The sequence below is a fragment of the Petromyzon marinus genome, unplaced genomic scaffold, assembly GCF_048934315.1.
Source record: "Petromyzon marinus isolate PM22_M1 ecotype Great Lakes invasive population unplaced genomic scaffold, UKy_Petmar_22M1.pri1.0 PM_G_Scaffold_37, whole genome shotgun sequence".
Taxonomy (NCBI): domain Eukaryota; kingdom Metazoa; phylum Chordata; class Hyperoartia; order Petromyzontiformes; family Petromyzontidae; genus Petromyzon; species Petromyzon marinus.
The window spans coordinates 708,012-768,500 of NW_027422950.1; the positions used below are offsets into that span (position 1 = coordinate 708,012).

A 60,489-nucleotide genomic window follows, 5' to 3' on the forward strand; every position below is an offset into this window, starting at 1 on the left:
CAAGAAACATCTGACCTCTGTGATTGCCAACAAGGGTTTTGCCACCAAGTACTAAGTCATGTTTTGCAGAGGGGTCAAATACTTATTTCCCTCATAAAAATGCAAATACATTTATTACATTTTTGAAATGCTTTTTTTCTGGATTTTGTTGTTGTTATTCTGTCTCTCACTGTTCAAATAAACCTACCATTAAAATTATAGACTGACCATTTTTTTGTCAGTGGGCAAACGTACAAAATCAGCAGGGGATCAAATACTTTTATCCCTCACTGTACATTGTTATTAAAGGCAATGCATCCTATTGTTATAGTTACATTGTTATTGAAGACAATTCATCATATTGTTATAGTTACATTGTTATTTAAGACAATGTATCCTAGTGTTATAGTTACAATGTTATTGAAGACAATGGATCATATTGTTATAGTTACATTGTTATTGAAGACAATTCATCATATTGTAATAGTTACATTGTTATTGAAGACAATGTAACCTATTGTAATAGTTACATTGTTATTGAAGACAATGTATCCTAGTGTTATAGTTACATTGTTATTAAAGACAATGCATCATATTGTTACAGTTACATTGTTATTAAAGACAATGCATCCTAGTGTAATAGTTACATTGTTATTGAAGACAATGCATCATATTGTTATTATCAGAATCATGTGTGTTTGCATGTTCACCCATTCACCCACCACTCACCCACACTTAGTCACCCACCATCGCCCCACTCTCCCCCCACTCTCCCCCCACCCTCCCCCCACTCTCCCCCCACTCTTCCCCCCCACCCCCACTCTCAGCTTCTTCTCCTTAGCGATTCTCTCCGCCCTGAGCGCTGCCACCTGGACAGGTGACAGCGGCGTCTCGTAGCTGATACCGCTGCAACAACATCAACAACATCAACAACAACATCAAAAACACCATCAACAACATCAACAACACTATCAATACCATCAACAACATCAACAACATCAACAACATCAACACCATAAACAACACTATCAATAGCATCAACACCATCAACACGATCAACAACATCAAAACCATCAACAACACCATCAACAACACCATCAACAACATCAACACCATAAACAACACCATCAACACCATCATCAACACCATCAACACCATCATCAACACCATCAACACCATCATCAACACCATCAACACCATCATCAACACCATCAACACCATCATCAACACCATCATCAACACCATCAACACCATCATCAACACCATCATCAACACCATCAACACCATCACCATCATCACCATCAGCGGTGTGGGGTGCTCACCTCTCCGACGGCACCGACACGTGCTTGGGATTCTTCTGGAAGAGATTTGTCCCCAACCTGAAAAGAGCGCAGCACACACACACACAGTCACACACACACAAAGTCACACACACGCACGCAGACACACACACACGCACGCAGACACACACACATGCACAGACACACACACGCACGCACGCAGACGCACACACGCACGCACGCAGACACACACACATGCACAGACACACACACGCACACGCACGCAGACACACACACATGCACAGACACACACACACACGCACGCAGACACACACACATGCACAGACACACACGCACGCACGCAGACACACACGCACACGCACGCAGACACACAAACATGCACAGACACACGCACGCAGATACACAGACATGCACAGACACACGCACGCACGCACGCAGACACACACACGCACACACGTAGACACACGCACGCGCACGCACGCACACGTAGACACACGCACGCGCACGCACGCACACGCGACGTCAGAGGGGGCGGGTGAGTGAGTGGATGAGCGGGTGGGTGGGTGAGTTTGTGGGTGAGTGAGTGGGTGAGTGGGCGAGTGAGTGGGTGAGTGGGTGAGTGAGTGGGTGGGTAGGTGAGTGAGTGGGTGAGTGAGTGGGTGGGTGAGTGGGTGGAAGAGTGTGTGTGTGGGTGGGTGGGCGGGTGAGTGGGTGAGTGGGCGGGTGAGTGAGTGGATGAGTGAGTGAGTGGGTGGGTGGGTGAGTGGGTGGGTGAGTGGGTGAGTGAGTGGGTGGGTGGGTGAGTGGGTGAGTGAGTGGGTGGGTGGGTGGGTGAGTGGGTGGGTGGGTGGGTGAGTGGGTAGGTGAGTGGGTGGGTGAGTGAGTGAGTGAGTGGGTGAGTGAGTGGGTGGGTAGGCGAGTGAGTGGGTGAGTGAGTGGGTGGGTGAGTGGGTGGAAGAGTGTGTGTGTGGGTGGGTGGGCGAGTGGGTGGAAGAGTGTGTGTGTGGGTGGGTGGGCGAGTGAATGGGTGAGTGAGTGGGTGGGTGGGTGAGTGGGCGGGTGAGTGAGTGGATGAGTGAGTGAGTGGGTGGGTGAGTGGGTGAGTGAGTGAGTGGGTGGGTGAGTGGGTGAGTGTGTGGGTGGGTGGGCGAGTGAGTGAGTGAGTGGGTGGGTGGGTGAGTGAGTGGGTGGGTGAGTGGGTGAGTGAGTGGGTGGGTGGGTGGGTGAGTGGGTGAGTGAGTGGGTGAGTGGGTGGGTGGGTGAGTGGGCAGGTGAGTGGGTGGGTGAGTGGGCGGGTGAGTTGGTGAGTGAGTGAGTGGGCAGGTGAGTGAGTGGGTGGGTGAGTGAGTGGGTGGGTGGGTGGGTGAGTGAGTGGGTGAGTAAGTGAGTGGGTGAGTGAGTGAGTGGGTGGGTGGGTGAGTGAGTGGGTGAGTGAGTGGGTGGGTGAGTGAGTGGATGAGTAAGTGAGTGGGTGAGTGAGTGGGTCGGTGAGTGAGTGAGTGGGTGAGTGAGTGGGTGAGCGAGTGAGTGGGTGGGTGAGCGTGCGGGCACCCACACGGGTTTGAGTGACATCCTGCGCTTGGCAGCGCTGCTCCGCGCCAGCTCAAACTTGGCAGAGAAGAGCTCCGTCTGAGCCGTGTGCTCGTCCTGCGCGAAGATCTGGCTGGTGCACAGCGGCTGCCTGCTCTTCGTCTACGCGGGGAGGGAGGGGAGGGAGGGGGAGGGAGGGAAGCAGTCAAATGATCATCATCACCACCACCATGAGACCCACTACAGCCATCATCATCGCCGCCATCATCATCACCACCACCACCACCATCACCATGAGACCCACTTAGCTCACCTGCTCACCCGCTCACTCGCCTACTCACCGGCTCACCCGCGGCTCGCTCGCCCGCTCACCCACTCACCCACCCACCCGCTTGCCCGCCTGCCCACTCACCCACCCACCCATCCGCTCACCCACCCGCTCGCCCACTCACCCACCCGCTCACCCACTCACCAGCGGCTCGCTCACCAGCCACTCACCTTGTAGACGCCTTTGGTCTTCTGCTTCTTCTTGGGGTGGAAGTCGTAGAGGAGCTGGGGGAGACATTGAAGGCACGAAGACGGTCAGCAGCTCACCACCACCGTCACCATGGTGATGGTGAGCTCACCACCACCATGGTGACAGTCAGCTCACCATCACCGTCAGCTCACCATCACCATGGTGACAGTCAGCTCACCATCACCGTCAGCTCACCATCAGCATGGTGACAGTCAGCTCGCCACCACCGTCACCATGGTGACAGTCAGCTCACCATCACCGTCACCATGGTGACAGTCAGCTCACCATCACCGTCACCATGATGACAGTCAGCTCACCATCACCGTCACCATGGTGACAGTCAGCTCACCATCACCGTCAGCTCACCATCACTATGGTGACAGTCAGCTCACCACCACCGTCACCATGGTAACAGTCAGCTCACCATCACCATCACCACGGTGACAGTCAGCTCGTCACCACCATCACCGTCACGACGGTGACAGCTCACCATCACCGTCACCACCACCACTGTCACCATGGTGATAGTCAGCTCACCCACTCACTCACCCAGCCACCCATTCACCCATTCACCCACCCACCAACCCACTTACCCACCCACCCAGCCACCCACTCACTTACCCACCCACCCCCCCACCCAGCCATCCACCTTACCCTCCTCGCGTGGCACCACAACGGCCTCGTAGCGCGAGCGGCAGTGCTTGGGTGAGTGGTAGACGCGGCTCACCACGTTCACCACATCGCTCACCAGCTCCCAGTTGGGGGTGTGCGCCGGGGACACCAGGGCCAGGTTCAGCGGCAGCTCCAGCAGCTGCTGGATCGCCTGGTGAGGAGACACGGAGGGAGGGGGGGTTGGTGGGTGGGTGAGTAGTTGGGTGAGTGCGTGGGTGGGTGAGTGGGTGGGTGAGTGGGTGAGTGAGTGAGTGGGTGGGTGAGTGAGTGGGTGGGTGAGTGAGTGGGTTGGTGGGTGAGTGGGTGGGTGGGTGAGTGGGTGGGTGAGTAGTTGGGTGAGTGGGTTGGTGGGTGAGTGGGTGAGTGAGTGGGTGAGTGAGTGGGTGGGTGGGTGAGTGGGTGAGTGAGTGGGTGAGTGGGTGAGTGGGTTGGTGGATGAGTAATTGGGTGGGTGAGTGGGTTGGTGGGTGAGTGGGTGGGTGAGTGAGTGGGTGGGTGGGTGAGTGGGTGAGTGAGTGGGTGGGTGAGTGGGTGGGTGGGTGAGTGAGTAGTTGGGTGGGTGAGTGGGTTGGTGGGTGAGTGGGTGGGTGGGTGAGTGGGTGGGTGGGTGAGTGGGTAAGTTTGTGTGTGTGTGTCTGTGGTCCGGCATGCCTAAACAGCTTTTGTTCTGCCGGATAGAGGGGGCTAAACGGGCGCGGCCCGGGCCAGAGAAGAGATGGAGTGACATGGTACAGGAGGACGTGGAGCTGAGTGGACTTGCCGATGACTGGTACCAGTAGTTTCAAGATCGGATATGTTGTTGAAAGTGGTTGTGCAATTGGCGGTTTGGAGTGTCCGTCTAAGGCTTTGATGGTCTTCCAAAGTTTTGATGAGTTTTGGCGGTGTTCAAAAGATTCGACAAACTCGTGCCAGCGTTCCCTGTTTTGGCTTGATTGATTAGCATTGTGATTTCAATATTGAAGGCCGGGAGATTTGTGGTGATGTAGGATTGTTTGTCCTAATGGTGTTCCGTTGGTTTATTAGCGTTGAGGCTTGTTTAGGGAGGCAGGGAAGGTGTTGCTTGCAGCAACCCCCCAGCGACGGTGTGCTTGGTGGTAGTCGCGATGATGTTTCTGAAATTCTTTTCAGAGTTATTTGCGGATGTGTGGCTATGGTTGATGTTGTCGGTGAATAATTATTCTGAATCATAAGTGAAAAGTGGCCAGTTTCCTTTTTTAAAGTTGTAATACAAGCGGTTTTTAGGATTTAAATGTAGATTTAAAGCTTCCGTGACTGCAGGGATTCATATTCTTGGTTCTCTCGGTAAAGTCACCACCACGTAGAAGGGAAACAATAAAATAATAAAAATATTTAAAAAAATCATTCTCACAACATTTGCAATCATCATTAAAAAAACGCCACTTTTTTTTTCAAAATCTTCTCGCTGTGGATTTCACACCTGCTGATGATTGCATGTTTGTTTAGCAATCGAAACGTCGTGAGAATTTTATTGTTTTATTATTTTATTATTTCTCTTCTACGTGACTTTACCGAAAGCATCGAGTGAACGGTTTTTAGGAGTTTGTGAATGTTTGGCGGCATTGAGGGTCAACGCAATAGGTGGGCGGTCGGCTCCAAGGGCCTCAAAAAGACTTGCCAGTCGATTGATGAAAGGAGTTTTCCTGACGCTATTGTGTATAGTGGTGTATAGTAGTGTAGTATACAGTATTGTGTGTAGTGTATAGTAGTGTAGCCTATATTACTGTGGTGTATAGCAGGGTATAGTGTAGTGTATAGCAGTGTATATTACTAGTGTATAGTGATGTATAGTAGTGTATAGTGCAGTGTAGTGTATAGTGTATATTACTAGTGTATAGTGATGTATAGTAGTGGTGTATATTGGTGTATGGTAGTGTAGTATACATTATTGTGTGTAGTGTATAGTGTATAGTAGTGTAGCCTATATTACTGTGTATAGCAGCGTATAGTGTAGTGTATAGCAAGGTATATTCCTATAGTGTATAGTGATGTATAGTAGTGTATAGTGCAGTGTATAGTGTAGTGTATAGTAGTGTAGCCTATATTACTCTGTATAGCAGCGTATAGTGTCGTGTATAGCAGTGTATATTACTATAGTGTATAGTGATGTATAGTAGTGTATAGTGCAGTGTTTAGTAGTGTATAGCGTATTGTATAGTAGTGTAGCCTATATTACTGTGGTGTATAGCAGCGTATAGTGTAGTGCAGTGGTTCTTAACCTTGTTGGAGGTACCGAACCCCACCAGTTTCATATGCGCATTCACCGAACCCCTCTTTAGTGAAAAATAAAATGTGATTTTTTTCAAATTCAAGACATAGATATGTTTTTTACTGGTACACAAAATGAGCTGTGCATGAACATTAACTTGTTCAAAGAATAAAACCAACACAATGCATAAACTCACAACAAATTACATACCTGGAAATCAATGTGACTTCTGCTGTTGCCTTTGAGAGATCAGTTCAGATATGCGTGGCTTCACCTTGGCAAGTGCCACTCTCATGTCATTTTCACAGCAAAGTCTGTTCCTTTTCTTCGTTTTTATGTCCAGCATCCTCGAAAAGGATTGCTCACAAAGATATGTTGTAACAAATGGTATAAAAAAATCCAGGGCTTTCTTAGCAATAACTGGATACTTGTTCATTTGTCGACACCAAAACGTTGAGAGCGTTGTTGTTCTGAAGAGTTGCTGTTGAACCTGGCTCTGCTGAATTTCAATGATTTCGTCGAGGAATTCATCATTGACATCTGCTGCTTCAACAGCAAACGTGAACGGCTGTCTCACCCATGCTGGATATGACTCTCTTGTAGGGAAATATCCGTCGAGAGACTTTGCAAGCTCATCTAAGTGCGTGGCAATTGTTTGCTTCAGTTCCGTGGATACAGAAATATCTCCGATTCCAGACACATCTTCGATCTTACTTGCACAGTCGTCCAGAAGCGGGAAGTTTGCGAAGTTATTGTTCTCTGTTCGTCGTTTCCATAATGGTAGCTTTTTTTGAAAAGCCTTCAGGTGTTCTTCCGCTTCCATGATATTGACTCCACCACCCTGCATCTGCTGATTGAGATGATTGAGAGCTGCGAATATATCAGCCATGTACGCTAAAATGAGAATGAACTCAGGATTTTTGAAGCAATCTGCATGGCAGTGTTGGTGCTCTTGCAAAAACAGGGCTAATTCCACACGCATGGCAAAAACACAATTCAGCACCTGTCCCCGGGATAACCACCGAATATTAGAATGGAGCAGAAGTACCTCAAATTCAGAGCCCATTTCTTTACACAGCTCACTGAAGATGCGGTGCCTCAGAGCACTTTTTCGCACATAGTTCACACATTCCACCAGTTTTTAATACTTCTGCCATTTTTGGAGGTAAGGTTTTTGTTGCCAACGCATGCCTGTGCAGAATACAATGCGTCACAATGATGTGTGGTGCATCGGCCTTTACTAGCGCACCAAAACCAGACTTTCTTCCCAGCATGACTGGAGCTCCGTCCGTACAAACTGCAGAAACTATATCCCATGAAAGATTGTTGTCTCTGAAGAAGTCATCCACAAGCTTCTTCACATCGGCTGCCTTCGTTGTTGTTGTAAGAGGCTTACAAAATAAAAAACTCTTCTTTTATCATGTCGTCTTTCACATAGCGTACAAAAACAGCAAGCTGGCTTAGATCAGAAACGTCTGTGGTTTCGTCGAGTTGAAGGCTGAATTTTGCCGGGCTTGAAATAAGATCCGCGACTACTTGAGCCAAGATGTCTTTACTCATGTCTTCTATTCTGTCACTGACGGTGTCATTTGAAAGGGGAATTTGGGATAATTTACCTTCGGCCACTGTTCCGAGTATCAGATTCGCCATCTTTAATGCAGCTGGTTTCACAAGTGTTTCACCAATGGTGTGTGGCTTGCCCTGCTTTGCGATCAGGTAAGCAACTTCGTACGATGCTGTCAGGATCGGTTTGTTAACAGGTACAAATCCAAGAGCAGGCAGAGTGGCCCTTTCATCGAATCTGGCTCTCTTCACCCTGAATTCAGCAAGTGTTGTGTTCTTGTATTCCCCGTCTCCATGCAGCTTCAAGAAGTGTTCCTTTAGTTTTGCCGGTGCAAGACTAGAGTTGCTCAACTTGGCGTTGCAAATCATGCAGATAGGACGCTCACTCCCATCACGTTCCGTGATACATGAGAATCCATGTTGTACATATTCGTCCGACCACTTTCTTCTTTTGCCCGACATAGTTAGTATGGATAAAATATTAAAGAAATCACACGACGTACAACAACAGTCACACGTTGACTACTGAGTACGCACTAAATTCCCCGCAGCGCTGATTGGCCAAGCAGTGTAGCATGATCATCTGCAGCCAGTGATGGCCAAGCGGGCCGTGTGTGTCATCACAAATTTACACAATAATTCAAGTGTGTCCGGACCTCCGTGGCGGGGGCTCTGCCGAACCCCTGAGATCGACTCACCGAACCCCTGGGGTTCGATCGAACCCAGGTTAAGAACCACTGGTGTAGTGTGTAGTAGTGAATATTACTAAAGTGTATAGTGATGTAGAGTAGTGTATAATAGTGTAGTGCATAGTGGTGTATGGTAGTGTAATGTACAGTATTGTGTGTAGTGTATAGTAGTGTAATGTATAGTAGTGATGTGTATAGTAGTATAGTGTATAGTCGGGTAAAGCATAGTGCCGTGTGTAGTGTATAGTGTAGTGTATAGTAGTGCAGTGTATAGTGTTGGGAGAATAAATCCACGCTCACAATTGTTCTCTCAAACACACTGGTGGGCTGCAGTAGTAACCACCCGGCACGAGGTTTCGTCTACGTGACACAACCTTGCTGGCTGATGCCGGGTGGTGGAGTGCTCAACGACATATCTACAACTCACAAGCGAGATCTGACCCCCCCAAAAGAGAAAACCTTTATTCGTGAATAACTCGGCGTTCAACTCAAAACAGGAAACTTAAATCTCGACTTGAAGCTTTCACGACTGCAGGGATTCACACTCTTTGGTTCTTTTGGTAAAGTCACCACGTAGAAGGGAAACAATAAAATAAAAAATAAAAAAATATAAAACAATAAGATAATTCTATTGCTTTATATTTGTATTATTTTATAGTTTCCCTTCTACGTGGTGACTTTACCGAAAGAACCAAGAATAAAAAGTACAATGTTTATTTCTACCGACGTGACTTTACCGAAAGGACCAAAGAGTAAGGAAACTTAAACTGAGATGGTTGGATATTTCTTCGTTCGGACGGACCTTCCCTTCCTAGAGGCGGCCTTGACCTCTCCTTGTTCTTCTCCGGAATCTCCTACTTCGTCTGCCACCGCCGCCACTTCGTATTTCTTGCCGAGCTGCACTTGGGGGTTTTTGCTCACGGCCACCGCGGCCGAGCGTAAGGCCGGAGTCTCCCGCCGTCCTCCCTCTCCGCCTCCCCCACCTCTCCCTGCTCCGCTCTCCCCGTATCCCCGCGTTGCCCTGGCCCGTCGGGGTGGTGGGGAAACCGTCAGCTCCAGCCGCCGCTGTATCGCGCGCAGGTAACCTTGCAGCTGCGACGCAGCCGCCGGCGTTATCGCCACCTGCCGGGGGGCGGCCTCCTCCGTCTCGGCCGCGCGACGAGGAGGAGGAGGAGGCGGAGGAGGAGGATCGCCGTTCGCAATCCTGTTCATGGCAACGACAGTAGCAGCGGGAACGGCACGTTTTGAGCGTCAGGGAGGAAGCCCGTACACTTTCTGGCAATAAAGCACGAGTTGTGTTCAGATGTTGGAACGCCAAATAGAAACCTTTTGCATGGAATCAAGTTCACATTAACCACACGCAGCACTTGTGTGGTGGGTTCCATTTAGGCGCACACTAGAACTGGAGGCAACAGGTAACTCTCAACAGGATGACGACATAGGGCGGTAACCACCGCTCCCAACTTAGCTAATTATATTACCGGACCAGGACAGCTCAACACGCTGCCTGGTCCACTAGCGGAGACCGGAGACCGAGGACCTTAGATGGCGGCTTCATTCCCAGAGTTGACCCAGCAGCCCCGCTCCCACCCGGGACTTGGTTTATAACTGTGTGGCCGGCTCTGCCCTTGCCCACGCCCCCTTCCAGATCCTTCCGGGAGGGGGCGTGGCCGGCTCTGCCCTTGGCCACGCCCCCTTCCAGATCCTTCCGGGATGGACCCTGGGTCCTTATCACGTAACCCTCACGTCCCCCCTTGCCCCCTCGTCCAGTCACGTGCCCTCTCGGGTTCACCCAGGATATCATGTCCTGACCCGACCTCAGCGACACCCGGACCCTGCCCTCTAGTGAGCCATTCCGTGCCGTGCTCACTCTGGTACCATAGAGCGGCACCACGCATACAGCACCACTCTTCACTCGCTACTGTCGCTACAGAGTAGTGACACCATTTATGTCGCTACACTTGTGGTGAACATGCAAACAAACATGCTCTGGTAGTATATGATGCATTGTCTTTGAAACTGATTGGTCCACACCAGGGAGAGCTATCTTTAGAGCCTAGCCTCAAACAGTGTTAGACCAGAGGATGCCAAAAGGCGAACAGCACAGACACAATGCCACTATCAGCACATTGAGAGCTCGTTGTGAGCAGCTACGTCATGTGCAGCTACATCATGGGAGGTCCCATGGTGACGTCGAATTTGTTATCGGTGAAAACAAACGGCATCCCACGCGATAGCCGCGGTCAAAAAATAAATAGCGGAAGACATTTCCGCGTTCGATATTTCGAGGCTTACCTCGCGTGATATATTTTTGCTCCTCTCCCCAATGACTTCAAGTAGGAATCTGCCGAAGTGCGGGCACGCAGCGCGCCCTCCCGTCGAACGAGGGCACTGGCTAAGTAATGAACGTGTCAGCAGCGACGACGCACGTCCAGTTTCAAGTACCGCGTGAAGGAAGCCGAGTGACAGCGGAGGGAGTTAGTGACATGGGTTAGCAGCAGTAGCAGCTGTAGAACATTACCGCTGAAGGCCTACGAGATAGAAGTGTCTAGGGCCTACAAGAACCTTAATCTGGCCCTGACTGAAGGCCTACGAGATAGAAGTGTCTAGGGCCTACAAGAACCTTAATCCAGCCCTGACTGAAGGCCTACGAGATAGAAGTGTCTAGGGCCTACAAGAACCTTAATCCAGCCCTTACTGAAGGCCTATGAGACAGAAGTGTCTAGGGCCTACAATAAACCTCAATCCGGCCCTGACTGAAGGCCTATGAGATAGAAGTGTCTAGGGCCTACAAGAACCTTAATCCAGCCCTTACTGAAGGCCTATGAGACAGAAGTGTCTAGGGCCTACAAAAAACCTCAATCCGGCCCTGACTGAAGGCCTACGAGATAGAAGTGTCTAGGGCCTACAAGAACCTTAATCTGGCCCTGACTGAAGGCCTACGAGATAGAAGTGTCAAGGCCCTACAAAAACCTTAATCTGGCCCTGACTGAAGGCCTACGAGATAGAAGTGTCAAGGCCCTACAAGAACCTTAATCCAGCCGTGACTGAAGGCCTACGAGATAGAAGTGTCAAGGCCCTACAAGAACCTTAATCTGGCCCTGACTGAAGGCCTACGAGATAGAAGTATCTAGGCCCTACAAGAACATTAATCCAGCTGTGACTGAAGGCCTACGAGATAGAAGTGTCTAGGGCCTACAAGAACCTTAATCTGGCCCTGACTGAAGGCCTATGAGATAGAAGTATCTAGGCCCTACAAGAACATTAATCCAGCCGTGACTGAAGGCCTACGAGATAGAAGTGTCTAGGGCCTACAAGAACATTAATCCAGCCCTGACTGAAGGCCTACGAGATAGAAGTGTCTAGGGCCTACAAGAACCTTAATCCAGCCCTGACTGAAGGCCTACGAGATAGAAGTGTCTAGGGCCTACAAGAACCTTAATCCAGCCCTTACTGAAGGCCTATGAGACAGAAGTGTCTAGGGCCTACAATAAACCTCAATCCGGCCCTGACTGAAGGCCTATGAGATAGAAGTGTCTAGGGCCTACAAGAACCTTAATCCAGCCCTTACTGAAGGCCTATGAGACAGAAGTGTCTAGGGCCTACAAAAAACCTCAATCCGGCCCTGACTGAAGGCCTACGAGATAGAAGTGTCTAGGGCCTACAAGAACCTTAATCTGGCCCTGACTGAAGGCCTACGAGATAGAAGTGTCAAGGCCCTACAAAAACCTTAATCTGGCCCTGACTGAAGGCCTACGAGATAGAAGTGTCAAGGCCCTACAAGAACCTTAATCCAGCCGTGACTGAAGGCCTACGAGATAGAAGTGTCAAGGCCCTACAAGAACCTTAATCTGGCCCTGACTGAAGGCCTACGAGATAGAAGTATCTAGGCCCTACAAGAACATTAATCCAGCTGTGACTGAAGGCCTACGAGATAGAAGTGTCTAGGGCCTACAAGAACCTTAATCTGGCCCTGACTGAAGGCCTATGAGATAGAAGTATCTAGGCCCTACAAGAACATTAATCCAGCCGTGACTGAAGGCCTACGAGATAGAAGTGTCTAGGGCCTACAAGAACATTAATCCAGCCCTGACTGAAGGCCTACGAGATAGAAGTGTCTAGGGCCTACAAGAACCTTAATCCAGCCCTGACTGAAGGCCTACGAGATATAAGTCTCTAGGCCCTACAAGAACCTTAATCCAGCCCTGACTGAAGGCCTACGAGATAGAAGTGTCTAGGCCCTACAAGAACCTTAATCCGGCCCTGACTGAAGGCCTACGAGATAGAAGTGTCAAGGCCCTACAAGAACCTTAATCCGGCCCTGACTGAAGGCCTACGAGATAGAAATGTCAAGGCCCTACAAGAACCTTAATCCAGCCCTGAATGAAGGCCTACGAGATAGAAGTGTCTAGGCCCTACAAGAACCTTAATCTGGCCCTGACTGAAGGCCTATGAGAAAGAAGTATCTAGGCCCTACAAGAACATTAATCCAGCCGTGACTGAAGGCCTACGAGATATAAGTGTCTAGGGCCTACAAGAACCTTAATCCGGCCCTGACTGAAGGCCTATGAGACAGAAGTGTCTAGGGCCTACAATAAACCTCAATCCGGCCCTGACTGAAGGCCTACGAGATAGAAGTGTCAAGGCCCTACAAGAACCTTAATCCAGCCCTGACTGAAGGCCTACGAGATAGAAGTGTCTACGCCCTACAAGAACCTTAATCTGGCCCTGACTGAAGGCCTACAAGAAAGAAGTGTCAAGGCCCTACAAGAACCTTAATCTGGCCCTGACTGAAGGCCTACGAGATAGAAGTGTCTAGGCCCTACAAGAACCTTAATCCAGCCCTGACTGAAGGCCTACGAGATAGAAGTGTCAAGGCCCTACAAGAACATTAATCCGGCCCTGACTGAAGGCCTACGAGATAGAAGTGTCTAGGGCCTACAAGAACATTAATCCGGCCCTGACTGAAGGCCTACGAGATAGAAGTGTCAAGGCCCTACAAGAACCTTAATCCGGCCCTGACTGAAAGCCTACGAGATATAAGTGTCAAGGCCCTACAAGAACATTAATCCAGCCCTGACTGAAGGCCTACGAGACAGAAGTGTCTAGGGCCTACAAGAACCTTAATCCAGCCCTGACTGAAGGCCTACGAGATAGAAGTGTCTAGGCCCTACAAGAACCTTAATCTGGCCCTGACTGAAGGCCTACGAGATAGAAGTGTCTAGGCCCTACAAGAACATTAATCCAGCCCTGACTGAAGGCCTACGAGATAGAAATGTCAAGGCCCTACAAGAACCTTAATCTGGCCCTGACTGAAGGCCTACGAGATAGAAATGTCAAGGCCCTACAAGAACCTTAATCCAGCCCTGACTGAAGGCCTACGAGATAGAAATGTCAAGGCCCTACAAGAACATTAATCCAGCCCTGACTGAAGGCCTACGAGACAGAAGTGTCTAGGGCCTACAAGAACATTAATCTGGCCCTGACTAAAGGCCTACGAGACAGAAGTGTCTACGGCCTACAAGAACCTTAATCCGGCCCTGACCGTTGCTGGCGCTTGGCTCGGCTGCCTGGCAACAAGTCCCCGAGGGCGCCCATCCCCAGGTGCCACAGCTCGGCCAGGTCGAGAGCCAGGCTGAGGCCGCCCACGGCGTACATCACGTACAGGAAGACGGTTTTCTCCGTGGGCCTCGACACGAAGCAGTCGACGCGGTGGCGGCAAGGGTGGCGGCGGGGGCACTCGAAGCGGGGGATCACCTCCAAGCCGTACATCACGTACTGGCCCAGAAGGAAGCCCACTTCGGCCACCGTGCGCAGGACGAGCTGCAGCGTGTACGCCCACATGAGGCCGTCGGCCGGGATCGTGCGGCGCCCGTCGTGCCATCTGTGGTCGTTCTTCTTGACCTCGCCAGCCTCGTCGGCAAACTCCCCTCCTTTCTCCGCTTGGACATTCTCCTCGGCTTGCTCGGTCCGTCGGTGCTTTTTGTGGCCGGTCGAGCCTTCTGACCTGCGGATAACGACGCGGGAATGAAAGTTTAAAAATATCCTTCTCACCAAAACAAAGAGTGGAATTAAGGTTTTTTTTTGGGGGGGGGGGGGGCCTTCATCGTCATTATCATCATCACGATTATCGTCGTCGTCGTAACTCTACTAGACCTCTGTATCCTGTGTATGGCGAAGGCGAGGTAGAGAATGCTGGGCGCCGCCACGGTGATAATCTGAAAAATCCAGAAGCGCACGTAGGAGAGGGGAGCGAAGGAGTCGTAGCAGACGTTTGTGCAGCCCGGCTGTTGCGAGTTGCACATGAACGAGCTCTGCTCGTCGTGGTAGATGGATTCGCCCGCCGCGATAGTCAGCATGATGCGCAAGATCAGGAACGTGGTGAGCCAGAGCTTGCCCAGGTACGTCGAGTGCAGAGATATCTCCTCCAACAGACGGGTCAGGAAGCTCCAGCTCATTGCGACCGCCGGCTCACCAAAAGCGTTGCCCACCTGAGAATTCCAGAAGAGAGATGCGGATTTAGACGGCGCGTTGGCCGGCCGCGCGTCAACCAATGTCGCACGTTGGGCACCGCATTCAGCTCGAGACACCGTCGATCGTCATCGATTATCCGTCACCACACGATTATCATCCGACATTATCCAGCGGTCCTGGGCCGATCTGGCGAAACTGGCAAAGCCGCTCCAAAGGCCGTAGTAAACCAGTCCCGGCGATCGGCACCATTGTGCAGCGTGACCAAAAAAAAGCGTAGCCGCACTTGTGTTAGAGGATGTCTCACCCGTCCTCACACACTCTGGTGTTAAACCGGAGCCGGTCATGAGCACACTGGGCAGATGTGAGAAACTCTGCACTCTCGCCACAACTGAGCACTATTAATTCAGCAGTGCATAGTGACTGTGGTGGTCCGTGCTATTACTACAGTAGTGCATAGTGTGGTGGTACCTGCTTTCCCTGCAGCAGTGCATGCATACTGTGGTGTAAGCTGCTATGATTAGAGCAGGGCAAGCGAAAGTGGTGGTACCTGCTATGATTAGAGTAGTACATGCTGACTCTATAGCAGTATTAATGGACTGTACAGTAGTACATGCTGACTCTATAGTATTAGATATCGACTCTACAGTAGTATATGCTGACTGTATAGCAGTATTAATGGACTGTACAGTAGTACATGCTGACTGTATAGCAGTAGATATCGACTCTACAGTATTAATAGTGATTCTATAGCAGTATTAATAGTGACTCTATAGCAGTATTAATAGTGACTCTATAGCAGTATTAATAGTGACTCTATAGCAGTATTAATAGTGACTCGATAACAGTATTAATAGTCACTCTATCGCATTATTAATAGTGACTCTATAACAGTATTAATAGTCACTCTATAGCAGTATTAATAGTCCCTCTATAGCGGTATTTATAGCGACTCTATAACAGTATTAATAGTGACTCTATAGCAGTATCAATAGTCACTCTACAGCAGTATTAATAGTGACTCTATAGCAGTATTAATAGTGACTCTATAGCAGTATTAATAGTCACTCTATAGCAGTATTAATAGTCACTCTATAGCAGTATCAATAGTCACTCTATAGCAGTATTAATAGTGACTCTATAGCAGTATTAATAGTGACTCTACAGCAGTATTAATAGTGACTCTATAACAGTATTAATAGTGACTCTATAGCAGTATTAATAGTGACTCTATAGCAGTATCAATAGTCACTCTATAGCAGTATTAAGTCACTCTATAGCAGTATTAATATTGACTCTATAACAGTATTAATAGTGACTCTATAGCAGCATTAATAGCGACTCTATAGCAGTATTAATAGTGACTCTATAGCAGTATTAATAGTGACTCTATAACAGTATTAATAGTGACTCTATAGCAGTATTAATAGTGACTCTATAGCAGTATTAATAGTGACTCTATAACAGTATTAATAGTGACTCTATAGCAGTATTAATAGTGACTCTATAACAGTATTAATAGTGACTCTATAACAGTATTAATAGTCACTCTATAGCAGTATTAATAGTGACTCTATAACAGTATTAATAGTGACTCTATAACAGTATTAATAGTGACTCTATAGCAGTATCAATAGTCACTCTATAGCAGTATTAATAGTGACTCTATAGCAGTATTAAGTCACTCTATAGCAGTATTAATAGTGACTATAACAGTATTAATAGTGACTCTATAACAGTATTAATAGTGACTCTATAACAGTATTAATAGTGACTCTATAACAGTATTAATAGTGACTCTATAACAGTATTAATAGTGACTCTATAGCAGTATTAATAGTGACTCTATAGCAGTATTAATAGTGACTCTATAGCAGTATTAATAGTGACTCTATAGCATTATTAATAGTGACTCTATATCAGTATTAATAGTGACTCTATAACAGTATTAATAGTGACTCTATAGCAGTATTAATAGTGACTCTATAGCAGTATTAATAGTGACTCTATAACAGTATTAATAGTGACTCTATAGCAGTATAATAGTGACTCTATAACAGTATTAATAGTGACTCTATAACAGTATTAATAGTGACTCTATAACAGTATTAATAGTGACTCTATAGCAGTATTAATAGTGACTCTATAACAGTATTAATAGTCACTCTATAACAGTATTATTAGTGACTCTATAACAGTATTAATAGTGACTCTATAGCAGTATTAATAGTGACTCTATAACAGTATTAATAGTGACTCTATAACAGTATTAATAGTGACTCTATAACAGTATTAATAGTGACTCTATAGCAGTATTAATAGTGACTCTATAACAGTATTAATAGTCACTCTATAACAGTATTATTAGTGACTCTATAACAGTATTAATAGTGACTCTATAACAGTATTAATAGTGACTCTATAGCAGTATTAATAGTGACTCTATAACAGTATTAATAGTGACTCTATAACAGTATTAATAGTGACTCTATAACAGTATTAATAGTGACTCTATAACAGTATTAATAGTGACTCTATAGCAGTATTAATAGTGACTCTATAACAGCATTAATAGTGACTCTATAGCAGTATTAATAGTCACTGTATAACAGTATTAATAGTGACTCTATAACAGTATTAATAGTCACTCTATAGCAGTAATAATAGTAACTCTATAACAGTATTAATAGTGACTATAACAGCATTAATAGTGACTCTATAACAGTATTAATAGTGACTCTATAACAGTATTATTAGTGACTATAGCAGTATTAATAGTGACTCTATAACAGTATTAATAGGGACTCTATAGCAGTATTAATAGTGACTCTATAACAGTATTAATAGTGACTCTATAACAGTATTAATAGTGACTCTATAACAGTATATTTAGTGACTCTATAACAGTATATTTAGTGACTCTATAGCACAAAGTACTCACGTGACACAGTGACGCGATGTGGCCGTGAGGTCGACCGAACGCGCATCACGTGGCAGGGTCCGCCCCCCCCCACGTGGCAGGGTCCTCCCCCACGTGGCAGGGTCCGCCCCCACGTGGCAGGGTCCGTCCCCCCACGTGGCAGGGTCCGCCCCCACGTGGCAGGGTCGTGTGCCCATAGGTGGTAGTGGATGTGAAAGACCCAACGCAGATCTCCGGGTTTGATAATCCGTGGGGTTACTCGCCCCCCACCATAGTAATGTGGAGTTTCCACCACTGGTTCAGGGCTGTTTACAGCCCCCCCCGCCTCGCCCATACCTCCCCCCCCCCCACAAAACCAAGACCCCAATGAACCCCTCCCCCACACTGTCCACTCGCTCCAATTCCCACTTCCCCGTCCTACCAGACCCATCCTCACCACCTCCCTGTGATCCTTCCTAATGACCCCACAATCTTTTCATTAATCAGTCGCGACCCAGTCGCTAGGGTCCACGGTGTCCGCTCGCCACGAGCTACAATTTGCCCGGGGCTTCGATTCTCTCTGCATGCGTCGATGATCCGGCATCATAATTGTTCACCCGGCATAAAACATCCAGCCCGCATCTTTCTATGGCCCTGGTGGCTACTAGTCACGTGCCACCTAATAGGTACCTATTTTATCGACCACTCCCACCGAGGCATGATGATGATGATGGGCTGAGTCAACACCACCCCCTCTCCAGAGCAGGACTTGAACCTGGCCGGGCTTACGATTTTAATGACGCAGCAGAGTGGCGGCAGTCGACCTGGGCACTGAGTCACTTAGCCAGGAGCTGAACTCACCGTATCCGATACAAAGTGGAGGGGGTGCGGCGGTGGGCGGTGGGGGGTGGGGGGGAAGCCGAACTTGGCCGATCCCATCTCTAAATGTAAATTGTGACCACCGAGACCCATTGTCGGGCAGGGCACTGCCAGCCCCCCCCCCACAACGTCCAGCGCGGTGGTACAGTCCGGGTGAGTCACCAAGCCCCGCCCACTCGCCGCCGCCAGTCGCTCGCCCCGCCCACGCGGGCGGTTGGTAATTGTCGCGGGGCGCTCCACCTGGAGTTGCCACCTGTCCCGGTTTCTCTTCCTGGTAAGTTCGCGTTTGCCGACGTCTGGGGAAGTCTCGAATCCTTTCCCGGGATATTGAAAGTCCAGGGTCAGTTGTATCAGCAACAACAATAATAATAATCTCGAGTTGAAGTTTTCGTGACTGCAGGGATCCACACTCTTAGTTTCTTTCGGTAAAGTTCCGTAGTAGGTATAAGATAAAATGTTGTTTTAATTTAAAGTATTTTATTACCTACTTAACTTTACCGAGATACCCATAGAGCGGCTCTCTGTTGATTGGTTGATGAACACGATTGTATTGTTCAAAATAAAACCTCAACCAAAATCTTCAAGAATTGAAACTACAGTATTCAACCGACCTTCACTTGATGTACTTGCAGTGTATAATAGTTTAAAACTTACAGGAATTCTAACTATTGATAAATTGTTAGATTTGAGCCGATTTCATAACTAAACATTAAATGTATCAGAGGCCGAATGGTTAAACACTGTGTTTTGATCTTTTTTCCTTTGCATTCATTAACATTAAAAGGCATTAATCTTATAATTTGTTTTATGCAGTGTTTAAATTGGCCATACTATATATACTTCAAAATGTATTTGTACGAAAAAACGCCTTTGCACTGGCTGCTGTGTGCATTTAATCCACGTAAAATAAATCAGCATTAGCCACTCATAACAGATTTGTAACTCATACAGCAAGTGTAGTCATTACCTGGACCTTAATGAACCACATTAAACCAATCTATTTCGAGCAATATTAAATCACCGAGGGAGTACTCCCAAATAAATTAAGATGCCTGGCAATGTCATTATTATTCTTGGTTCTTTCGGTAAAAGTCACATAGAAGGGAAACACCTGATGATGACTGCTCGTGTTGCAGTCGAAACTTTGTGAGAATTGTATTGTTTTATATTTTTATTATTTTATTGTTTCCCTTCTACGTGCAGGTGACTTTACCGAAAGAACCAAGAATATGAATCCCTGCAGTCACGAAAGCTTTAAATCAAAATGTCATTATTGTTAAGTACTCACCTTTAACCTTTGCGAGTGGCGTGGCATAGCGCTGCCTGCGACGCCAGTACTGACGCCTGCAGGCCACGGTAGAAACTTGCGAGGGGGACATCTCGGCTAAAGGTCACAGAGGGAGCCAATCGGGAAGGGCGCTTGCAGGTTCCAGAAGGAGGGCGTGGCCGGGGAGGGGCGTGGCCTCGCTGAGAGTCCAGGAGGGGCCCCTGTGTGGGACCTCGTGGCTGTTGCTGGGAAGTGGGATGATTGCCCGTCGTGCTACTCACGTCCATCGTCGTCACCATCTCGTCGTTGCCTCCGAGAGAGAGACAGAGGGATAGAGAAAGGGACAGAGAGAGAGACACAGGGATAGAGAAAGGAACAGACAGAGAGAAAGGACAGACAGACAGAGACACAGAGAGAGACACATAGATAGAGAAAGAGACATACAGAGAGAGACACAGGGATAGAGAAAGAGACAGACAGAGAGACACAGAGAGAGACACAGGGATAGAGAAAGGGACAGACAGAGAGAGAGACAGAGAGAGAGACACAGGGATAGAGAAAGAGACAGACAGAGAGACACAGAGAGAGAGACACAGGGATAGAGAAAGAGACATACAGAGAGAGACAGGGATAGAGAAAGAGACAGACAGACAGAGACACAGGGATAGAGAAAGAGACAGACAGAGAGATACACAGGGATAGAGAAAGAGACAGACAGAGAGAGACACAGAGAGAGACACAGGGATAGAGAAAGAGACAGACAGAGAGAGAGAGAGACACAGAGAGAGAGACACAGGGATAGAGAAAGAGACAGAGAGAGACAGAAACAGAGACACAGGGATAGAGAAAGAGACTGAAAGAGACACAGTGAGAGACACAGGGATAGAGAAAGAGACAGAGAGACACAGAGAGAGAGAGGCAGACACAGAGAGAGACAGAGAGAGACAGAAACAGAGACTCAGCAGGCCAAGTGTTACTAAGTAGACATCGTCACGAGCTGGCATGTGTAGTAGTAATAGTACTGTGTAGTAGTAGTACTGTGTAATAGTACTGTGTAGTAGTAGTACTGTGTAGTAGTAGTACTGTGTAATAGTATTACTGTGTAGTAGTAGTACTGTTTAGTAGTAGTACTGTGTAGTAATTGTACTGTATAGTAGTAGTACTGTGTAGTAGTACTGTGTAGTAGTAGTAGTACTGTGTAGTAGTAGTACTGTGTAGTAGTACTGTGTAGTAGTTCTGTGTAATAGTACTGTGTAGTAGTAGTACTGTGTAGCAATAGTACTGTGTAGTAGTAGTACTGTGTAGTAGTAGTACTGTGTAGTAGTACTGTGTAATAGTACTGTGTAATAGTACTGTGTAGTAGTTGTACTGTGTAGTAGTACTGTGTAATAGTACTGTTGTGTAGTAGTACTGTGTAGTAGTACTGTGTAATAGTACTGTGTAGTAGTACTGTGTAGTAATAGTACTGTGTAGTAGTACTGTGCAGTAGTACTGTGTAGTAGTAGTACTGTGTAATAGTACTGTGTGGTAGTAGTACTGTGTAATAGTACTGTGTAGTAGTACTGTGTAGTAGTACTGTGTAGTAGTAGTACTGTGTAGTAGTAGTACTGTGTAGTAGTATTGTGTAGTAGTAGTACTGTGTAGTAGTAGTACTGTGTAGTAGTACTGTGTAGTAGTAGTACTGTGTAGTAGTACTGTGCAATAGTACTGTGTAGTAGTAGTACTGTGTAATAGTACTGTCTAGTAGTAGTACTGTGTAGTAGTAGTACTGTGTAGTAATAGTACTGTGTAGTAGTAGTACTGTGTAATAGTACTGTGTAGTAGTAGTACTGTGTAATAGTACTGTGTAGTAGTAGTACTGTGTAGTAGTACTGTGTAGTAATAGTACTGTGTAGTAGTAGTACTGTGTAGTAATAGTACTGTGTAGTAGTAGTACTGTGTAGTAGTACTGTGTAATAGTACTGTGTAGTAGTAGTAGTACTGTGTAGTAGTAGTACTGTGTAGTAGTACTGTGTAGTAGTAGTACTGTGTAGTAGTACTGTGTAGTAGTAGTACTGTGTAGTAGTAGTAGTACTGTGTAATAGTACTGTGTAGTAGTAGTACTGTGTAATAGTACTGTGTAGTAATAGTACTGTGTAATAGTAGTACTGTGTAGCAATAGTACTGTGTAGTAGTAGTACTGTGTAGTAGTAGTACTGTGTAATAGTATTACTGTGTAGTAGTAGTACTGTGTAGTAATGGTACTGTATAGTAGTAGTACTGTGTAGTAGTACTGTGTAATAGTACTGTGTAGTAGTAGTACTGTGTAGTAATAGTACTGTGTAGTAGTAGTGCTGTGTAGTAGTAGTACTGTGTAATAGTATTACTGTGTAGTAGTAGTACTGTTTAGTAGTAGTACTGTGTAGTAATGGTACTGTATAGTAGTAGTACTGTGTAGTAGTACTGTGTAATAGTACTGTGTAGTAGTAGTACTGTGTAGTAATAGTACTGTGTAGTAGTAGTGCTGTGTAGTAGTAGTGTGTAATAGTACTGTGTAGTAGTAGTACTGTGTAGCAATAGTACTGTGTAGTAGTAGTACTGTGTAGTAGTAGTACTGTGTAGTAGTACTGTGTAGTAGTAGTACTGTGTAGTAGTAGTACTGTGTAATAGTACTGTGTAGTAGTAGTACTGTGTAGTAGTAGTACTGTGTAGAAATAGTACTGTGTAGTAGTAGTACTGTGTAGTAGTAGTACTGTGTAATAGTACTGTGTAGTAGTAGTACTGTGTAATAGTACTGTGTAGTAATAGTACTGTGTAATAGTACTGTGTAGTAGTAGTACTGTGTAATAGTACTGTGTAGTAGTACTGTGTAGTAGTAGTACTGTGTAGTAATAGTACTGTGTAGTAGTACTGTGTAGTAGTAGTACTGTGTAATAGTACTGTGTAGTAGTACTGTGTAATAGTACTGTGTAATAGTACTGTGTAGTAATAGTACTGTGTAATAGTACTGTGTAGTAGTAGTACTGTGTAATAGTACTGTGTAGTAGTACTGTGTAGTAGTAGTACTGTGTAGTAATAGTACTGTGTAGTAGTACTGTGTAGTAGTAGTACTGTGTAATAGTACTGTGTAGTAGTACTGTGTAATAGTACTGTGTAGTAGTACTGTGTAGTAATAGTACTGTGTAGTAGTAGTACTGTGTAGTAGTACTGTGTAGTAGTACTGTGTAGTAGTACTGTGTAGTAGTAGTACTGTGTAGTAATAGTACTGTGTAGTAATAGTACTGTGTAGTAGTAGTACTGTGTAGTAATAGTACTGTGTAGTAGTAGTAGTACTGTGTAATAGTACTGTGTAGTAGTAGTACTGTGTAGTAGTACTGTGTAGTAGTAGTACTGTGTCCTACTACCACTATAATGTGTAGTCTCCTGTATGAGTTTAAGGGGAGACGCAGCAAAAGTAGCAGCAGGAGAAGTTCCATCTCTCTCTTTCGATGTCCCTCTCTCTCTCATCTCTCCCCATCTCACCCCCTCCCTCCCCACGGCTCTCCGTCGCTGAATCAACGCCAAGAAGCCCCAGCGTGCTCCTCACTCCTCGCTTGGAGCTGTCCCTGGTGCGGACAGTTTATATACACGTAATATACAGTTTATATATACATAATATACAGTTCATATATACATAATATACAGTTTATATATACATAATATACAGTTTATGTATACACACAAAAAACAGTTTAGATTACGCATAATCATCATACATCGCCTCACAATAATTTTCATTTCACCACGTAAGGCCCCACATCCATGCTCAGAAATGCCCACACTCACAGAAACCCATACTTACAAAGACCCACAGAGACTCATACCCACAGAAACCCACACTCATAGAGACACACTGCTACCCACAGAGACCCATACCCACAGAGATGCACACTCATAGAGACCCACTGCTACCCACAGAGACCCATACCCACAGAAACCCACACTCATAGAGACCCACTGCTACCCACAGAGACCCATGCTCACAAATGCCCACACTCATAAAGACCCACTGCTACCCACAGAGACCTATACCCACAGAAACCCACACTCATAGAGACCCACTGCTACCCACAGAGACCCATACCCACAGAAACCCACACTCATAGAGACCCACTGCTACCCACAGAGACCCATACCCACAGAAACCCACACTCATAGAGACCCACTGCTACCCACAGAGACCCATACCCACAGAAACCCACACTCATAGAGACCCACTGCTACCCACAGAAACTCATACCCACAGAAACCCACACTCATAGAGACCCACTGCTACCCACAGAGACCCATACCCACAGAAACCCACACTCATAGTGACCCACTGCTACCCACAGAGACCCATACCCACAGAAACCCACACTCATAGAGACCCACTGCTACCCACAGAGACCCATGCTCACAAATGCCCACACTCATAGAGACCCACTGCTACCCACAGAGACCCATACCCACAGAAACCCACACTCATAGAAACCCACTGCTACCCACAGAGACCCATTCCCACAGAAACCCACACTCATAGAGACCAGGGACGTGCGGTCAGGGGAGGCAAGGGAGGCAGAGCCTCACCTGTGATACTCCAATGAAAACAGCTGTTACGAAAAGTAAAAATAAAGAATAATCCAATAAAATAAATATTAAGATTTTTCCACTGATGTGTGTTATGAATGTAATTTCTGTACGATTCCAATCATTTTTAGAGTCAAAATCGCCAAATTTGCGGAGCTCCGCTGCAAATACAGGAAGAGACGAGAGGTGATGCAGCGACGAGCTCAGCCTCCCCTCTGATTGCGCAACCCCTCAGTAACTGGATGGAGCGTGGGCAAAAAGCGCGTGCCTGTTACTATCTCAGTATGTCACCAATATAATGTTTGTAGACCCCTTCATTTCATGTCCTCGCCTTCCATACTCCAGGTAACTTATTTCACGTGTGTGTATAGAGATATGTAGGCTCGCTGGTCTCGTCGTGAAACTGCAATGAAAAAGCACCAGGGGAGGCAGCTCTCACATCTGCCTCACTGAGGGGGACGTGTCTAACACGCCCCCCTCAGTGAGGCCACGCCCACATCAGTGAGGCCACGCCCACATCAATGAGGCCACGCCCCCCTCAGTGTGTAAATCTGGCTCTGACACCAGCCAGTGCCTCCCCCAGCCATTGACCTCACCGCACGTCACCGCTAGAGACCCACAGAGAGCCACAGAAACCAGCACACTCACAGAGACCTACAGAGACCCACACAGAGGTGACGGTGTTGGAGGCGGTGACGGCTGTGATGGTTGCTGTGACGGCACAGGAGGGGCCGAGCAAGAATCCGACCGGTGACAACCGCCGGCCATGGAGAGGGGCCGAGGTCGAGGAGGAGAAGTCAACCGCGGGAGGATCTCCGACATCTCGGCCAGGCTCAGGCAGCTGATTGACGCCGACAGGGGGCAGCGGCGGCCGCCGGACAGGGAGGGCCGGGGGCGGGGGGTCAGCGGCGGGGCCGGAGGCGACAGGGAGTCGAGGAGGGACTCACGGGTGAGGCAGAGGGAGGCGGTGGAGCAGGCGAGGGTTGCGATGGAGCGTGAGGTGTTCTTGAGGGAGCAGTTCTCGCGGCATCGGAGTTCTGTCGAGAGGCGACGGGAGCTACAGGAGCTCGCCAGCCGGGGGCGGAACGTCCACTTCAACCCGACGGAGGAGGTGTGGAGACACGCCGGGGGGGGCACGGCGGGGCGCGGGGGGAGAGGTGGGGGGAGCAGAGTTGGGGGAGGGGGGGTGGGTGGAGCGGGGGGAGGGGTGGAGAGAGGGGGAGGAGGAGGAGGGAGGGCGGAGGGAGGGGGTGCAGGGGGGGGCGGGGAGAGGGGTCGGAGGGGGCGTGAGTGGATGGAGCGACTGCGACAGGCGATGACGCTGAGATGGAACCCGTATCATCAGTTCGGGAGGGGGGGGTCAGGAGGGACGAGCAGTGGGTGAGGGAGGGGAGGGGAGAGAGGGGTGGGAGGGAGGGGAGGGGTGGAAGGAGAGGATGGAGGGGGGTGTGTGCGGCCTGCTACAAGCGTCTCAGCATCGCACCGTGCGGGGGTGGTGGGTGGTGTCAAAATGCCTCCAAGTGTCCCCAGGTCTCCACGTGGAACCCTGAGGAGGTTTCCGCCTTTTTGCGTTCAGGCCTCGGACGTGGAGTTGTTGTAGACATGATGGGCTGAGTCGGCCCCCAACCAGGGATTGAACTGGTGTCCTTCCTCGTTCGATGGTTATCGTTTGGTTGTTGACGTTAATTATTTTGACATTAGGTTTAAAGTTACCTTTGCTGAATGCCACAATTGACACTGGGCGTGCGTTCATTAAAAGCGGTTCAAAATGTGTGGAGGATCGAACTAAATTACCTTATACAGGCTGTGTTTATCTATAGTGAGTATTACATCTGGGTGAAAGGATCCACCAGGGAAGCCTCTGAAACGTTCCCGAAGGTTCCAAGAGGGGCGTGGCCAGAGGCGGGACTTAGCCTCCGCGGAGCGAATATAAGCCGGGGGCACAGCAACGTTAGGGGTCGGTGTTGAAGATCGAGAGGAGCTCCCCATCGCTGCTGCTGCCCCGCCATCTCCACCGGCCACGTGGCGTCGAGACCTCCAGCCGCTCAGCCGCTCCCCAGCGCGCCGTCAGCCGGCGGCGTGTTGCTGAGCGGGGTGAGCGCGGGTGGACATCCGCAGAGAGAGAGAGGAACAAGTCTGCGCGAATATTTATTAATAAACAAACTTCAAGTCTTTACCATGTCGGAGCCACTCATTACATGAATTTAAAAATTGTGTGCAGTGCAAGGGGCATGTCCCCGCAGCTGTATGAAATACACTACACTACACACTACTACACTATACACTACACTTTACACTACACTATACACTACACTACTCTACACTATACACTACACTACACAGTAGTGCTGTGCTAGTACACTATACACTACACTATACACTACACTACACACGAGTGCTGTGCTAGTACACTACACTATACACTACACTATACACTACATGCTAGTGCTGTGCTAGTACACTACACACTACACGATACATTACTCTACACTACACTATACACTACACTATACACTACACACTAGTGCTGTGCTAGTACACTACACTATACATTACACTACTCTACATTACACACTAGTGCTGTGCTAGTACACTACACTATACACTACACACTACACTACACACTAGTGCTGTGCTAGTACACTACACTATACACTACACTACACACTAGTGCTGTGCTAGTACACTACACTATACACTACACTACACACTAGTGCTGTGCTAGTACACTACACTATACACTAAACTACTCTACACTATACTATACACTACACTACACACTAGTGCTGTGCTATTACACTACACTATAAACTACTATACACTACACTACACACTAGTGCTGTGCTAGTACACTACACTATACACTAAACTACTCTACACTACACTATACACTACACTAGTGCTGTGCTAGTACACTACACTATATACTACACTATACACTACACACTAGTGCTGTGCTAGTACACTGCACTATACACTGCACTACTCTACACTACACTATGCACTATTATACACTACACTACTATACACTACACTATACACTACACACTCGTGCTGTGCTAGTACACTACACTATACTCTACACTATACACTACACGATACACTGCACTATACACTACACTACTCTACACTGCAGACTAGTGCTGTGCTAGTACACTACACTATACACTACACACTAGTGCTGTGTTAGTACACTACACTATACACTACACTATACATTACACTATACACTACACTACACACTAGTGCTGTGCTAGTACACTACACTATACACTACACTACTCTACACTACCCTATACACTACGCTATACACTACACTACACACTAGTGCTGTGCTAGTACACTACACTATACACTACACAGTACACTACACTAGTGCTGTGCTAGTACACTACACTATACACTACACAATACACTCCACTACACACTAGTGCTGTGCGAGTACACTACACTATACACTACACTACACACTAGTGCTGTGCTAGTACACTACACTATACACTACACTACTCTACACTACACTATACACTACACAATACACTACACACTAGTGCTGTGCTAGTACACTACATTATACACTACACAGTACACTACACTACACACTAGTGCTGTGCTAGTACACTAAACACTACACTACACACTGCACACTAGTGCTGTGCTAGTACAATATACTATACACTACACTATACACTACACTACACACTAGTGCTGTGCTAGTACACTACACTATACACTACACTACACACTAGTGCTATGCTAGTACACTACACTATACACTAAACTACTCTACACTACACTATGCACTACTATACACTACACTATACACTACACTACACACTAGTGCTGTGCTATTACACTACACTATAAACTACTATACACTACACTACACACTAGTGCTGTGCTAGTACACTACACTATACACTAAACTACTCTACACTACACTATACACTACACTAGTGCTGTGCTAGTACACTACACTATATACTACACTATACACTACACACTAGTGCTGTGCTAGTACACTGCACTATACACTGCACTACTCTACACTACACTATGCACTATTATACACTACTATACTATACACTACACTACACACTCGTGCTGTGCTAGTACACTATACTATACACTACTCTACACTACACATGCTGTGCTAGTACACTACACTATACTCTACACTATACACTACACTATACACTACACACATGCTGTGCTAGTACACTATACTCTACACTATACACTGCACTATACACTACACTACTCTACACTGCAGACTAGTGCTGTGCTAGTAAACTACACTATACACTACACACTAGTGCTGTGTTAGTACACTACACTATACACTACACTATACATTACACTATACACTACACTACACACTAGTGCTGTGCTAGTACACTACACTATACACTACACTACTCTACACTACCCTATACACTACGCTATACACTACACTACACACTAGTGCTGTGCTAGTACACTACACTATACACTACACAGTACACTACACTATACACTACACTAGTGCTGTTCTAGTACACTACACTATACATAACACAATACACTCCACTACACACTAGTGCTGTGCGAGAACACTACACTATACACTACACTACACACTAGTGCTGTGCTAGTACACTACACTATACACTACACTACTCTACACTACACTATACACTACACAATACACTACACTACACACTAGTGCTGGGCTAGTACACTACATTATACACTACACAGTACACTACACTACACACTAGTGCTGTGCTAGTACACTAAACACTACACTACACACTACACTGCACACTAGTGCTGTGCTAGTACAATATACTATACACTACACTATACACTACACACTAGTGCTGTGCTAGTACACTATACTATACACTACACTACACACTAGTGCTATGCTAGTACACTACACTATACACTAAACTACTCTACACTACACTATGCACTACTATACACTACACTATACACTACACTACACACTAGTGCTGTGCTAGTACACTACACTATACACTACACTACACTATACACTACACACTAGTGCTGTGCTAATACACTACACTATACACTACACTATACACTACACACTAGTGCTGTGCTAGTACCATAAACTATACACCACACTACTATACACTACACTATACACTACACGCTAGTGCTGTGCTAGTACACTACTATATACACTACACTATACACTACTATACACTACACTATACACTACACTATACACTACACTATACACTCGTGCTGTGCTAGTGACGAATTGGCACGTTCTGTTTACGTGACAACCCTTACTAGTTGGCTGTGTCGGGTGGTGGCGGGTTTTAACGACACAACATTTATATATTTACGCGATGAAACCCAAAAACTTCTATTATGGATTCACTACGTTATAAACAACATATTTGCACTCATAAGTCGCTTGCCTACTCGGTGTTTCGTATCGAATCTCATCTCAAACAATCAAAGGGTGCCCCTAAGTGGCAGCTGCCCCTGTGTGGCACAAGGTGGCCCTACACCGGCCTGCACGTGGCATGAGTCTGTCGGTAAGGGGGGGCGATCATTGACGCGTCATCTCCCTTGTGGAGATTCTGGATAATGTTACTGGAATTACCACAATTTTGACTGTGACACCAACACGCAATGACCCGTGCGTTTTGAGTGACACAATACTATGTTTGACAGCGGCTGTTGAGCAGACTGCGCATATGGTGGTGAATGTTACTGGGGTAGCCAGGTGTGCCTGTCGGGTTTGAACCTTAAACCTCTGCAACAAATAGAGAATGCGCTACCATATTCCTGGTTCTTTCGGTAAAGTCACGTAGATAGAAAACAAAAAATAAACAGAATAAAAGATAAAAATAAAAAATTAACATTTTAATAAAATTAATAACAAGTAAAAATAGTAAATTGAAAATAATAAATTGATGAAAAGATGCCATGGGTCGACTGACTGAGATGACTGGCCAATGCACCACCTGTGCCCCTCACTACACACACACAGTGTACACACACACAGTGTACACACAGTGTACACACAGTATACACACACACACAGTGGACACATACACAGTGTACACACACACAGTGTACACACAGTATACACACACACACAGTGTACACACACACAGTGTACACACACACACACAGTGGACACACACAGTGGACACACACACACAGTGTACACACACAGTGTACACACAGTGTACACACACACAGTGTACACACAGAGTGGACACACACAGTGTACACACACACACAGTGTACACACACAGTGTACACACACAGTGTATACACACACAGTGTACACACACACACACAGTGTACACACAGTGTACACACACACAGTATACACACACACAGTGTACACACAGTGTACACACACACACAGTGTACACACAGTGTACACACACACAGTGTACACACAGAGTGGACACACACAGTGTAGACACACACACAGTGTACACACACAGTGTACACACACACACACACAGTGTACACACACACAGTGTACACACACACACAGTGTACACACAGAGTGGACACACACAGTGTACACACACACACAGTGTACACACACACAGTGTACACACACACAGACTGTTGGGGCAAGTGCTGTTAGCGAGCACCTAACACAAATACAAAGATCCCCCGTATAGCCTTAACAGACTGTTGGGGCAAGTGCTGTTAGCACCCAACACAAAGACAAAGATCCCCCGTGTAGCCTTGAACAGACTGTGAATAAAAAAATATTTAAAATATCACGAAGTCGTGATTTTTTTTATATATCACGAAGTCGTTTCACATATAAGCAAGGACAAAGGATCATGCAACTTGATCTTGCAGAGGAGAGGGGTGATGTGTTGCTAGGTGCTGACCGACAGCGTCGCTGAAAGTTTCATTCTACATTTACCCTGATATTTTGAGTCGCTTTGCAGAGTCAAGGATTTCGATGAGCGATAAGAGTTGCGAGAAGCTAAGAGCCGCGCGAATACAATTGATGAGTTCTGAGAGTGAGTGAGGAGCTGCGAGCAGAATCGTGCGCCGCCCGGAGAGAAAGACAAAGGCGGTCGGGCGTGGTGCTGGCCACCCACCCCCTCGTGTGCCGTGCCGGTCTTCATAGGTGCTGCTCGCTAACAGCACTTGCCCCTACAGTCTGTTAAGGCTACACGGGGGATCTTTTGTCTTTTGTGTGTGTGACTGCCGCGCGCCAAAGCACTTGCTCGGATGATGCCAAAAACAAACACCCCACTCACCCACCCAACCAGCCGTGTATATATGTGTGTGTGTATATGTGTGTGTATATGTGTGTGTGTGTATATCCGGCAAAACAACCCCCTACCTCCTCGCGGTGCCGAACGGGCAACTCTGTCGTGGACAGTGCTGTGGGGGGAGATCCAATTTTGATTGGCTCCTCCCCTCATGGCATATGTGTCCACCACAGGGGCTAAACGGGGGCTCTGGACGGGTGCGAGGGGCTGGTAACCCCTCCACCTTCAATTAATTACCACGAAACCAGGAATTCAACTGAAATATGTAACTAATATGCTTGTGCCGAAGGCCCCGGGGGGCCAGGCGTCTATGACGTCTCCTGGCCAAACCCCAATTGGCGGAGCCAGGAGATTGAATACCTACCCTCGGGGCTACTCCAGAAACAACGAAAAGCCACTACGGGTGGCCACGTGGAATGTTCGAACGCTCACTGCAGAGGAGAGGCTGCCACTCCTCTGTCGGGAGCTGGACCGGTACCGCCTGGATCTATGCGGCATTCAGGAGATCCGGTGGACCGGCTCTGGCTCCTGCCACCATGAGGGGTGGACAGTCCTCTACTCGGGGCAGCAGACTGCCAAACAACAGGGTGTGGGTCTTCTTTTGAACAAAAGAATGAAGGGGGCGTGGGAGCATGGCGGTGAGGTGTGGGAAGCTGTAAGCCCCAGGCTACTTTGGGCTCGCATTCCCATCAACCGGAGGCGAGGAATGGTGGTCGTGGTTACTTATGCGCCCACCGAAGATGAACATCCGTGGAGGGATGCATGCAAAGCCGATGAGTCAGATGCCTTCTATGACCTCCTGTCACAGGTGCTGGCTAAAGAGGCCTCTCGGGATAGAGTCATCATGTTGGGTGACTTCAATGCCCGAGTTGGTCATGATACTGGCACCTGGTCTGGAGTGATTGGAGGGCATGGGCCAGATCAGCTCAATAACAACGGTAGGAGGCTGCTAGATTTTTGTGCAGCCCATGGGCTTGTAATTACCAACACGCTGTTCCGGCATCGGCGCATCCACACAACATCATGGATGCATGCCGGGTCCAAGCAAGAACATCTGCTGGACTACATAGTGACGGACCAGCGAATGCGAGCCCATGTCCTTGACACCAGGACCTACCGTGGAGCTGATCTGCCCTCTGACCATCGACTAGTCATCTGTAAGATGCGTCTGCCATTCTTCCACTCCGGTGGTGGGTGTACACCCAGGACCCCATTCCAACATAAAGTGGCCTGGTCTCAGTGATCTGATGAAAGTTGCAAGCGAGAATTTCATCATCGCTTGCGGCTGGGATTGGCATCGTCCCCGACTCCTCCTGATGTCGAGGGTAAATGGGCGAGGTTTAGGACTGTGACTCATGCAGCTGCAATGGCTGCTTTGGGTACGCTGTCCAGACCTCCCCAGAGACCCTGGCTGACAGAGGAGGTGTTCAGGATGGTTGAGAAAAAGCGACAGGCCCACTGTCATCGGCTACAGAATCCCACGTCAGAGAATGAGGAGGCTTACCGCAGCCTTCGCTCGGAGGTTCGGAGAGCCGTGAGGCGCTGCAAGGATGGGTGGTGGTCGCGGGTTGCTGAGATGGAGTCTGCCTCAGTGGCCCGTGATCACAAATCTCTATTTAACTCCATCAAAAAAGTAACCTGCAGCGCCACACCTATTACCATCATTAGGGGAAAAAACGGTGATCCAATCTCCGACCCCCAGGAACAGGTTCGCAGATTTGCTGAGCATTTCTGTGAGGTACTGGGGGAGGGAAAATCCCTCAGCCTGGAAAACATCGTGGCACAAAGTGAGGATGACCCTGCTGAGGCTACGGAGCCTCAAATATTGGAAGAGGTCGCCCCCTGTGAGTGGCTGGCTGAGGTGCCATCTGCTGAGGAAGTATTGAAGGCGATCAGGAGTCTGAGACCAGGAAAGGCAGCGGGCAGAGATGATCTCCCAAGCGAAATGCTGAGGGAGGGTGGCGTTTGTGCACAGACTGCCCTATGTGACATCATAACAACAGTCTGGACCACTGGACGGGTTCCGCAGGATTGGAAGGATGCCCTGGTGGTCCCCCTTTTTAAGAAGGGGGACCGCACAGACTGTAACAACTACAGGGGCATCTCACTCCTCAGAGTGCCGGGAAAGGTCCTGGCAAGGATTATTCAGCATCGCCTTGCCAGGCACGCTGAGGAGAGGCTTGCGGAGCCCCAATGCGGTTTCAGGAAAGGGCGGTCCTGCACAGATGCCATATTTTCTGTCCGTCTGCTACAGCAGAGGTGTAGGGAATTCCAAGAAGACCTACATCTCTGCTTTATTGACCTGGTCAAGGCCTATGATACCATCAGTAGGCCTGGGCTCTGGGTCGTTCTTCGTGCTTTTGGAGTACCTGACCCTCTGCTCACGATCATTAAGGACCTTCATGATGGTGAGCAGGCCCAGGTAAAACTACGTGGCCGGGAGTCAGAGCCATTCCCTGTACACCTTGGGGTGCGACATGGATGTCCTCTGGCTCCCACATTATTTAACATCTATTTTGACCACGTAGTTCGTGAAGCCTTCAATAGCTGTACCGGGGGAATCTCCATATGGTACAGATATAATGGGAGGCTAATCGATGCCCGGGTGCGGTCAAGGGATGGCTCCTTATTGCTCAACCACGTTATGTATGCTGATGATTTGGTAATTGCTGCTCAGTCAGAGGAGGAGTTGGAGACGCTGCTGCTGAGACTGGAGCGTGCCACTAAGAGGTGGGGCCTTACCATCAGCCCCACCAAAACTAAGCACCTGCCTGGGTATTTTGTACCATCGGACACTCCACCTCCACAACTCCGAATCGGTGATGGGGCAGTTGTGGAGAGAGTGGAGAGTTTCCCATACCTGGGCAGTGTGCTTATGACTGGCTCCAGTTTAACAGCAGAGGTCTCACTCCGAATCAGTCGAGCGGCAATATCTTTTCATCGGTTGCGTAACGCTGTGTGGAAGCTACCTGGTCTGTCGCTCCGCACTAAGCTTCAGGTCTTCTCGGCCACGGTCATTCCCTCCCTTCTCTACGCTTGCGAAACGTGGACCCCCCTAATGGAATATCTTCGCCGGTTAGAAACATTTAGGCTGGCCTGCCTACGATCCATCCTGGGTTTAACCAGACTGGATTGTGTGAGGAGCTCACAAATCCTTGAAAGATCTGGGCAGGGTCCCATCGGTGAGCTCCTCCGGCAGGCAAGGCTGCGATGGCTGGGTCATGTAGCCCGCATGCACAGCCACCGCATGCCGAAACAGCTTTTGTTTGGCCGGATTGAGGGGGCTAAGCGGGCGCGGCACGGGCTAGAGAAGAGATGGAGTGATGTGGTACAGGAGGACGTGGAGCTGAGTGGACTTGCCGATGACTGGTACCAGCGGTGTCAAGATCGGCCTCTGTGGAGGAGGCTCGTGAAGGATGCTACTGGGCAGTTGGAGGCAGTCGCCCTCCAACAACAACGGAGGGCGGAGGAGCGACGCTCAGAACAACGAGCGGAGCGCCGGGTGGCTAAAGCACAGCAGGTTGGCACAGTAGGGGGCACAGGTGGTGCATCAGCCAGTCATCTCAGTCAGTCGACCCGTGGCACCTGGGTCTGCCCCGTGACCTCCTGCCAGCGGGCGTTCGGCACTTCACGTGGCCTCAGGGTGCACATAGCCTGGCACAAGCGTAGTGGTGACGTCACCACCACTTAGTGGCGAATGGCGGTTGTTGTTGTTGTTGGCACAAGCTTCGTGGTGACGTCACCACCACTTAGTGGCGAATGGCGATTGTTGTTGTGTCACTGTGTCACTGTGCGTGTACACTGTGTGTGTACACTGTGTGTGTGTGTACACTGTGTGTGTACACTGTATCACTGTATCACTGTGTGTCACTGTGTGTGTGTACACTGTGTGTGCACTGTATGTACACTGTGTGTACACTGTGTGTGTACACTGTCTGTGTACACTGTGTGTGTGTGCAGTGTCTGTGTACACTATGTGTACATTGTGTATACACTGTGTGTATAAACTGTGTGTGTACACTGTGTGTATACTGTGTGTACACTGTGTGCACTGTGTGTACATTGTGTGTACACTGTGTGTGCACACTGTGTGTGTATACTGTGTGTGTGCACACTGTGTGTGTGTGTACACTGTGTGTACACTGTTTGTGTCCGAACCCCCGGCAAGGCCATCTACTTAATGACGAGAGAAAATTCACACGAAATGTCCTTTTCAATGAAGTCTTCCAGATGTAAATTGATACAAGCTTTTAATGAAGAAATAAAATCATCTAATTCAAAACACAACACAATTCAAAGATGTTTAATTTTAAAACTTCAAAACGGAGCATGGGGTAAATTTTGATTTAAAGCTTTCGTGACTGCAGTAATTCATATTCTTAGTTTTTTCGGTAAAGTCACGTTGAAGAGAAACAACAAAATAACAAAATATATATAAAACAATAAAAAATTCTCACGACGTTTCGACCATAACTCAAACGGTCATCATCAGGTGTGTTGGTTTGCATAAATTTATTTTTAAAACGGCACATTTATTTATTTATAAAAAACGTTGGTGTCACGCGCAGCGATTGGCAGTTTGCCCAGGACTAGTCCATCTATTTTTTTGAAAAGAGGAGGGGGGAGACGAAATTTTTTATAATGTATGCTGTCTGAAAGCCACTGTAAGCGTTAACAATCAATCAAGAACTGAGATGATGGATTCTATCTTAGCAATCATTGGAAAGATTTGATAAATCATTTCAGTTCTTGATTGATTGTTAACGCTTACAGTGGCTTTCAGACAGCATACATTATAAAAAATTGCGTCTCCCCCCTCCTCTTTTCAAAAAAATAGATGGACTAGTCCTGGGAAAACTGCCAATCGCTGCGCGTGACACCAACGTTTTTTATAAATAAATAAATGTGCCGTTTTAAAAATAAATTTATGCAAACCAACACACCTGATGATGACCGTTTGAGTTATGGTCGAAACGTCGTGAGAATTTTTTATTGTTTTTATATATATTTTGTTATTTTGTTGTTTCTCTTCAACGTGACTTTACCGAAAAAACTAGGAGCATGGGGTACTTGCGTGAATGCGTCCTTCGTGTGCAAATGTTGTGACTTTCCTGGCCTGAAGGCCGTCAATGTGTTGGACCCTTATTGGTGCACAGCGTCTCAACAACAGCAGTGGGGTTTGCTTCAACCGATAGGTACGAACATCCAGACGTGAATCAGCAAGGACCATTTCTAGTCCCAGTTAGACAAAATCTACGTCAACACGTAAGACAAAACTACAATTGGTGTTGTAGAGAATGTACCTCCTCCTATACGTGTAACTTTTAAGTGGTATGCCTTGTAACTGATGAATGATCCGAGCGTGCTCCCTATTTCAAAGACGATGAGTTGCTCCAGAGGCAGACGCTTCGTGAAACACAAAAGTACCCTTTGACCAGTATCACAAGAACAACGGGTCTCACCTGAGTTCTCTGTACAGGTTACTTACAAAACACACACACACACACTTTGTCCTAAGATCACTTAATCAATGTTTGACCCTCAGACAAAATGTTACATGTACGCACACAGTCAGACAAGTATTCATTCTAAATCATTGACGGGCATATTAACATTGAATTACTGCAGCGAAATTGACTGCATCACGTTACATCGTATTAACAAGAAGTAATTTTACAAATACGCACCGTCTGCTTAACAGTGTATGTACAACGTACTATTGTTGCGTCATTCAAAACGAGTAGGCCGTTGCATGCTGGCGTCTGGGTCAAAATGTAGCAAATTCTAAACATTACGCTACAAATAATAGATCACGGCGTTTCGATGGCAACACAAGCAATCGTCATCAGGTGGGACAAGCACAGCAGCAATAAGAGGAAACTGCTGGAGTAGGCGCCTACTACTTCAGCAGTTTCTCTTGCTGTGGTTGTCCCACCTGATGACGATTGCTTGTGTTGTGATCTAAACGCCGTGATCTGTTATGTTTCTACCCACGTGGTGACTTTACCGAAATAACTCAAGAGTGTGGATTCCTGCAGTCACGAAAGCTTCAAATCAAGATTACCTACAAACTACACAACTGAGATGACGCATCGATCATCACCCCCTACTTACAGGCTCTTGTCCACATGCAGGCTGGTGCAGGGCCACCACCTTGTGCCACACAAGGGCAGCTGCTACTTGGGGATGCTCTTCGAGTGCTTCAGACGAGGTACGACACAAAACTCTGAGTTGCCGAGGCGATAAAGCAAGCACCGTGTAAATGCAAATATTATAACATAGTGAATGCTTGGAAGCTTATTGTCTCTCGCTCCTGGCTAGAGATCTACCCAACCCACAGGTCCACAAAGATTGGCCGCCGTTACTCTGCAGGTTGCACCTAGGAACTGAGTGTTCAACTTCACGTTCTTGTCATTAAAGGCCTGTGACAAAGGTGTATCTATTGGAGCGACATCGTCTCAAGCTTACACATCTACCGGGTCTCCACTTGACTTTGGATTGTCTCGGAGGAAGTCCACCCACACCTCCACTTCCACAAACTGCTGGGAGTTGCCTCACTCTGCCTCCGTCAGAATTCTCCTCCTGCTTCACGTTGCCTCCATCGATGTGAAGGTCCCATTTTGGAGTTGAATCTTCATCTTCACATTTCACCTTCACTTCTTCGTTCTTCACCATCACTTCTTCCCTCTTCACCTTCACCTCTTCATATTTCACCTCGCTACCTTTAAAAGTGTCCAAGCTGGGATTTTCTTCCGGTTCGTGTTTCATGAGGGATGGGCTCATTGCGGCACTTTGACTTTCACAAGCTGATTTCAGACTCCACTCCTTGCAGATCTTTTGATGCTTCTGTGTTCTCTGGTGTAGTTGAAGATTTGATGAATGTGCAAAAGCCTTCCCGCACACACTGCACTTGAAGGGTTTCTCTCCCGTGTGTGTACTCTGGTGTACTTGAAGATTTGATGAATGTGCAAATGCCTTCCCGCACACACTGCACTTGAAAGGTTTCTCTCCCGTGTGTGTTCTCTGGTGTGTTTTAACAGCAGATGAATCTGAAAATGAATTCCCACACACACTGCACTTGAAGGGTTTCTCTCTCGTGTGTGTTCTCTGGTGTGTTTTAAGAGCAAATTAATCTGAAAATGTCTTCCCACACACACTGCACTTGAAAAGTTTCTCTTCCGTGTGTGTTCTCTGGTGTTTTAAGAGCGGATGACCATGAAAATGTCTTCCCACACACACTGCACCTGAAGGGTTTCTCTCCCGTGTGTGTTCTCTGGTGTTCTTTAAGAGTAAAGTTCCAACCTGGAGCAAAGTTCCAACCTGGACATCGATTCCCATACTCGCTGCTACTCAATTGACATCCCTACGAGAGAGGCTCTACCTTGGTAAACAACAACCACCACAACCACCACCACCACCACAACGATGATAATTTCTCACCTCGGATTTCAGTGCAAGCGCGCACATGGCAACTTCCTGTTGCGTCGCGACAGCAGGAAGTAGTATGACGTCACTTCCCTCCCACGAGCGGCTCTCCAACTGAATAAATTATGTTAATGAGGCCGGCCCATATGTCGAGGGATGGGGGCGTGGGCGCTGAATAATCTCGCGACGGCTTTAACGAACACATTATGTTAATGAGTCGCCAGTCACTGGGCGTAGCTTTGCCCAAATAAGGATTGCCACTGGAACGATATCGGCAGTGACCCGAGCGGAGGTGACGTCACGCTCAAGAGCGCGGTGGACGGGGGAAGGATGAATATCTTGGTGACATGACATCACTAGCGAGGTACACCTCCCCCTGGCGTTTCACGCCGATGAGGTAATGCAGAGTGGTGACGTCACAGAGTTGGAGTTTAAGTTGATTTAGATTCATTTTCTATTGCTCCCTCCCTTGGGTGCGTAGGCTCAGCAACGTGGACATTATTGTGTATACACTGTGTGTACACAATGTGTATACACTGTGTGTGTCACTGTGTGTGTGTACACTGTGTGTGTGTACACTGTGTGTGTGTACACTGTTTGTGTCCACAATGAACCAAACACCCGGTAAGGCCATCTACTTAATGACGAGAGAAAATTCACACGAAATGTCCTTTTCAATGAAGTCTTCCAGATGTAAATTGATACAAGCTTTTAATGAGGAAATAAAATCATCTAATCCAAAACACAACACAATTCAAAGATGTTTTATTTTAAAACTTCAAAACGGAGCACGGGATACTTGCGTGAATGCGTCCTTCGTGTGCAAATGTTGTGACTTTCCTGGCCTGAAGGCAGTCAATGTGTTGGACCCTTATTGGTGCACAGCGTCTCAACAACAGCAGTGGGGTTTGCTTCAACCGATGGTTACGAACATCCAGACGTGAATCAGCAAGGAGCATTTCTAGTCCCAGTTAGACAAACTCTACGTCAACACGTAAGACAAAACTACAATTCGTGTTGTAGAGAATGTACCTCCTCCTATACGTGTAACTTTCAAGTGGTATGCCTTGTAACTGATGAATGATCCGAGCGTGCTCCCTATTGCAAAGACAATGAGTTGCTCCATATGCTTCGTGAAACACAAAAGTACCCTTTGACCTGTATCACAAGAACAACGGGTCTCACCTGAGTTCTCTGTACAGGTTACTTCCAAAACACACACACACACTTTGTCCTAACATCACTTATTCAATGTTTGACCCTCAGACAAAATGTTACATGCACGCGCACAATCAGACGCGGTATTCAATCTAAATCATTGACGGGCATATTAACAAAATTGAATTACTGCAGTGAAATATCCTGCATCAGGTTACATTGTATGAACAAAAATCTATTTTTAAAAATACGCACCGTCTGCTTAACAGTGTATGTACAGTCATGTAGAAGGGAAACAATAAAATAATCAAAATATAAAACAATACAATTCTCACTGAAGTCGAAACATCGTGAGAATTCTATTGTTTTATATTTTTATTATTTTATTGTTTCCCTTCTACGTGGCTTTACCAAAAGAACGAAGAATATGAATCCCTGCAGTCACGAAAGCTTTAAATCAAAAGTGTATGTACACCGTACTATTGTTGCGTCATTCAAAACGAGTAGGCCGTTGCATGCTGGCGTCTTGGTCAAGATGTCGCAAATTCTAAACATTACCTACAAATAATAGATCACGGCGTTTCGATGGCAACAAGCAATCGTCATCAGGCAGACAAGCACAGCAGCAATAATGAGAAACTGCTGGAGTAGGCGCCTACTACTTCAGCAGTTTCTCTTGCTGTGGTTGTCCCACCTGATGACGATTGCTTGTGTTGTGATCTAAACGCCGTGATCTGTTATGTTTCTACCCACGTGGTGACTTTACCGAAAGAACTCAAGAGTGTGGATTCCTGCAGTCACGAAAGCTTCGAATCAAGATTGCCTACAAACTACACAACCGAGATGACGCATCAATCATCGCCCCCTACTGACAGGCTCTTGGTCACATGCAGGCTGGTGCAGGGCCACCACCTTGTGTCACACAGGGGTAGCTGCTACTTGGGGATGCTCTTCGAGCGTTTCAGACGAGGTACTACACAAAACTCCGAGTTGCTGAGGCGGTTAAGCAAGCACCACGCAAAAACAATTATAACATCATGAATGTTTGGGAGCTTTATGGCTCTCGCTCCTAGTGAGAGATTAACCCAACCCACAGGTCCACAAAGACTGTCCGCTCTTACTCTGCAGGTTGAACCTAGGAATTGAGTGTTCAACTTCACATTCTTGTCATTAAAGGCCTGTGACAAAGGTGCATCTATTGGAGCGACATCGTCTCCGGCTTACACATCTACCGGGTCTCCACTTGAATTTGGATTGTCTCGGAGGAAGTCCACCCACACCTCCACTTCCACAAACTGCTGGGAGTTGCCTCGCTCTGCCTCACAGTCAGAATTCTCCTCCTGCTTCACGTGGCCTCCATCGATGTGAAGGTCGGATTTTGAAGTTGAATTTTCATCTTCACATTTAACCTGCACTTCTTTGCTCTTCACCATCACTTCTTCCCTCTTCACCATCACCTCTTCGCTCATCACTTCTTCCCTCTTCACCATCACCTCTTCACATTTCACCTCAATACCTTTAAGTGTCAAAGCTGGGATTTTCCTCCGGTTCTTGTTTCATGAGGGATGGGCTCATTGCGGAACTTTGACTTTCACAAGCTGACTTCAGACTAAACTCCTTGTGGATCTTCTGATGCTTGTGCGTTCTCTGGTGTACTTGAAGATTTGATGAATCTGCAAACGCCTTCCAGCAGAGTGCACCTGAAGGGTTTCTCTCCTGTGTGTTCTCTGGTGTTTTTGAAGAACAGATGACTGTGAAAATGCCTTTACACACACACTGCACTTGAAGGGTTTCTCTCCCGTGTGTGTTCTCTGGTGTCTTTGACGATTTGATGAATCTGCAAACGCCATCCCGCACAGAGTGCACCTGAAGGGTTTCTCTCCCGTGTGTGTTCTCTCGTGTCTTTGAAGATGTGACACATGTACAAATGCCATCCTGCACAGAATGCACCTGAAGGGTTTCTCTCCTGTGTGTGTTCTCTGGTGTACTTTAAGATGTGGTGACTGTGCAAACGCCATCCCACACACAGTGCACTTGAAGGGTTTATCTCCTGTGTGTGTTCTCTGGTGTTTTTTAAGACCAGATGACTGTGAAAATGCCTTCCCACACACACTGCACTTGAAGGGTTTCTCTCCTGTGTGTGTTCTCTGGTGGGTCTGAACAACTAATGAACGTGCAAACGCCTTCCCGCACAAGGTGCACCTGAAGGGTTTCACTCCCATGTGTGTTCTCTGGTGTCTTTGCAGATTTGATGACTGTGCAAATACCTTCCCACACACACTGCACTTGAAGGGTTTCTCTCCCGTGTGTGTTCTCTGGTGTATTTGCAGATTTTATGACTGTGAAAATGCCTTCCCACACACAGTGCACTTGAAGGGTTTCTCTCCTGTGTGAGTTCTCTGGTGCCGTGTCAAATTTCCAGTCCGATCCGTGCTGTATGCACGCTGGTCGCATTGTTGACTTGTCATACCGAGCTGCGCTGACTGCATTTGCTCCATCAGACCAATTCTGCGGAGGAAGCGTGAGAGGAAGCGTCAGCTGCAGACAGAAAAAAATAATATCCACACCATCTACACGTCAGTATCGAGGCACAGAGGAATGCATATATAGTCACATGTGACTTACACGTCTATATTCATATATTCATGATGTAGTAAAAACGTTTCCCAAATTCATCACACGGGCTGGTATGGCACACAATGAGAGGGCAAATGGTCATAAACATGCCTGGAAGCCCTCGTATCTTCAAAATGAATGTTCACCCAAAACTCCGAGTACACAATTTCGGCTGTCTGGCTACAAAAGGAATATTTATGAGAGCTAAATTCAGCTGACATAGCAAAGGGTGTTGAAAACAATACTATTTGTGTTATGCAGAAATTCATAAATTAATGTTCAATCGCAACTTAGAGGTGTGAATCCAGGCTCAGATGTCCTTGAATGCTGGGATGAACAGTTCCGATTTCAGCTGCATATGTGTGCTGTGTTCACCTCCTGTTTCCATTCTTATAAAGAGTTCCAGAGGAAAACAAAAGTAAACTACTGTTATACTATAACCTCCGTGTTCAACAGAGTTAATAGACGTTACTGCAAACACAAACTGTACAATGTCACTGGGTAAACAGGCGGTGGCGTGTCTAGAATCACGCCTGGCCATCTTAATCTACTTGGCATGAATGCTTCCTCACTCCACCAAGTAATTAATCGAGGATCAATTAACATAGCCGAGGCTAACTGGAGTTTGCGCGTCTCTCTCCGTGGTGAGATGTTAACTACCTCACCTGGTATACAGGAAGTCGTGGGTTAGATCCCGACACTGACGCCTGCTGTATATCTGGAGTTTGCGCGTCTTTGACCGATAAACATTGACACACGTATTCTTGGTTCTTTCAGTAAAGTTACGTAGATAGGAAATAACAATAACAGATAATAACAATAACAGATAATACAATTAAATTAAATAAAGACTGCTTGTGTTGCAATCAAAACGTGGGTTTTTTTTGCTTTATTTACTATTTTTTATTGTTATTTTTATTTTATTTTCTATCTACGTGACTTTACCGAAAGAACCAAGAATATTAATTCCTGCAGTCACCAAAGTTTTAAGTCAAAACATTCACACACGTTGACAAAGCCTCACCTTGTGTTGTTGTGGGCAGGTCGCTTCTGATAACAAGAGCGGTATAGCAGCTCAAGCGGGCTTGGCCTGGTGAAAAAAATGAAAACTGCGTGAATATTTACAATAAAACAAAGTTACAAAGTGGCGAGCCGGGTGAAGACAAATTAAACTTAAGCGAGATAATTAAAGTAAACGCAATCAGGCGAGGGCAGGAGGCAAGACCCCGCGCGGCTAGGCCCCGCGTTGTAAAGTTCCAACCTGGACATCGATTCCCATGCTCGCTGCTACTCAACTGACATCCCTACGAGAGAGAGCGAGGCTCTACCTTGGTAAACAACAACAACAATCACCACCACCACAATGAGAATTTCTCACCTCGGATTTCAGTGCAGGAAGCGATAGCTTCCTGTTACCTCGTGACGTCACGCGGTAGCAGGTGACATGACGTCACATCCGGGGTACGAGACACGCTCCTCCCACAATGAGCTTCTCCGTAAATAAATAAAAGTATGAATAAATTATGTTAATGTACAATTCGATATATAGGTGCTGAACCCGTCGCAATAAACTCGGGACGGCTTTAAAACATTATGTTAATGAGCCGCTAGTCACTGGGCGTAGCTTTGCCCAAATAAGGATTGGCACTGGAACGATAACGGCAGTGACCCAAGCGGAGGTGACGTCACGCTCAAGAGCGGGGTGGAATACCTTGAAGACATGACGTCACTATCGAGGTACACCTCCCCCTGGCGTCTCACGCCGATGAAGTAATGCAGAGTGGTGACGTCACAGAGCGGGATTGGAGTTTGTTGATTTAGATTCATTTTCATTGCTCCCTCCCTTGGGTGCGTGGGCTCAGCTACAACAACAACGTGGACATTATTGTGTGTACACTGTGTGTGTACACAGTGTGTATGTGTACACTATGTGTGTGTGTACACTGTGTGTGTGTGTACACTGTGTGTATACTGTGTGTGTGTACACTGTGTGTGTGTACACAGTGTGTGTACACTGTGTGTGTGTGTACACTGTGTGTGTGTACACTGTGTGTACACTGTATGTGTGTGTACACTGTGTGTACACTGTGTGTGTGTACACTGTGTGTGTACACTTTGTGTGTACACGTACACTGTGTGTGTGTACACTGTGTCTGTGTGTGTACACTGTGTGTGTGTACACTGTGTGTATACTCTGTGTGTGTACACAGTGTGTGTACACTGTGTATGTATACTCTGTGTGTGTACACTGTGTGTGTACACTGTGTTTACACTGTGTGTGTGTGTACACTCTGTGTGTGTTTATACTGTGTGTGTTTACACTGTGTGTGTACACTCTATGTGTGTTTACACTGTGTGTGTGTACACTGTCTGTGTACAGTGTGTGTGTGTACCCTGTGTGTGTACACTGTGTCTGTGTACACTGTGTGTGTGTACACTGTGTGTGTACAGTGTGTGTGTGTACACTGTGTGTGTGTACACTGTGTGTATGTGTGTACACTGTGTGTGTACACTGTGTGTGTACACTCTGTGTGTGTACAATCTGTGTGTGTGTACACTGTGTGTGTTTACACTGTGTGTGTGTACAATGTGTGTGTGTGTGTACACTGTGTGTGTTTACACTGTGTCTGTGTGTACACACAGACACAACCTCTACCGTCAGCAGTGGATGGGTGTAGCGAGGTGCAATGCCCGCCCCCATCTCTGTGATTAAAACACACAAACACCACTAGCCTATAATAATAAAGTGACAGAAAAGGACAAAGAGTACGTTTGACCTGTCAACTGATATAAATTCCACATTTATATGGCGTAGCCCAGTCTCTCCATTGGATGACTCCTGTTAACCTCACACAGAGTAGTACTCAATTTATTGAGCTCTGATGCCCAAACTGTATTTTGAAATTGCAACCTTTAACACTGCGAGACAAACGTTTTAACCACATCACTTTCCAGCCAGATATCTCTGCCCAAGTTGGAGCACTCTACCAATGAATCCAGTCATCTGAAATTAACGTTATTGTAACATGCATTCGGAATTCCTTTGGTCGCCCAAATGAGCCTCCGCACCTTGGCATGGATAGCGAGTCCTGCACTCACGTCAGAAGCAATAACGTCCAGCTATTTTATTTCAGCATGGCAGATTTTAAGCCATGTTGACTTGGAATAAACCTCCCCAGGTACTTGGTCCGATTGAAACTGTAAAAATAAAATTGTACCCTTAGGGGTTAGCCTGAATTGAACCCATGAGATCGGATCCAAGCGTAATGCATCAAAGCAGCACTCCCATCTCACTGGGTTTGTACAAAATATCTGTGCTATACACCATACTACTTTACAGTAAAATACTACTATACTTTAGCTGCAATGTAGCATGTTTATGGTAGAGTGGATTATTTGTCAATTTTGATTGAAAATCCGAAGTGTCTTCAGTTATAAGACTCCGTCATTCTTCAAGCTGCATACCAATGTTGACCAAATATTTACATTGCTAAAGGACATTTGCAGATGATGCATTATTAATGTTTGAGACAGAGGGACATGCCAATGCACGTGAATGTTTTTTCAATAAAACATATCAAAACTATACAGTTGCAATGATATTAAAATTAAATCCAAGCAACATTACCATTTTCCCTGCTCCTTGAGTTTGTGCTCAATACTTTAACGTGTACAGGGCCATGGCGATGTGGGAGCCGACGTCCACCCCACCGCCCTCGCTGGGCAGGTGGGGCGCGACGTCCGCCCCTTCCGCCGCCTCCTCCACCGCATCGGTCGGCTCCCGCCGGGCCCCCGCCGACCGAGCGATCGGGCCCCCCGCGCCAGCGCCCTCTCCGAGGGACAGACTCGTGCTGCTGGCTCACGGCCGCACGGAGTAAACCCACGCACCCCCGCGCGCACCGCGGCTATCGCTAACGCAGCGGACAGCGGCACGCTAGCGCCTACACCGGGGAGCGATTACCTCCACGAGCATCCGCGCGCACCGCAGCCGTCGTTAACACGGGGCCCGAACGGTCTCGCACCTGCGGGCGATTATCTCAACGCGCGTCCGTGCACGCCGCGCGCCCACTACGGCTGACGCTGACGCAGCACGCGGCGGCCCACTCGCGTCCACGCCGACGGGCGATGATCTCAACGCGCGAGCTCCGGCCGCGGCTCCGCCCTCGCTCTCGCCGCGCATCCGCCCACGGCGCCGCTCCGCACGGGAATCACACGCGCACCACACCGATGCTCTCTGCTAACTTTTATTCGTGGCGCAAACCCCGCACCGCCCGGAGGGAATATTCTACGAGCCGACCCTAGGTCTACCGCTACCCAAGTCCGCAAATGCTCGCAGGCCCCATCACGTACCTCGCGGCCGTGCTCACGGCGTCGCGCGGACGCCGTGAGAGTCGGAGGGACGAAGACGAAAGGGAACTTTGCCTATCGCCGCCTCGTAGCGGCGCTCGCCGGCGTCGCACGGATTCCGCGAGTGGCTCGAGAAGGCGGGGAGCGTCGCGTGCGACTCGTCGCCGCCGACCCGGCGAAACTTCGCGCGCCCAAACAATTTGAAGCCAACTCAGGGGCGCCGCAATGTGACTCGCTCTGCGAGGGTCGGCCATTCTCCTGGCACCGGGAAACCGCGGGACTTTCATCCCAGAGACCCTTCGGATGAAAACCCGTCGTGCCGGGCAATCCCCCGCCAGGACGCTACGTGCGCGCGCTGCAGGTGCGTGCTCGGTGTGGGGGGGCACGGGGGAGTCGAGGCGATGGCAGAGTTGCTCCGAGACCGTGGCACCACAGCGGATCGGGAATTGCGCTGAAATCCGGCTCACGCAAAAGCACAAAAGGGGCGACCCAACGGGGCCCCGAAATCAAATCGATTCGCCGAGTCGACAAATGTGCACATCGCCCCGGGGATGGCAACTGACAGTCGAGTACGGAAAATCGTGATGTGCACCGATTCTGTTTATGTGCGACACAACTTCACGCCACATGGTCCCACGGGGAAAGACGGTGGCATGAGTAAATACACAAACGAACCAGTAAACCATTGGTGATTGATCAAAGCTATGAAGGCGATGATCCAGAAAAATTATATTATGATGCTGTGGTAAAAGGTAATAAGTTACTCTAAAGTACATGGCCATGGAAACGTTGGTAATGATTAGGAAAAAGTCTGAAATATGTTGACGTGTAAATCAGCAAATCAAATTAAATCCACAGAGGAGGGAAAGAAGGATCCCAAGCATGCGACACTCAGAACCAAAAGTGGCAGAGACCCGGCCGAGAGAGTGGAGAGAGAGAGAGAGGAAGAGACTTTTCAGGACTTTATTTCCACTAAAAAAGTAACAAAAAAACATTACAGCAAAAAAACACCAAAATTGAAAATCAATAAAACATCAAACTCTTAACGGCGGTATGTGCATGAAATACAAATGGCACCGGGATAGAGGCTGTGGAAACGAGGTGGTGCACGGACATCTCCATGTGCAGCAAAGTTGTTCAAGGGTTTTTCAATTTTATAAAGATTCAAATGTTTTGACATCAGAATGCGATGTGAACAATATATATTTTTCTCCCCTACATTTTCAAAACGAAATGGCGTTGACATGTCAAACACCTGAATTCGTTTTTTCAAGGATTCTGTTGTCGTAGCTACGTATGCAGTCTGCAAGTTTTTTTTTATGTGGGCACGTGCAAATATTGTCTGGGTACATGAAAATATTCCTTTGAAAATGTGTCCTAGACTATATATATATTTGTAAGTTAATAAAAGTAGAATTGAAACATTAGCACAATGTAGATTTGTATATTGTAGGGTAGAAATATATTTATCATAGCGATGATCTAACATTGGTTTAATACAATTTATATTTTTACTTAGAATACTTTAGCCATGCAATAGACTAAATATAATGCTTGTGTTTTAAAAGAAAAAAATATATTTACTAGGATTAAAGTTGCGCGAAAGATTTTATAAAATCTGAGGCTTGGAGAATTGCATGCTGGGAATTAAATTGAGACAGAAAGGGGTTAATGCATGGCTTGCAGAGCAGTCGCACGTTACAGAGATCATTGACAAAACAGAATGCGATGTGAACAATATATATTTTTCTCTGCTACATTTTCAAAACGAAATGGCGTTGACATGTCAAACACCTGAATGAGTTTTTTTTCTTCAAGGATTCTGTTGTCGGTTTTCATTAAAGTGCAATGACAGGGTGACACCTGCTGACATCACAGGGTGACACCTGCTGACTTGACAGGGTGACACCTGCTGACATCACAGGGTAACACCTGCTGACATGACAGGGTGACACCTGCTGACATCACAGGGTGACACCTGCTGACATGACAGGGTGACACCTGCTGACATCACAGGGTGACACCTGCTGACATCATAGGGTGACACCTGCTGACATCACAGGGTAACACCTGCTGACATCACAGGGTGACACCTGCTGACATCACAGGGTGACACCTGCTGACATGACAGGGTGACACCTGCTGACATCACAGGGTAACACCTACTGACATGACAGGGTGACACCTGCTGACATCACAGGGTGACACCTGCTGACATGACAGGGTGACACCTGCTGACATCACAGGGTGACACCTGCTGACATCACAGGGTGACACCTGCTGACATGACAGGGTGACACCTGCTGACATGACAGGGTGACACCTGCTGACATCACAGGGTGACACCTGCTGACATCACAGGGTGACACCTGCTGACATGACAGGGTGACACCTGCTGACATGACAGGGTGACACCTGCTGGCCTGGCAAGGGCTTCAAAGGTACGGCCACAGAGGTAACAACCAATCAGGGAAGGAGGCGCATCTGGGGCAAAGGCAACAGGTGGGGCTAGCCGAGTTACTCCGGTAACCTGCTCGAAAGGTTCCACGAGAGGGCGTGGCCGGAGGCGGGGCCTAGCCACGCCTCTGGCCACGCCCTCTCGTGTAACCTGCTCCAAGGTTCCACGAGAGGGCGTGGCCGGAGGCGGGGCCTAGCCACGACTCTGGCCATGCCCTCTCGTGTAACCTGCTCCAAGGTTCCACGAGAGGGCGTGGCCAGAGGCGGGGCCTAGCCACGCCTCTGGCCACGCCCTCTCGTGTAACCTGCTCAAAGGTTCCACGAGAGGGCGTGGCCGGAGGCGGGGGATTCGCATTGCTGAGGATGTTGTAGGCGAGCTGACACGCCACCTCCCGTGCTCCCTCCTCGCTGGAGCTCAGAAATGCGGGGAAGATGCCGGCGCCTTCTCCCTTCCCGAGAATCGACACCTTATAGAGGAGGCCCGCGGGCATCCCGGGCCCCGAGTAAGCGTGCAGCTCGAATATTGGGTAGCTGATGCCGGCGGTCCGGCACAGCATCCGCAGCCGCCCCGCCCACGACAGCACGGCCGCCTCCGGCACCGCCTCGAGAGCCACGGGCATGGGCCGCAGGTGGCGAGGTACCCACCACAGGCACGTGCGTGCCCCCCAGCCCTCAAACAGGCTGTGTGCGGCTTTGCCGGTGCCCGTGCACTCCGGCTGCCGCAGGTCTGGCACCGCCGCCTCCATCTCCTCGTCTTCCGTTGCCGCGGCCGCAGCCACCGTGTCCCACTCCGGGATGGCCCAGCCCACCTTGATGGTCCGGCCCCATGGCCGGAAGTTGATTCGAAGGAGCTTCTTCCTGGCCATGGCGGCCGCGCGATGGCTCCCGTACTCGATGAACGCGTAGCCTCGGTTGAGGGTTTTGTCCCGGCGACAGACGCTCATCTTGACGTCCACCACGCCCTCTGTGGCACCGCTCATCGCCATCATCACCTCCGCTCGCTTCTTGTCCTCTGGCAGCCCCCCAATGAAGAGGCGGCGATTGTCCACGCTGAAGCAGACTCCAATGCGGCGTCCGGGACGGATCTCGAATTTGTCGAGTTTCTTGACGGCATCCGTGGCTTGGGCGAGCGTCACGTAGGTAGCGAACGCATAGCCGCGGGTCTCTCCGCTATGCTCCATCATGAGGCGGAGCTGGTAGAGCTTCCCCACCGTCTCCAGCACGGGCACCAGCTCGTCCTCGTAGAGGTCGCGCGGGATCCTCACCAGAAACACCTCGCAGCCACGGGCGGGAGGGGGCCCCTGCCAGTCGGGCGGCGGTCCGAACTTCCTCTGTCCGTTCTCCTGGACGATGTTGTACCCCGTGCTCAACATGAGGTCCAGCAAGACCTTCATACAGGCCATGCCCAGCACCGGTGGTTTGGCTACTACGGTGGTGCTGGGGCAGCGGCTTGGGGCCCGGTGGAGCCCTTGACACTCCGCGCGGTCGCCTCGTGCCGACAAAGCCACGGGGGGAATCAACTCCTGAAGAGCCAAATCCCCGGCAGGAACTCGCTCGGCCCAAACCTACAGGCCAGCAGTGAAGAGAGAAAGAGAGAGAAAATGGAGACAGATGGAGAAAGAGAGACGCGTTTGTTCGGTCCATGGGCCTAAATGTGACATTAGCGTAGCCTGTGCAGTATGAATACAGCGCTTTTGTCAATCCACTGTGTTAATATATAACTCAGTATTGGTAAACAATGTTAATATATAACTCAGTATTGGTAAACAATGTTAATATATAACTCAGTATTGGTAAACAATGTTAATAGAAAACTCAGTATTGGTAAACAATGTTAATATATAACTCAGTATTGGAAAACAATGTTAATATATAACTCAGCATTGGTAAACAATGTTAATAGATAACTCAGTATTGGTAAACAATGTTAATAGATAACTCAGTATTGGTAAACAATGTTAATAGATAACTCAGTATTGGTAAACAATGTCAATATATAACTCAGTATTGGTAAACAATGTTAATATATAACTCAGTATTGGTAAACAATGTTAATAGATAACTCAGTATTGGTAAACAATGTTAATAGATAACTCAGTATTGGTAAACAATGTCAATATATAACTCAAAATTGGTAAACAATGTTAATATATAACTCAGTATTGGTAAACAATGTTAATATATAACTCAGCATTGGTAAACAATGTTAATATATAACTCAGTATTGGTAAACAAGGTTAATATATAACTCAGTATTGGTAAACAATGTTAATATATAACTCAGTATTGGTAAACAATGTTAATATATAACTCAGTATTGGTAAACAATGTTAATATATAACTCAGTATTGGAAAACAATGTTAATATATAACTCAGTATTGGTAAACAATGTTAATAGATAACTCAGTATTGGTAAACAATGTTAATAGATAACTCAGTATTGGTAAACAATGTCAATATATAACTCAGTATTGGTAAACAATGTTAATATATAACTCAGTATTGGTAAACAATGTTAATATATAACTCAGCATTGGTAAACAATGTTAATATATAACTCAGTATTGGTAAACAAGGTTAATATATAACTCAGTATTGGTAAACAATGTTAATATATAACTCAGTATTGGTAAACAATGATAATATATAACTCAGTATTGGTAAACAATGTTAATAAATAACTCAGTATTGGTAAACGATGATAATATATAACTCAGTATTGGTAAACAATGTTAATAGATAACTCAGTATTGGTAAACAATGTTAATATATAACTCAGTATTGGTAAACAATGTTAATATATAACTCAGTATTGGTAAACAATGTTAATATATAACTCAGTATTGGTAAACAATGTTAATATATAACTCAGTATTGGTAAACAATGTTAATATATAACTCAGTATTGGTAAACAATGTTAATAGAAAACTCAGTATTGGTAAACAATGTTAATATATAACTCAGTATTGGAAAACAATGTTAATATATAACTCAGCATTGGTAAACAATGTTAATAGATAACTCAGTATTGGTAAACAATGTTAATAGATAACTCAGTATTGGTAAACAATGTTAATAGATAACTCAGTATTGGTAAACAATGTCAATATATAACTCAGTATTGGTAAACAATGTTAATATATAACTCAGTATTGGTAAACAATGTTAATATATAACTCAGCATTGGTAAACAATGTTAATATATAACTCAGCATTGGTAAACAATGCTAATATATAACTCAGTATTGGTAAACAAGGTTAATATATAACTCAGTATTGGTAAACAATGTTAATATATAACTCAGTATTGGTAAACAATGTTAATAGATAACTCAGTATTGGTAAACAATGTTAATATATAACTCAGTATTGGTAAACAATGTTAATATATAACTCAGTATTGGTAAACAATGTTAATATATAACTCAGTATTGGTAAACAATGTTAATATATAACTCAGTATTGGTAAACAATGTTAATAGATAACTCAGTATTGGTAAACAATGTTAATATATAACTCAGTATTGGAAAACAATGTTAATATATAACTCAGCATTGGTAAACAATGTTAACATATAACTCAGTATTGGTAAACAATGTTAATAGATAACTCAGTATTGGTAAACAATGTTAATATATAACTCAGCATTGGTAAACAATGTTAACATATAACTCAGTATTGGTAAACAATGTCAATAGATAACTTAGTATTGGTAAACAATGTTATTAGATAACTCAGTATTGGTAAACAATCTTAATAGATAACTCAGTATTGGTAAACAATGTTAATATATAACTCAGCATTGGTAAACAATGTTAATAAATAACTCAGCATTGGTAAAACAATGTTAATAGATAACTCAGTATTGGTAAACAATGTTATATATAACTCAGGATTGGTAAACAATGCTTTATATAACGCAGTATTGGTAAACAATGTTAATATATAACTCAGTATTGGTAAACAATGTTAATATATAACTCAGTATTGGTAAACAATGTTAATATATAACTCAGTATTGGTAAACCATGTTAATAGATAACTCAGTATTGGTAATCAATGTTAATAGATAACTCAGTATTGGTAAACAATCTTAATAGATAACTCAGTATTGGTAAACAATGTTAATATATAACTTAGTATTGGTAAATAATGTTAATAGATAACTCAGTATTGGTAAACAATCTTAATAGATAACTCAGTATTGGTAAACAATGTTAATATATAACTCAGCATTGGTAAACAATGTTAATATATAACTCAGCATTGGTAAAACAATGTTAATAGATAACTCAGTATTGGTAAACAATGTTAATATATAACTCAGTATTGGTAAACAATGTTAATATATAACTCAGTATTGGTAAACCATGTTAATAGATAACTCAGTATTGGTAAACAATGTTAATATATAACTCAGTATTGGTAAACAATGTTAATATATAACTCAGTATTGGTAAAAAATGTTAATAGATAACTCAGTATTGGTAAACAATGTTAATAGATAACTCAGTAGTGGTAAACAATGTTAATATATAACTCAGTATTGGTAAACAATGTTAATATATAACTCAGTATTGGTAAACAATGTTAATATATAACTCAGTATTGGTAAACAATGTTAATAGATAACTCAGTATTGGTAAACAATGTTAATAGATAACTCAGTAGTGGTAAACAATGTTAATATATAACTCAGTATTGGTAAACAATGTTAATATATAACTTCGTATTGGTAAACAATGTTAAAAGATAACTCAGTATTGTTAAACAATGTTAATAGATAAATCAGTATTTGTAAACAATGTTATATATAACTCAGTATTGGTAATCAATGTTATACATAACTCAGTATTGGTAAACAATGTTAATAAATAACTCAGTATTGGTAAACGATGTTAATATATAACTCAGTATTGGTAAACAATGTTAATAGATAACTCAGTATTGGTAAACAATGTTAATATATAACTCAGTATTGGTAAACAATGTTAATATATAACTCAGTATTGGTAAACAATGTTAATATATAACTCAGTATTGGTAAACAATGTTAATAGATAACTCAGTATTGGTAAACAATGTTAATAGATAACTCAGTAGTGGTAAACAATGTTAATATATAACTCAGTATTGGTAAACAATGTTAATATATAACTTAGTATTGGTAAACAATGTTAATAGATAACTCAGTATTGGTAAACAATGTTAATAGATAACTCAGTATTGGTAAACAATGTTAATATATAACTCAGCATTTGGTAAACAATGTTAATAGATAACTCAGTATTGGTAAACAATGTTAATAGATAACTCAGTATTGGTAAACAATGTTAATAGATAACTCAGTATTGGTAAACAATGTTAATAGATAACTCAGTATTAGTAAACAATGTTAATATATAACTCAGTATTGGTAAAGAATGTTAATATATAACTCAGCATTGGTAAACAATGTTAATACATAACTCAGCATTGGTAAATAATGTTAATAGATAACTCAGTATTGGTAAACAATGTTAATAGATAACTCAGTATTGGTAAACAATGTTAATAGATAACTCAGTATTGGTAAACAATGTTAATATATAACTCAGTATTGGTAAAGAATGTTAATATAAAACTCAGCATTGGTAAACAATGTTAATACATAACTCAGCATTGGTAAACAATGTTAATATATAACTCAGTATTGGTAAACAATGTTAATAGATAATTCAGTATTGGTAAACAATGTTAATATATAACTCAGTATTGGTAAACAATGTTAATATATAACTCAGTATTGGTAAACAATGTTAATATATAACTCAGTATTGGTAAACAATGTTAATATATAACTCAGTATTGGTAAATAATGTTAATATATAACTCAGTATTGGTAAACAATGATAATATATAACTCAGTATTGGTAAACAATGTTAATAGATAACTCAGTATTGGTAAACAATGTTAATATATGACTCAGTATTGGTAAACAATGTTAATATATAACTCAGCATTGTTAAACAATGTTAATATATAACTCAGCATTGGTAAACAATGTTAATATATAACTCAGCATTGGTAAACAATGTTAATATATAACTCAGTATTGGTAAACAATGTTAATAGATAACTCAGTATTGGTAAACAATGTTAATAGATAACTCAGTATTGGTAAACAATGTTAATATATAACTCACCATTGGTAAACAATGTTAATATATAACTCAGCATTGGTAAACAATGTTAATATATAACTCAGCATTGGTTAGCAATGATAATATATTAACTCAGTATTAGTAAACAATGTTAATATATAACTCACTACTGGTAAACAATGTTAATATATAACTCAGTATTGGTAAACAATGATAATATATAACTCAGTATTGGTAAACAATGTTAATATATAACTCAGCATTGGTAAACAATGTTAATATATAACTAAGTATTGATAAACAATGATAATATATAACTCAGCATTGGTAAACAATGTTAATATATAACTCAGCATTGGTAAACAATGATAATATATTAACTCAGTATTGGTAAACAATGTTAATATATAACTCAGTACTGGTAAACAATGTTAATAGATAACTCAGTATTGGTAAACAATGTTAATATATAACTCAGTATTGGTAAACAATGTTAATATATACCTCAGTATTGGTAAACAATGATAATATATAACTCAGTATTGGTAAACAATGTTAATATATAACTCAGCATTGGTAAACAATGTTAATATATAACTCAGTATTGGTAAACAAGTAGCCCAGTTCTGTATTATTCTCGTGGCCACAGTATGACATTGAGACGCCTGGTCTACACACACACATATAATCTGCTATTTTTATTCCCCGTTAACTCCACACGTGAACTATTTCTCCACCTTAATGAATGATTTGCAACTCTGCTGTATAAACGGATCTCCACGTGTTGTAGGTGGAGGAGGGTCAGTGGGCTAGGAGCCAGGATTTTGACTTTGGGGGGGGGGGGGGGGGGTTGCTGACTTCAATATTCTGAGACATCTCAGTGTGTTGACGTTTTACAATGGGCCGCCACAAATGTATAAAACTAATTTTAATTGGATTTGAACGCGGAGTTTATTAATAGGTGACAACACACGAGGTGACAACACACGTGGTGGTGACATCACACGTGGTGGTGACATCACACGTGGTGGTGACATCACACGTGGTGGTGACATCACACGTGGTGGTGACATCACACGTGGTGGTGACAGCACACGTGGTGGTGACACCACACGTGGTGGTGACACCACACGTGGTGGTGACACCACACGTGGTGGTGACATCACACGTGGTGGTGACATCACACGTGGTGGTGACATCACACGTGGTGGTGACAACACACGTGGTGGTGACATCACACGTGGTGGTGACAACACACGTGGTGGTGACAACACACGTGGTGGTGACAACACACGTGGTGACATCACACGTGGTGGTGACAACACACGTGGTGGTGACAACACACGTGGTGGTGACAACACACGTGGTGGTGACAACACACGTGGTGGTGACAACACACGTGGTGGTGACATCACACGTGGTGGTGACAACACACGTGGTGGTGACATCACACGAGGTGGTGACAGCACACGAGATGATGACAACACACGTGGTGGTGACATCACACGAGGTGGTGACAACACACGTGGTGGTGACATCACACGTGGTGGTGACATCACACGAGGTGGTGACAACACACGTGGTGGTGACAACACACGTGGTGGTGACATCACACGTGGTGGTGACAACACACGTGGTGGTGACAACACACGTGGTGGTGACAACACACGTGGTGGTGACAACACACGTGGTGGTGACATCACACGTGGTGGTGACATCACACGTGGTGGTGACATCACACGTGGTGGTGACATCACACGTGGTGGTGACATCACACGTGGTGGTGACAACACACGTGGTGGTGACATCACACGTGGTGGTGACATCACACGAGGTGGTGACATCACACGTGGTGACAACACACGTGGTGACAACACACGTGGTGGTGACAGCCTGCAGGAAGCACACGAGGTCCCCGACTTACGACGATCCCCGACTTACGCTATTTCGATCTTACGATCTTACGATAAGACAAAATTGTTAAAATCTTTTAAATTTCGCGCGGCAGGCAAACGCAGCGGCGCGCGAGGTACGAATCTTGGCGAGTACAGTACAACATACGATACGTTACGTTCAATGCATGTTTAAAGTTGTTATAGCAATACAGTATTGTAATAAATACATACGGTATATAGTTTATACAGTACTACTGTAAATTATCTGTTTTTGCTAAATAATCACCATTCTGTAAGACTCCCGGCTAGGCTAAGGACGATATTTCCGAGTTCCGGTGTTGGTCGCTGTAACGCAACTCCGTCGTAAGTCGAGGACTACCCTGGAAACGCCTTACACACAATAACAACAACGTTTTATTATTAAACAACGCCTTATTATTTTAAAGTGCGCTAAAAGGTAAAGAAGAAGAAGTCGAGTGGACAACGGGAAGTGATCACAAGCTTTAAACGCGACGTAAACACAGAGAAGTGAAGATTAATAACAATAACAACAATAATTAAATAGTTTATAACTCACCTCCGTGAGAGAAGGACGTGGCGCCTGCTTCCCCGGCGAGGCGATTCCACACTTTAGGGACCGCGGCGTTTCATTGACCTAGCCAAAAAAAACATTAAATTAAATAATCCGTCCATACAAAAAAAATTGTAATTGCTTTAAAAGAGCCGCTTAATTGATTGATTACTTTATAAATTAATCTTCAACGTGCTACTTTTTTGTGTGTGCGTGTGATGCTGTCCGTAACTCGTTAACACGCACACGGAGCAGGCGCGCCTCAGACACGCGGCGCCTGCTCGTCGCGCGATACGATTCCGCAGTTTAGGGACCGCGGCGTTTTTCCCACCTGCACAACAAAATTTAAGACGCCGTCCATAAATCTTATTTTTAATTGCTGGAAAGGAGGCAATAAATTGATTAATTGATGCCGATTTTAATACAGGATATGCATCGTCACCGCGTGCAACATGTGTGATTGATTGGACGACAGGAAGTAAACTACATTTTCAAGTTCGGTAAAAGCGTTGAAAAATTTAGAGGGGCAGAAATTACTCCATCGAGAACACAACATTTTAATTCAAACCCAGTAAACATGCAACGTCGAGCCAACGTTGGCATTTAGTTAACATAGGTGTACACACACAGTGTGATTAACATGGTGTACACACACAGTGTGATTAACATAGGTGTACACACACAGTGTGATTGACATGGTGTACACACACAGTGTGATTAACATGGTGTACACACACAGTGTGGTTAACATGGTGTACACACACACAGTGTGATTAACATGGTGTACACACACACAGTGTGATTAACATAGGTGTACATACACACTGTGTGATTAACATGGTGTACACACACACAGTGTGTGATTAACATGGTGTTCACACACACACAGTGTGATTAACATGGTGTACACACACAGTGTGATTAACATGTACACACAGTGTGATTAACATGGTGTACACACACAGTGTGATTAACATGGTGTACACACACACAGTGTGATTAACATGGTGTACACACACAGTGTGGTTAACATAGGTGTACACACACAGTGTGATTAACATGGTGTACACACACAGTGTGATTAACATGGTGTACACACACACAGTGTGATTAACATAGGTGTACACACACAGTGTGATTAACATGGTGTACACACACACAGTGTAATTAACATAGGTGTACACACACAGTGTGATTAACATGGGGTGTACACACACACAGTGTGATTAACATAGGTGTACACACACACAGTGTGATTAACATGGGGTGTACACACACACAGTGTGATTAACATAGGTGTACACACACACAGTGTGATTAACATAGGTGTACACACACACAGCGTGGTTAACATAGGTGTACACAGACACACAGTGTTACTATTGATGGGCTCATCTTGCCTTAGCAGTAGTGTGACATCAGACGCTGAGTTTGTATTGTATTTTTCTCAAGCAGCTTTGAATTAGCCCAGCTAATTGACCCCGCGGTGTGAAAGTGGTAACTCTACATGTGCGGCTTGTCAGAGGCAGTCTTCACTGCAGTGAGCATTGGTGATGATACCACACTGATGAGTCTGATCAATGACTAAATAGGCCTAGAGTTACCCATCTCTGTATTGGTGATGATACCACACTGATGAGTCTGATCAATGACTACATGGGCCTAGAGTTACCCATCTCTGTATTGGTGATGATACCACACTGATGAGTCTGATCAATCACTAAATGGGCCTAGAGTTACCCATCTCTGTATTGGTGATGATACCACACTGATGAGTCTGATCAATGACTAAATGGGCCTAGAGTTACCCATCTCTGTATTGGTGGTGATACCACACTCATGAGTCTGATTAATGACTACATGGGCCTAGAGTTATCCATCTCTGTATTGGTGGTGATACCACACTGATGAGTCTGATCAATGACTACATGGGCCTAGAGTTACCCATCTCTGTATTGGTGATGATACCACACTGATGAGTCTGATCAATTACTAAATGGGCCTAGAGTTAC

At 45.7% G+C, this 60,489-nt stretch overlaps 2 protein-coding genes across 4 annotated transcripts; both read right to left on the minus strand.

Annotated features, from left to right (window-relative positions):
- Nucleotides 1-8,551: 8,551 nt before the first annotated feature.
- LOC142915947 (gap junction gamma-1 protein-like) lies at nucleotides 8,552-14,963 on the minus strand. 3 transcript variants are annotated; one of them, XM_076061578.1, is made up of 3 exons: nucleotides 14,635-14,963; nucleotides 14,258-14,485; nucleotides 8,552-9,682 (listed from the first exon to the last, which is right to left on the minus strand). In XM_076061578.1, the coding sequence occupies exons 1-3, from the start codon at nucleotides 14,934-14,936 to the stop codon at nucleotides 9,241-9,243; spliced, it is 972 nt and encodes a 323-aa protein (XP_075917693.1). In that variant the 5' UTR covers nucleotides 14,937-14,963; the 3' UTR covers nucleotides 8,552-9,240. The 3 variants fall into 3 exon arrangements, with proteins under 3 accessions (XP_075917693.1, XP_075917694.1, XP_075917692.1); XM_076061579.1 differs by having other exon boundaries at nucleotides 14,236-14,485; XM_076061577.1 differs by having other exon boundaries at nucleotides 14,144-14,485.
- Nucleotides 14,964-26,532: 11,569 nt separating this feature from the next.
- Nucleotides 26,533-58,453, minus strand: LOC142915933 (uncharacterized). The gene is made up of 3 exons (XM_076061558.1): nucleotides 58,193-58,453; nucleotides 50,016-51,429; nucleotides 26,533-26,666 (listed from the first exon to the last, which is right to left on the minus strand). Exons 1-3 carry the CDS (start codon nucleotides 58,193-58,195, stop codon nucleotides 26,533-26,535), a joined length of 1,551 nt encoding a protein of 516 aa, XP_075917673.1. The 5' UTR covers nucleotides 58,196-58,453.
- Nucleotides 58,454-60,489: the final 2,036 nt, after the last annotated feature.

Coding starts and splice junctions, on each gene's coding strand:
- LOC142915947 (XM_076061577.1), bottom strand. CDS start 14,936: ATGAGCTGGAGCTTCCTGACCCGTCTGTTGGAGGAGATATCTCTGCAC. Junction 14,486..14,634: donor GCCATACACAGGATACAGAG/GTCTAGTAGAGT, acceptor CGTTATCCGCAG/GTCAGAAGGCTCGACCGGCC. Junction 9,683..14,143: donor ACGGAGAAAACCGTCTTCCT/GTACGTGATGTA, acceptor TGCCATGAACAG/GATTGCGAACGGCGATCCTC.
- LOC142915933 (XM_076061558.1), bottom strand. Junction 26,667..50,015: donor CTCGTGGAACCTTGGAGCAG/GTTACACGAGAG, acceptor CACCCCGCTCAG/CAACACGCCGCCGGCTGACG.